Here is a 72,089-nt window from a genome sequence, read left to right on the forward strand (position 1 = left end):
TATTTAAATGTTATAGTCATAAATAAACATTGACTCGTGGTGCTTCCAGATATAACCGTTTCGCTTTAAGTAGCATTCATATTATTATTTTCACTAAAGATACAATGAAAACATAAACGAATCTATTATAAATACACATTTGCACTCATACCCACATTTATACGCATATTCATAGGCATAAATAAGTTTGTGTGTATTTTTGAGAATAACGAAAGTTTATTGAGATGAAATGAAAGACCAATCGTTCTCGAACTACTCTTACCGGTGTTAAAAACTCTGAATCAATATTTACTCTCTTATCACTGATGTTCCCCTCGAGGTCTGTGTAAAGAATTCCCGTAGGTCAGATATAAATGATGATTACCTTCAGAATGAAATAATGGTTAAAATATTATTAAGAGTTGACAGTCTCTTAAAACTGCACAAACACATCTTCAGTCAACCAGTTCGTATTTCAAGTTATCTCGAAGTAAAGTTTCGTTATAGAATTTTAAGTTCCCTTGAGAAATTGCAATACTACACGTACTCGCTCCAAAAATTATCCTTGCGATTTTGTGTAAGACAAAAGTGACACAACGGACGAAGGATTTTGCCAACCCTACCGAGACAACAGGAGTCACTGTTCATTTTGAGAGTCATCGACCACCTCCGTGAAGACACTTTCATATAATTCGTTTCACACCAAACTGATCCTTGGTATAATGGACTTTCATCTCTGTACTGTACAGTTCATTAGATGGAGGTTTCATATCAAACGGATCCTCGATATAAATGACTTTCATCTCCATTTAGTTCCGTTAAATAGAGGTTTCACTGTATTACGAGGTGACAGTCGTTACAACCTTAGAATGGCTCTCCCAAGCGTCTGCGACAAATGTCTAGCAAAGAAAACAAAACAATCTGATAATACATTACCTGGAGATCGTAGTTTACTGTACACTGAATTCTGATAGTGTCCTACCTTAGCTGAGTTCAGTGTAGATCAACATCACCAGGTTCCCAAATAATAAAAAAATATAGTGAAACCACTTTTAAAGGACTATACTGTATATGTGAGAGGTTAGTCCGGTAGATCAAAGTCCGTTATATATACATATATATATATATATATATATATATATATATATATATATATATATATATATATATATATATATATATATATATATATATATATATATAACCCTCCTTTACGGGACTATACTGTATAAGAGATGGTAGTCCATTATATATGAAACCTCCTTCTAAAGGACAGTACGGTATGTAAGAGGTTAGTCCGTTTAATCGAAGTCCGTTAAGTGGAGGTTTGACTGTTTGTAACTATAAGAAAAATTAAGGTAATAGTTTTACTTACTAATATATCCTGGGGTCGACCATTTGTTGTGAGGTCTGGCAACGTGAGCAGCCAGACAGTTAGTTAAGGCAACGCTGTGACGTTAATATTTTATTGCAATATATTCATGTTGCACAAGAATGAGAAACAAATTGTTCATTTCTCTGCCACATGATCGTGCTTGATTGTATATACGCTTATCTTATTTAATGTTGTCACTTGTTAGGAAACCCATTCACTCACTCACACCACTGACAGGTTTCTAGTTTAGCGCCAGAAGGAAAATACTCACTACATGTACTGTATACAAGATGGTGGTAGTGACAGTATACTTCAAAAATATAACACGGGTGTTTATTATACGCATTGTTTTGTATTGCTTAAGTTATATCTGTAACTATCATTTACACTATCAGTATAAATCTATCAGTTTATGTACAGAAGTTTCCATTTTATCTTAGTCTAATTTTGCGGTCACGGAATGTAAACAAACCCGAGACGCGCCACCATCATCCAGTAAGTAGTCTTCACACTTTGTACTGCAGTGTGTCGTTCATTTTGGGTTGACATTTATTCTGTCGACTTGAAAATTTTTAATATATTATAAAAACACTGCATAAAATAACCCATACATGAGCTAGTTTCTCTGCACATCTAATCTACATGCTTACCAGGTTTAGAATTAGGTGTATACAGATATCACTAGTATGGAATATATACATAGGTGTGTGTAATGTTATTTGTACTATATAGAAAAAAAATAAAATGGCCCCTATTCTAAACCGAGTGGATCAAATATTTTTTTTCAATTTCCTTATTTACAACCAGATTTTTCCAATGCATTTTCTTAATAACGCCTTTAGCGTACAACTCTTAATATCTTTTGTATTCTTATTTAGAATTTTAACTAATGTCTCGATACAGGGGGATGAAAAACTGTTGTCAAGGGTTTAGCTTTCTTTAACCCAGTCCCTGAGGGACTTAAAGGGATCATCTACCACTTTCACGGCTTCACAAAATACCGAGCCAAGCTAAAAGACGTCTCTGAGGTGTGTCCCACATCCTCCAAGTCTTTCCTTCTCTAAACCATTTAAATTTTATATGGCGGTTATGTTCTACACGCCAAACAGTGTCGTCCTAACATAGTACTACTCTTTCCCAACTAATGCCCTGACCGTCTCGACACTTATGGACTATGGAGTGAGCCCTGTATGAACAAATTTATATTATTTCAACTCTATCAATGTTGTACAAACTTGTAACATAGCTTTTAACACCACCTCTTATGGCTCACTTTTTACAACTTCTTCAAAACTTTTTCCACGGAAAGGAGTTAGTACAAGAGCCAAAGGGGTCTCGGAGACAGCCACAGGATTGGGCAGACCAGAAACACCACTCAACTACCTTAATTTGTAACTGACCTTTAAGAGGGCAATTTTATCTTCAAACAATAGGGCACAGCCATTCCCATCTTTAATGACATGCAATGCACATTTTATTTCGTAGAGCATTTCATTACCATTAATTCTCTCTCGAAAGTCGACCGAGGCCTTCTGCAGTCCGAGGATTTTTATGTACTTTTCAAATTAATGGTCAGATATAAACGACGGCTCGGGTGTATTTTGTGGTTTAGAGTCATGTGTGACCTCTGTAGCAGAGCTCATAGTCACCTTCATTTCTCCAAAGGTAGTGGTATTTCCCAATATAGTTTTAGGATACCTGAGTTTTCGGACCCCGATGTAAACTAAAACAATACTGCAAAGGCCTAGGGCACACAAGCCAACAACCTAATACTTATTGTGCCTATGATCCTCTCTCTTTATCTCCTCCAATTTTTCTTGGAGAGAATCTATCACTTGTTTCTAATCTACATATATATTATAAAATCCAATTATTGGGATTAAATAACGTAATTTTAGTTCGAAGTTATAGGCCACTTTCGTCGGCCTGGGAAAGTAATCCTCAATCCAGGATTCGATAAATCTGCTCTTACGGAGCCAGCTGAGTACCTTATTTTCTTTTTCGTTTTATATATTATACATTTCGGTTTCCAACCTTCGTATTTATTCTATTTGATAATAAAAGTAAAACGCAAATAAGACCATGAAACTCACAACTATTTTCATTGTGATACCAGTCATAGTTCTTTGCGAGAAGAATGATACACTAAGTAATTTACACACAAGAATCCAATACAACAAATGATAGAAGTTTATGAGAGAGGTTGGAACTGGTGGATGACCTGTATCTGTGTGTGTGTGTATCTGGGTATATCATCTACACTGTCATCTTCAATACATAGCTACACTCATCAACTACACTATCATCTTCACTACATCAACTACACTGTCATCTTCACTACATCAACTACACTATCATCTTCACTACATCAACTACACTATCATCTTCACTACATCAACTACATTGTCATCTTTACTACATCAACTACACTATCATCTTCACTACATCAACTACACTGTCATCTTCACTACATCAACTACACTATCATCTTCACTACACTAACATCTTCACTACATCAACTCCACTATCATCTTCACTACATCAACTACACTATCATCTTCACTACACTAACATCTTCACTACACTATCACCTTCACTACATCAACTACACTATCACCTTCACTACATTAACTTCACTATCATCTTCACTACATCAACTACACTATCACCTTCACTACATCAACTACACTATCATCTTCACTACACTAACATCTTCACTACACTATCACCTTCACTACATCAACTACACTATCACCACTACATCAACTACATTATCACCTTCACTACAGTAACTACACTATCATCTTCACTACATCAACTACACTAACATCTTCACTACACTATCACCTTCACTACATCAACTATACTATCATCTTCACTACATCAACTACACTATCATCTTCACTACATCAACTATACTATCATCTTCACGACACTATCATCTTCACTACATTATCTACACTATCACCTTCACTACATTAACTACACTATCATCTTCACTACATTAACTACACTATCATCTTCACTACATCAACTACGCTATCATCTTCACTACATCAACTACACTATCATCTTATCATCTATCACTACATCAACTACACTATCATCTTCACTACACTAACATCTTCACTACACTATCACCTTCACTACATCAACTACACTATCACCTTCACTACATTAACTTCACTATCAACTTCACTACATCAACTACACTATCACCTTCACTACATCAACTACACTATCATCTTCACTACACTAACATCTTCACTACACTATCACCTTCACTACATCAACTACACTATCACCTTCACTACATCAACTACATTATCACCTTCACTACAGTAACTACACTATCATCTTCACTACATCAACTACACTAACATCTTCACTACACTATCACCTTCACTACATCAACTATACTATCATCTTCACTACATCAACTACACTATCATCTTCACTACATCAACTATACTATCATCTTCACGACACTATCATCTTCACTACATTATCTACACTATCACCTTCACTACATTAACTACACTATCATCTTCACTACATTAACTACACTATCATCTTCACTACATCAACTACGCTATCATCTTCACTACATCAACTACACTATCATCTTCACTACCATCAACTACACTATCATCTTCACTACATCAACTACACTATCATCTTCACAACATCAACTACACTATCACCTTCACTACATTATCTACACTATCACCTTCACTACATCAACTACACTATCACCTTCACTACATCAACTCCACTATCATCTTCACTACACTAACATCTTCACTACATCAACTACACTATCACCTTCACTTGTTAGCACATAAAATAATCAATCATTTTTTATACATCACAAATAGTTATGTAATAAATGAAACACCGTGTAACATTTAACTGAGCTACGATATCAAACCTTGTTCATTAATTCACCCAAGAGAGAATGATTTGTGACGTGGAGAGATGTCTCGTGTCTCCATGTCACCTGCTTACCTGCTTCTGAGTCCAGGAAAACACCGTAGCACCTAATATATTCTTCCTGAACGCCTAAGATTTAGTGCTAGAAGCAACTCCATCCTGCGGTGTAAGGAATGTCCGGGGGAAAAAATTAGGCTGGTGAGAGAAATGGTCTTTCCGATACAGCCGTACTAACTCAGACACTGCACTCGGGATTGAATCGTGGGAGGTTGTGAAGAATTATAAGCTTACGAGACTCATAAACCCTGGTGGCTCTGCTCTGTAATAATTCGGGAGAGCTTATGGGCGCGGCGGCTCTCATTACCACGCTTTTTGGGAATGTAAAATTTGGGTGAATCGTTCTAAATTTTATGAAGTGTTTTTTGATCTGGTGCAAGATGAGTTTCGCTGAAAATATTCTCGTTCCTTCGTTGTAATGTTTTCCAAATTTCGCCTGGAAGAATGGGTCTCTTTAAATAGATTATTATACTATATACAGAATACATTACCTAGAGTGGAAGTCAGGATCTCTAACCTAACCTAACCTATGGGAGGAGGGAGGGAATTCCGCCGTAATTAAATTTGTTTAGCAAGGTTTTCCTCCCTGGGATTTCGTCATGTATCGTTTTCACTTATAAACTAATTTACATATTTTATCAAGCTTGAGTTCCAGATAAGATTATAAATCAGTTCCAAACAGCGAATCGCCTGAATTCATTAGAGATGATAAAAAACGAATTTAATGATAATCACATTTACCTTTATTTGTACCGAAGGTCTTCATAATCAGTGCCTGCACCTTAACACTAACATAATGCTGCCACTCTAGACGCATTACACAACACACACACACACACACAAATTGTTCCCGAGATCTGTGCCATAGAAAACTATGAGTTATTTCACCACCTTAGAAAGGACAGGAGAGGTGGTGGTGTAGTTCTGTGCTGTAGCAGTGACCTCAAACCATCACCCCTAGGTGTTAATGGACCTGAAGATGTAGAAGCCTTGTGGGTTCAGGTCACTCCCACCTCCCACCCTCGCCAGCTTGCCTCCCTCATTGTCTGTGTATGTTATCATCCCCCCCGCGCACCAACCACTTACCTTAAGGCTTAAGGTAAGTGTCACTCGTAGTATTCACACCACTCGTTGTTTACGGTCACTGTGTCCTAAAAATAATAATAATAATTCAATATGTTTCTAATCACAAGATATAAATGTATAAAACCCTAATAAAGTTCGATGGTTAAATTATATGGTCATCCTCAAGGTCCACCTCCAACCTGCCATTGTTAAGTGATAATTCGAGTGGGAGATATGTTAATTGTTTATCTCACACACACACGCATACACACACACACACACACATACACAAACAAAAAAAAATACCCCCCAGCGGCGGTATGTATATATGAATTTTTTCAATAAATCTCTGTAAATGGAAAACAATAACTGTGGTCGCTTCTGCTCCATTTTATAGAACAAAAGACATACGTCACATGCTGGTCTTTTTTCATGACTCGAAAAAACGGGTTTTTTTTTATATATGTTAGTATATTTCACTCTTTGAAAAAGTTGTGCAAAAAAAGAAAAAAAAAGAAAATTCAATAGTAAGGGTGAAAATTTACATTCATATATATATTAACTTATTATAAAACTTTAAAACTGTTATTGTGTTATACTGTACGTATCATCCATGTTCAGAGACAATCTTTAATCAACCTAAACAGTAAAGACCTTCATTTAAACTTAATTTCGTATGACATTCTCAAGTAATTCTTTACAAACTGATTTCCTGGAATACCATCTAAAATAAATCGCAACATTTAAGTATTATCTGGTGTGGGATATTATTAACCTAACCTAACCCAGTAGTTTGGTGTTCCCAAAACTGTCCACTTTGTAATACTGGAGCACGGAATCTAATATGCACAGCATGTACAATAAAATCTCTCTCTATATGCAACACCTCGATCAATCCGTCAATATATAGATGAGAGAAGCTTGCTATGTGGTGTGTGGTCGATTGTATGGTGGAGAAAATAAAGAAAACTAACTGGCTGATGTAGGAGCTTCCATCACTTACTAAACTTTGCTAATCGGCTCACTGATGAAGTAACTCGCTAACATAACGAGTTTCCTCCACACTATATCAACACCTAGTACAGTATAGCTAAGTCAACTCTTTTGTACAGAACAAAACAAAACACTGCTGTATAATGAAATATCCAACGCTATAATATCCTGACACCCCTTGTTACCTACCCCTCCCAGGATGAGCTTGGGGTGCACTATAAACTAGCTGGTGTTCGCTGTCAAATTCAGATTAAATTCTTCCGTCGACACTGAATCATTTTCCCCATCACTAACACAATACTTAGTCACCACTGTTTCGAGTTAAGGTCTAGTGCAGTGGTTCAACCAGGAGTGATTGAGTTAGGAGGAAGGTGAATGAGAATAGCAGGGTGAATGAGGACACACACACACACACACATTTTCGCTAGACTATAAGCTTCAGCTGAACGATATATAACACGGAACAAGAAGTCTCGTCAACAGTAATAGGAAATGGAAATCCTGACGACAAAATCCCATGAATAACGTTACGTACAATACACGTTTTACATGACAAAGACGAACAAAAAACCTTTTATAGCTGAACGGTTACGAATTAAAATGCAAATACGTAAACAATGTGACTGGTCGGCTAGAGTACCTGGTGTCAAGAGACATGAAAACAATAGCAAACTGGTTGTATGTTGCAGCGTCTGTTTACTTGTTAATTGTATGTATGAATTATGAAAGGCAATAAAAAAATAAGATTTCGTGGTGGTAAAAATTATTGTAATTATCTTTTTCAATATCAGTGATGATCCTGACTTTGTATTTAGGAAAGGGAGCTGAAAATTCTTCCATTTATCTGCTAACTTAGTAACACTGAAGAAAACAACTTGTACCAGGTTTTATGCCAATCAGTGGACAACAGTAGGTCTTCTCTAGTTCACATTGGAAGAGACAACATCCAAATTCCTTGCGAAACATTTATAATGATTTAAGAAGCTGTGATGGATTTTCTAATTTAATAATATGATAAATAATTCGTTCATTAGAGCCACCTAAAACAAATAGAAAAAATATGACATTTCTCTATAAATTATTGTAATCCATTGACCCGAGCCCCCATCCCCAAAAAATAAAAATATATACAGTTCCTAATTACCAAACTCACACCTGTTAACCCGTGAAGTTTACACTACATATAGATTATTAATGTTTAAACAACACTAATAAATAATAAAAATCTCATCCATTCGTTATTAACTGTTTATCATAATACAGTGACCTGACCTGACCTAACTCAGCCTCGTGAACCTAACAATGCCAGAAAAAAATACTCTGTTTACAAATCCCTAATATACAAAAGACTCGTATATTCTGTGTTAATTGTTATGCATAATGAGCTTGTTGTTGTTGGTAATGAGAGGAATCGACCCATGAATGATCCTTTCACCTCCCAGGCCATTCACTCAGGGTGTTTGTGTAACAGCGAGTAGGTTTAATAATAATAATAATAATTAATGGTTTATTGAAAGAGCTTGGCAGCCAGAAGGCTGAAAATATACAGTTACATATTTGGGGAATGGGTTACGAATTACAAATAATATACAAGTAACATGAGTGACACAAACAAGACATATAATAACTAGATGGGGAAAAGCTCAAACTACAGTTCATTTCAACATAGTGACAGTGCAAGGAGTAGTGTTTACTGGGAGTGAATACACTGGTTTATTACAAGTTATTGATAATTTTTACAATGGTTGGGACTGGGCTGTTCTTATAGCGATCAGCTCGTGCACTTATGGGCTGGATGCGGTTGTGGTGTCGAACAGCAATTCTCGGACTAGGGATCTCAGGTGGTAGTAGGAGCCGGTGTCGGGGATGGTGTAGAAGCTTCTTACCAAATTTGCAGATGAGGTCGTGGTGATGGTCAGTGAGAGTCGAAAGGGTCGGTGTGTTGAGCGCTTCTTGATATATTGGAGTAGGAAGGGAGAGAATGATCTGCATGCCCTCTTTTGCACCTTTTCTAGGTGTTTACGTTGTGTGGCATTTAGGGAGGAAGACCAGGTGGGGGTGGTATAGGTGAGCTTGGGAAGTTTGAATGTTGTGTAAACACTGAGGAGCTCGTGTGCAGGAACTCCGAGGGACTTGAGTCGGCGGAGGAGGTGGAGACGGAAACTGGAGGATTTGACAACTTCACTGACATGTGGTTTCCAATTTAGTTTGTTGTCTATGGTGACGCCGAGGAGCTTCGTGGAATCTACAACCTGGAGTGTGTTCGGACCTAGAGTAATGGAAGGAGGTGGGACAATGTCGGAGGAGAGGTTGATGTGCATAACCATGGTCTTGGTATGGTTGATGGTGACATGGTTGTTGGTGGCCCAGTTTTGGAGACTGTTCAATAAATCTTGAAGGGCGGCATAGTTGGGAGCAGAATTGTTGACGCTGATCCCAATGGTGGAGTCGTCGACATATTTCCAGCGAGCAGGGGTTTCTCTTAGGGCATCATTGATGAGCATAAGGAAGCAGAGTGGTCCCATCTTGGTGCCTTGGGGGACGCCACAGGTAAGTGACTGAAAGGTGGAGACAGCCCCTCGGAAGCGTACAGCTTGGCGTCGGTCACTGAGGAAGTCTGTAAGCCATGGTATAAGACTTCTCCGAAGCCCGAGGTCAATAGCTTTGTTGATGATTATATTGTGGTCGACTAGGTCGAACGCTTTAGTGAAATCAATGAAGGCGACAGCTACAGACGTTTTTCGTTTCTCGAGATGGCGGTATATGTAATGGAGAAAGCTGACAAGACAGTGAGTGGTGGAGGAAGTTTTCATGTTGCCAAATTGCTGAGGGTCTACGACTCCTGCAATATCTTTTGTGTTGGTGTGTGTGTGTAAAATAATAAAAATAATAATAAACGGTTTATTAATAGAGTTGCAGCCGGTGGCTGAAAATATACAGACTTACATTTGATTTAGACATAATGATATAATATGCATTGAATACATTTACAGGGCTGTACAGTACATAAATCAGGAGTTGTTTATTATTTTAACAATAGATGGGATGGTGCTGTTCTTATATTCGTGTGCGGTTGCGGAGGTGACTGAGGATGGCATTTCCAGGTAGAGAGTTATGTAGCCGAGTATTCTGCACCCTTTCTGTACCTTTCTCTAGGCTGATGCTACAGGAGCTAGAGACGACCAGGCTGGTGACGCACATGCTGAAGTTTGGGGAGTGGCCAGCATGCTTGTGATGGTCCCTGCTCTGGCGGGCTTTGCTGACCGTCTTCGTGGCATGAGACGGCGAGGCTGGCCTTTGACTGTGTTATTTACATGGCTCTTCCAGTCAAGTTTGTTTGGGTCTATAGCTCACCCAGAGCTGGAAGACAAAATTCGCTGGAGAGGATGTACCACTGTGACTGCTGGGGTTTATACTGGAGTGGTGGCGGCATATGCACCATGGCTCAGTGGTTGATGAGACTATTTCCGCAGTCCGCGCCCGGGGCCTGTCCAGGTGCCTTACAATATAATCTGTGTGTTGTTCACTGAAACCCCACAGTGCAGTCAATCCGCATCACCCGAGAGGTCTGAGAAGCTGTCGCTGATCAGATGAGGCCATTACTGGTCCCATCTTGGTCCCCAAACACTGCAGGTGAGGGTTGAAATGCAGAGACTGCCTGATATTCTCATCACATGACGCACACCAAGAAACTGCGAGCCAGTGAGATTGGTGGTTGTGGGCAGCCCTAAAATAGCCTTTGTTGATAACAGTGAAAGGATCAACAAGGTCAAAGGCCTCTATTCATATGGCAACGGCCAGTGATGCTCCATGCTCGCAAGTTTTGTGCAGAAATCCAGAAAGCTCAACAAGCAGTGGATATAGAGAACTTATATTGCCAAATTAAGGTGAATCAATTGACTAGGATACTTGGCATCGTCCACTCAAACAAAGTCTCAAGAAAGTGATTGCAGGTAATGGCAACTGTCTGAGGTCGTTAGACTGGTGATCAGATGTAGAGAAATGTGTTTATCTATTAGGCATTTTATTTGTCTGCGGGATGGCTTTCAATAATAGAATGAGGTGGCAAGTTCGACTGCACCCTCGGTATATTTTGATTGGGAGGCTAACACCAGTTGTGGGTCGGACGAATTTCAGGATGCTGTTGGCGATTTGCCATATGGCTGGGACACTGGAGGGGGGAGGGGGCAGCAAGCTTGGGAGAGAGTGAGGTCAGACTGCAAGGGCGACATGGTAGCAAATGGTTGTTGATTATCCCCAGCTGCCTCTACCTCGGTAAATGTGATGAAAGCGCGGAGACTGACGGCTGAGACTCACAGAGATCTTTTACCTATACCACTGATGCCGACTTCTGAGGCCGCACTTTCCGGATAATAGTCTTGGCAATTTGACTTCTGGATGACATGGTTACGTAGACTTTACAGGCGCGGTTGCTGGTGAAGATGTTCTGCTGCGCCGCTCATCAGTCTGCGCGGGCGTAATCTCACGGAACATCATTTGGGTGATCCTCATGAGGAAAGAAGTGGTGGTAGGCTCAAGAGAGTGTAATATCCCATTTGTTTGGCTATCGTTCAGTCAGACACTTGCAGCCCAGGATACTGGAAGGTCTCATTGTCCAAAAACGTAGCAGAGTCAGGGGGGTTGAAAGTTCTGGTGGGCAAGGAAAGTGGTGGTGAGACAGGTGACCAAGGGACAGGTGGGTCAGGCCCCATGGGAGGCAAGGGCTGGGGGGGCGATATACTGAGATCAGCTAATGAGGTCAGGCATGTTGTGTAAGTTCATTATCTTTTAAGGTGGAGGTAAGTAAGATAACATTGATGTATAACCCACAGTCACCGCATATCACTAGTTTACACATGGAAATCTGGGATCTCAGAGTTAGCAGTGCCTATAATAAGTGGAGCACCGGCACATTGCGGTTGGTGCGCGGGGATGACAGCAATATTGGACAATGAGGGAGGCAAGCCGGTTGAGGGTGAGGATAATCTGAACCCACAAGGCTTCAAGACTTCAGGTCCATTAACTAGGGGCACGTTTGAGGTCACTGTCAAGGCAACCACACCCACCACCTCCTGTCCTTTCACAGGAAATAACCCAGGTTTGCAATAAGATCCCAAACAATTCTGTGTGTGTGTGTGTACGTCCAGAGGCAGATTGTTGCGTTAAGGTGCAGGCACTGATTATGAAGACCTCGGTACAAAATAAAGGTAAATGGATTATCATTAAATTGCTTTTTATCATCTCTAATAATTCAGTATGATTCGTTGTCAACTGATTTATAATCTTATCTGGAACCTGCTTGATAAACAGGTAAATTAGTTTATAAGAAGAGGGAACTGCATTAATTTTTGCAATGTCATTGTCTCCGGCCCAGCAGCTGGCGAGTCGACTCGTCAAACGACAGCATGACGAATCTCCAGGAGGAAAACTTCAGAACAATTTACCTGATGGCGAATTTCTCCTCTCCCATATAAGAAGAAGAGAGACCGACTCTACCTCTAGGTAATGTATTCTGTATATAGTATAATAATCTATTTAAAGAGACCCATTCTTCCAGGCGAAATTTGGAAAACATTACAACGAAGGAACGAGAATATTTTCAGCGAAACTCATCTTGCACCAGATCAAAAAACACTTCATAAAATTTAGAACGATTCACCCAAATTTTACATTCCCAAAAAGCGTGGTAATGAGAGCCGCCGCGCCCATAAGCTCTCCCGAATTATTACAGAGCAGAGCCACCAGGGTTTATGAGTCTCGTAAGCTTATAATTCTTCACAACCTCCCACGATTCAATCCCGAGTGCAGTGTCTGAGTTAGTACGGCTGTATCGGAAAGACCATTTCTCTCACCAGCCTAATTTTTTCCCCCGGACATTCCTTACACCGCAGGATGGAGTTGCTTCTAGCACTAAATCTTAGGCGTTCAGGAAGAATATATTAGGTGCTACGGTGTTTTCCTGGACTCAGAAGCAGGTAAGCAGGTGACATGGAGACACGAGACATCTCTCCACGTCACAAATCATTCTCTCTTGGGTGAATTAATGAACAAGGTTTGATATCGTAGCTCAGTTAAATGTTACACGGTGTTTCATTTATTACATAACTATTTGTGATGTATAAAAAATGATTGATTATTTTAAAGCAATATGAAGGTGAGGCAGAAGATGGTGAAGATAGTGGTGGGAAGATATGTGAGTTGATGCAGAAAGGATAGTGTGCTGATGTATATATAGACATGTAAGAAGATGAAAGGATGTAGTGAAGATGATAGTGTAGTTAATGTAGTGAAGGTGATAGTGTAGATAATGTAGTGAAGATGATAGTGTCGTGAAGATGATAGTATAGTTGATGTAGTGAAGATGATAGTGTAGTTGATGTAGTGAAGATAATAGTATAGTTGATGTAGTGAAGGTGATAGTGTAGTGAAGATGTTAGTGTAGTTGATGTAGTGAATATGATAGTGTAGTTACTGTAGTGAAGGTGATAATGTAGTTGATGTAGTGAAGGAGATAGTGTAGTTGATGTAGTGAAGGTGATAGTGTAGTGAAGATGTTAGTGTAGTGAAGATGATAGTGTAGTTGATGTAGTGAAGGTGATAGTGTAGTTGATGTAGTGAAGTTGATAGTGAAGTTAGTGTAGTGAAGGTGATAGTGTAGTTGATGTAGTGAAGGTGATAGTGTAGTGAAGATGTTAGTGTAGTGAAGATGATAGTGTAGTTGATGTAGTGAAGATGATAGTGTAGTTGATGTAGTGAAGATGTTAGTGTAGTGAAGATGATAGTGTAGTTGATGTAGTGAAGATGACAGTGTAGTTGATGTAGTGAAGATGATAGTGTAGTTGATGTAGTAAAGATGACAATGTAGTTGATGTAGTGAAGATGATAGTGTAGTTGATGTAGTGAAGATGATAGTGTAGTTGATGTAGTGAAGATGACAGTGTAGTTGATGTAGTGAAGATGATAGTGTAGTTGATGAGTGTAGCTATGTATTGAAGATGACAGTGTAGATGATATACCCAGATACACACACACACAGATACAGGTCATCCACCAGTTCCAACCTCTCTCATAAACTTCTATCATTTTTTGTTTTGGATTCTTGTGTGTAAATTACTTAGTGTATCATTCTTCTCGCAAAGAACTATGACTGGTATCATAATGAAAATAGTTGTGAGTTTCATGGTCTTATTTGCGTTTTACTTTTTTTATCAAATAGAATAAATACGAAGGTTGGAAACCGAAATGTATAATATATAAAACGAAAAAGAAAATAAGGTACTCAGCTGGCTCCGTAAGAGCAGATTTATCGAATCCTGGATTGAGGATTACTTTCCCAGGCCGACGAAAGTGGCCTATAACTTCGAACTAAAATTACGTTATTTAATCCCAATAATTGGATTTTATAATATATATGTAGATTAGAAACAAGTGATAGATTCTCTCCAAGAAAAATTGGAGGAGATAAAGAGAGAGGATCATAGGCACAATAAGTATTAGGTTGTTGGCTTGTGTGCCCTAGGCCTTTGTAGTATTGTTTTAGTTTACATCGGGGTCCGAAAACTCAGGTATCCTAAAACTATATTGGGAAATACCACTACCTTTGGAGAAATGAAGGTGACTATGAGCTCTGCTACAGAGGTCACACATGACTCTAAACCACAAAATACACCCGAGCCGTCGTTTATATCTGACCATTAATTTGAAAAGTACATAAAAATCCTCGGACTGCAGAAGGCCTCGGTCGACTTTCGAGAGAGAATTAATGGTAATGAAATGCTCTACGAAATAAAATGTGCATTGCATGTCATTAAAGATGGGAATGGCTGTGCCCTATTGTTTGAAGATAAAATTGCCCTCTTAAAGGTCAGTTACAAATTAAGGTAGTTGAGTGGTGTTTCTGGTCTGCCCAATCCTGTGGCTGTCTCCGAGACCCCTTTGGCTCTTGTACTAACTCCTTTCCGTGGAAAAAGTTTTGAAGAAGTTGTAAAAAGTGAGCCATAAGAGGTGGTGTTAAAAGCTATGTTACAAGTTTGTACAACATTGATAGAGTTGAAATAATATAAATTTTTTCATACAGGGCTCACTCCATAGTCCATAAGTGTCGAGACGGTCAGGGCATTAGTTGGGAAAGAGTAGTACTATGTTAGGACGACACTGTTTGGCGTGTAGAACATAACCGCCATATAAAATTTAAATGGTTTAGAGAAGGAAAGACTTGGAGGATGTGGGACACACCTCAGAGACGTCTTTTAGCTTGGCTCGGTATTTTGTGAAGCCGTGAAAGTGGTCGATGATCCCTTTAAGTCCCTCAGGGACTGGGTTAAAGAAAGCTAATCCCTTGACAACAGGTTTTCACCCCCCTGTATCGAGACATTAGTTAAAATTTTAAATAAGAATATAAAATATATGAAGAGTTGTACGCAAAAGGCGTTATTAAGAAAATGCATTGGAAAAATCTGTTTGTAAATAAGGAAATTGGAAAAAAATATTTGATCCACTCGGTTTAGAATAGGGGCCATTTTATTTTTTTTCTATATAGTACAAATATCATTACACACATCTATGTATATATTCCATACTAGTGATATCTGTATACACCTAATTCTAAACCTGGTAAGCATGTAGATTAGGTGTACAGAGAAACTAGCTCATGTATGGGTTATTTTATGCAGTGTTTTTATATTATATTAAAAATTTTCAAGTCGACAGAATAAATGTCAACCCAAAATGAACGACACACTGCAGTACAAAGTGTGAAGACTACTTACTGGATGATGGTGGCGCGTCTCGGGTTTGTTTACATTCCGTGACCGCAAAATTAGACTAAGATAAAATGGAAACTTCTGTACATAAACTGATAGATTTATACTGATAGTGTAAATGATAGTTACAGATATAACTTAAGCAATACAAAACAATGCGTATAATAAACACCCGTGTTATATTTTTGAAGTATACTGTCACTGCCACCATCTTGTATACAGTACATGTAGTGAGTATTTTCCTTCTGGCGCTAAACTAGAAACCTGTCAGTGGTGTGAGTGAGTGAATGGGTTTCCTAACAAGTGACAACATTAAATAAGATAAGCGTATATACAATCAAGCACGATCATGTGGCAGAGAAATGAACAATTTGTTTCTCATTCTTGTGCAACATGAATATATTGCAATAAAATATTAACGTCACAGCGTTGCCTTAACTAACTGTCTGGCTGCTCACGTTGCCAGACCTCACAACAAATGGTCGACCGCAGGATATATTAGTAAGTAAAACTATTACCTTAATTTTTCTTATAGTTACAAACAGACTTTCCTCCACTTAAGGCTTAAGGGGTGGGTCTTTAAATTTTGGGAAGCGGGTCTTTAAATTGTAGGATGTGGGTCTTTAAATTTTATAAGGGGTGGGTCTTTAAATTTTAGGTAGTAGGTCTTTAAATTGTAGGATTTAGGTCCTTAATAATGACGCGATTCTTCATGAGAGGAACAGACAACACACTACTGAAGGTGACAAACTACCGTCTGGACAGTGAACCTCGCCTCTCGCGGCCAATACATCACACCTTGGCCACTCTCACCTGTCATTAACCCTCTGACGACGATTATTTAACCCTTTGATGAGGATGATGGTTTAACCCTTTGATGAGGGTGATGGTTTAACCCTTTAAGAACATTGTTTAACCCTTCTAGATTGAAAGGGTTAAACAAAATTCCGTAAAATCGAGAGAAAAAAAACATAGATTTGTGGGAAATTCACTGACTATGTAACAAAATAGTCCGATATAGCCTCAAGCATTGTTCCTAAAGCAAACTCCAGACATCTCGGTCCTATATGTTGGCTTCGTGGGACACAGACACTGGCAGAACAACTCAACCTTATTTTTAGAGCGTCCAAATTAAATAAAAAAAATTGATATATAATTATTCTTGTACAGTATATTTGTATTTTCATGAGACATTTAATCTTCTTCAAAACTAAAACATTTTTGCAGTAAGCAGTTAATCCATTCTTTATATATAAAAATATTTTTCCATCCTTGAAGATGATAAGAGTAGAGTCTGAGGTCTGAGTGGAGCGCGAGCCGGCCAGCTCCTCCGTAATGCACTCCATTTATACAAGAGCAGTTTTTGCTCCTCTCTCTCTCTCTCCTACAAATTGTGGAGTTTATTTCCTTTTTTAGTGTTAAATAACCTCCCTTTGTTATGTTCTCTTAACTTTTTGTTGTTGTGAAATCATCTAAAAAAATATTTAATGAGACAGTTATGCAAATAATACCTGCATCCATCTGTTTTATTTATCCAGGGGAACTTGTTGAGTATAACGGCAGATATGTCGGGGTTATATGCTAAGATGGGAGCTAATATATACCAGGAAGGATTTTGGCTACGTGTGTGTCCTGAGGGAGTGTTGTCATGGCCCCGTTGACACTGCTGACTTTCCCACCCCTGCCAATAGTGCGTCTCCAGGTTGTGTTTCTTTGTCCTCTTTCACTTACGTATATTCTCTTGTCATCATAAACCTCCAATATATTGTTTTATTATGTCGTTTTATCGATTTACTTGCTATCTCGTTCATCTATATTATCTGCAACTTGAGAATGTTTCAAGATTCATGTACCGAGTGTGAGGTGTTGTCTTGGTGGCGGGCGGAGTGCTCTTGCTTGACCTTCCCAAGTGGTAATAAACAGGACCCACCAGTGTGTTTGTCTACTTAACATGATACGTCTAAACCCCAGTAGGGAGGTCATCCACGTCACGTTGATGGTGTTGTGTTGCACGTAACATGTGTTTGGTGGGTCGTCTTGCACGGGTCGAGGCAATGTTGCAGACAGTTTAAGAATGACAATGTGCCGTATAAATAACGCCTTGTGTATATAAATAAATAAAAGAGACGGGTATAAATTGTGCTTGTTGCTGTAGGAAGATGCTCATGCGCAGATAACTTTTGTTTTTGTGTTTATTGTACACGAGTGTCGCCTCTACCTACTATTAAACACACACACACACACACACACACACACACACACACACACACACACACACACACACACTATTTCCAGCCGACACAGAAACAAGTGCAAGCAAGCACACGCAAAAACAAACATTATAAATTTAAGGTGTAAGAAAGACGTGACCAGGTTTTAGAACAAAGCTGGGACAACAGACCTTAAACTTTCTTCAGCAAGCACCAGTAAACAGCGTTAGTGGTAACTGAACAAAACTTTTCCCCCTCATTATCAGGTAATTACCAACCAACTTATACTGAATGTGATAACGCCGGGAGTATCTGGGAAACAGGTGTCGAGTGTTGTATAAAACTGTCATAGTGAAGAGTTATGGTTATACTCTCTTGCCGCTACCACTGTCAGCAGAAGAGTTCAACAAATAGCAATATACCTGGAGCAGAGATCAACACACATTATGCCAGTGTGTACATTATGGTTCTTCCTCACAGACTGTGTTCTGTGAGGATCTGTGTTAGTATTGTATATCGGTATTTATCTTGGGCCTGTGATAGTGTGGTTGGGTGTTTTATTGAATACACTATTGTTTAAGTGGTAATTTAAAACGGAGTCAATTACTCTTCCATTTATAGTTGCTCCTTAACCCTTTGAGACCTGAAGGGTTAAATCATCGTTTCTAAAAGGGTTAATTGTTTTCTCTTAAAGGGGGGGAGGGGGTAAAAAGGGCTTAGTGCTATGATGGAACTTATGATTTTTATGTTCAGTTTGTTCTTAAGTAAATTATTATATTGTTGTAGACTGTGGCGTAGAATTTTGATACTGATTTTTTTTTCTCCGTCATTCCAAAATTTGCGAATGACTGATGGTAAATCACTCAAAAAGAATATATTCATTTGAAGGCTTTTGTTTACTCGTGTCTCCCGTTCCTGTTGTAAGTTCATTATTATTCAGTATACAAACAGTGTGCAGGGACGATGTTCGACTTAATGAATCTCGTATCCATATATTGTTTGTTTCATCTACATTCAGAATCACATGTCATCATCATCACCAAGGTCAATTACAAGACATTTTTAAAGATTTCATTCTAATTACCTCAGTATGCAGCGTGTTTCCCTGCAGCCACTGATTCAGGAATGATGGATCAAATATTTGTCAATAATTGTGAGCGGATTAGTTAGAATCTAACTCCAGAGAATCTAACTGTTAGATGCTCTGGAGTCACATCATGGCCAGCTGGCACCTACTTTTTCTTCTCTTCTTTCATTAATTTATGCACGTTAGTGTATTCGTGTGACACATTAGCAGGATGAGGAGGTGTTCGGGTCATAACTTGTAGCTGAAGTCATCGTGTTCTAGAGTTGAGGAATGGATCATCACTCTAGAGACGATCGCCTTTTGTCGCTCATTACTCTGGAGATGATCTCCTTAAAGCATGAATGTGTGTCTATTGGCTCGTGGATAACTCTAGTCTACTTCTTCCTGACTTCAAAGTTGACCATTGTCCCGATAGCATGAGAGTGGCGTGGGTACTGCAGGAGTATGAGTGACTTTTAAGATTGAATTAAAATGTATGTCTGTCTGTCGGTCTGTCTGTCTGTCAGTAGACCACCTCATCCATGGATAATTAACACCGCTATGTTTCTTTCGGTATCCAAGTATTTTCTCAAGTATTTCCTTCCGGGTGATCGAGCATCCATCTCCTACCATGGCCAGCAGTATATCCTCCAGCTGAATCATGGAAGTAAGTCATTTAATGGTCGATGATTGTGAGAAGATATATTTTTTTCCGTCCATTTTGACATCACGATCCAAATGTCAGTGTAAACCACGACGGTATGTGGTAGGGAAGTTCTCTTAAGGGATTGAGTTAGCTGATATAATCCCTACTCTTAGATTAACGACATACCAAGAATATTTGTCTTCGATTCTGCCATGGATTGATTAATTTATAAAATGCGTTCACCAGTAACAGTGAGTGCGTGCCTTGATAACCTATGTGGTGGGGGAGAGAATTGACCCCTTTTTCACTTTTTTGCTTTGATTTAATGAACACTGTGAGAGGAGCACATTTTGTTATGTTAATGTGGGAGCATTTATTTGGGATAACTGAATTACAGCAATACTCATTCTGCCTTAATGTAAGTTTACCCTGTTAATCCATTTGTATTCCCAACACCCTCTTACACCCAATAGTGCTGCTGCTGCTGCTCCACCACCCATCTACACCCACTAGTGCTGCTGCTACTGCTCCACCACCCACCTACACCCACTAATGCTGCTGCTGCTCCACCACCCACCTACACCCACTAATGCTGCTGCTGCTCCACCACCCACGTACATCCACTTATGCTTGACTTGCACAACACCCACATACACTCACCTACACAACCTACAGCCACAGACTTTCCACAGAGGACAAACGCCACGAGATAAACATAATAACGTGGAAGTAGTTTAGCAGAACATCACTGGCAATAACTTTGTTTACTAACCCGCTTGGCTCTTTCACTTCCATGACAAATTATATTATTTTTATTTTCCATCGTTACTTTTATATTTAAAGTAAAATTTAGGTGAGTCGGTAGGAAATACATTGTTTTGGAACGTAAAGTTAATATTTTTTGTTTAAATATAATTACTTCCATTTTGGATTTCTTTTACATAAAGGAAAAACTCTTACCATAGTTAATGAAACCAAAAAGATGGGGAAGCTTTTAACATTTATTATTATTATTATTATTATTATTATTATTGTTATTATTATTACTATTATTATTATTCTTGTTATTATTATTATTATTATTATTGTTATTATTATTATTATTATTATTATTATTAAATTTATTATTATTACTGCTACTATTATTATTATTACAGATATTAAAACCATTTTAAACAATGGACTTGTACCAATATATACTGGACAAATAATCATCAGTATTAACAGAGCAAGTTTCTCTGCGGATTTGACCAGACCTGTAGAATGATGCGAGGTCTGTATAACGCACAAGGTATGCTTGTTCCAGGATGCGACCAGCGTAGCTTACATACCACGCGACGCTGGTATCCCCGACATACCATGTGTAGTCGATATTGCTCATGTGAAACACGAGGCGGTTACCACATCTCGCACTGTTTGTTTAGACTGCAGATCCTATCCATGTTTTTTCCCTAACTTGCTGTGCTTAAACCGATTACTGAGGCCTTAAGAGGAATTTCATGACTTGCATAGCTAGCTAGGTGACCAGGTGACAGTTTTTGTAGTCTGTGTGTGTGTGTGTGTGTGTGTGTGTGTGTGTGTGTGTGTTTGTTTGTTTGTGTGTGGATGTAGGTAATAGTCAAAGTCCTTCTGTCTCTCCAAAACAAAACTTGTAGGTGTAGTAATATTTAATAATTGCCTCTTTCCTTTTACTTCTCCTCAGTTTTACTTCCCTTAAATTGTGTCCTTCGTTCCTAATGGAGTTTTCCTCTCTTGATAACAAAAAATATATTCTCCATTTTAATGATGTTTTTAGTGAGGCAACAGTGGTTCGTATGGCGTATTATGCTATATTAGCCATTATCCAGCTATAATGAACAAAAACTATTAAAAAGTTTTAGTACTTTTTCCATCATTCATATAATGTTATCGTCGGCGCTGACTCGTAAATATATATATATTTTTTTCAATTAAAAGTAAAAACGACAAGTCTACCCTTTTTTCTGGTTACTTTACGAAAATAGATTCAATGTAACTCTGATCTAGTTAACTTAATGGTATTCATAGCTACAAGGTTCACACCAAAAGACATAACAATCACCATACACAATACAGCCGAGATGTTTGTTGACATTCACCCAAAGTTTCCTCAATATTTTACGCACTTCACCCACTAGAAACACGCCTAGTATTTACTGTTGTGGATAACGTAAATATGAAGGTACTGTGGGTATCGTTGACTTCATATGGGTTACACAGATGTTTACTGAAGGCTGTAAAGTGTGGTTTGAAATGCATGGAGGGGGGATTGTACCAGAGATATGTGGTCACTTTATATAACTGTTTTGGACGGAGAAATATGAGAGTGGGTGGCGGATGACTGCAGAATGTTATAGCTGAGAGTTTAAACCATAGTGTGGATTTATATGATTTTTATGCCTGATAAAATTTGGATTCGCTGGTTTAAGGTTTACGGTGACTAGGGGTCTCAGAGGTATTTGTAACAGGAGTTGATGTGAGTCCAGACTTGATGTCATTTTCTCGATTCACACACACACACACACACACACACACACACACACACACACACACATACACACACACACACACACACACACACACACACACACACACACACACACACACACACACACACACACACACACACACACACACACACACACACACACACACACACATCTTCCACCGCTGAATGATGATAACTCGGCATTAAAATTCCTCCTCTATCTATCACTTAAAACTGAATCTCCATATAGTCTACGGAGCGACGTGGTGACAACAAAGAGAAAGCCGAGATGAGTAATGGCTGATAAGATCCCTGAATACAATGACCATATTAACGCCACCATCATCTCGGCCACTCACACCACGATCAACTCATTCTTCACGACGCGCCACCCACCGCAAAACTGCCCCTGGGGGAACACTGTGCCTGGGCTCCTCTCTGGTAATAATGGCTTTAATGTGCACTTTGATTTTGAGGACTGGTGGCTGACGTAGCGATAGAGATAGTTATCACCAGTTTTATAGTGACGGTGTGGGAAATAACTTAAAGTGGATATGACTTTCTATTTGAAATATAACTAAAATAAGTTTTTTTTCATCTAGTAACCCTTGCTTAGTGTAATGATAGTGTATTTTTTTTATTGTTATAATTTACTCGTAATGTTTTATAACTTCAGTTACAATGGACTAAAACTCCGTATAATATTATTGGAATTCATTATTTTTTTATGATAATGGTTGAAATGTGTGGCTGGTTACTGCTGATCATCACCCACAGTCTCTCTCTCTCTCTCTCTCTCTCTCATTTCGTCTCCGGGGCGGTGTTGCCTACAGATTACATACCTTGTCTTTTTTTCAAGTGTGTGTAGTGAGATGTTTTAATATAATTTAGATGTGTCTTAACCCTTTCACGGCGATGATTTAACCCCTTCAGAGCTCAAAGGGTTAAACAGCGTTACGTAGACTAATGGGGATTTTTTTTTGCTTCCACAGGAGGAAAGTCTTCACCAGAGCTGTCATGAGCCTTGTCCGATAAACTTTGATGTCCCTCCTCCATCTTCTATAACAGATGGTAAGTACACGTAACTAGCTAAAGTAAAGTCTTGATTATATTATTGCTTTAATTTTTTTGTTTTTTTTGTGGGGAGGGGGGAGAGGGATTTTCTTAGTATTGTGTTTCAAGTTTAGTTTAGATCGTAAAGTGTACTCATAAACTTCAGTAACAAGCAATAGTTATCGCATGAACCTTTTGTGTGAATCCTGGATACTGAGAGACGTCAACATTTCGTGGGTCACAAACACATCTCCGGAACCTACTGGAAAGGAACCTGGTAGGGAAATTCAGGTGTACTGTTGTAGGGGAAAAGAACTCGGCAGGGAAGAAATGTAAACCTGCATCTGTCCGATAATTAAACTAAAAAATATATATCAAATGTGATGTGGAAAAAAAATCACAGACTTTTAATTGTTATCTCTAGGTGACGTCGGCAAATATCGACCATCTACCCCTGACCTGACCTGACCTGACCTGACCTGACCTAACCTAACCTAACCTGACCTAACCTAACCTAACCTAACCCCGCCAGTGATGAAGGATACCGTATGAGTTATGACGTGTATGCCTCTCTGGTAAAAATGTCCAGTGCTTTAAGTTTAGTGATGTCTTAAATCATCTTCTTGTTTCCCTGTGTCTTGTTTCACGGTATTTTCTCTCTTCTTACTGTCTTTCTTTTTTCTTCTTTCTTTTTTCTTTTTCTTTTTTCTTTTCTTTTTCTTTTTTCTTTTTCTTCTTTTTTCTTTTCTTCTTTCTTTTCTTCTTTCTTTTCTTCTTTCTTTCTTTCTTCTAGACCTCCATATAACGCACTTCTCTCTCCATATAATCCGTTAAATGGGGTCTCATATCTAACGGACCCTCGATATAACGGACTTTCCTCTCAATGTAGTCCGTTAAATAGAGGTTTTACTGTAGTTCTTTTTATTTTTTTCCGAATAAATATAATTTATTAAATATATTATTTTGTGGATTTTTTTCTTATAAGTTTGTGAATTTACCGGACTGATAATTATTATTATTATTATTATTATTATTATTATTATTATTATTATTATTATTATTATTATGCAGTATGAATATATAATGTATGACTTCAATATACATTTAAATGTATACAGCCACCAGCTCCCAGTAATGAGTTCGTTATCAGCACTTGAGGGCAATGTAGATGTAATGCGTCGATACGTTCGCCTTTATTACAGTGCTGTATTCCTTGCACACTGTTGATGTTATACCTTATTTTATTGTGTGTGTGTGTGTGTGTGTGTGTGGATGGATGGATTGATGGATATCCCTCAGTAAACATCTTCATCATGTGACTAAAATGGTATGTTCAGTTCGTCCCCTCATCCACTTGGCTCCGTTACAGAGAGACTTATCCTTGTTGTGTTGGCAAATATCAGTATTGGACCTCTTACCTTATATATGTGCTTGACTCCAGTCCATAAAAGTGAGCGAAGAGCTTTCTGCCGGGGCTTAACAGTCGGTAAACAAGAGAGGGGGGGGGGGTAGAGGCCAGGCACTACATAAAGGTAAAGATCGTGTGTGATGCAGTGTTTAGGAGTAAAAGATGGACGCTATGTGGTATAGTGACCCGATGTGTACAGGTGATTAAGTGATTATATTAAGAAACTATAAATTATGTATGAATTAGGATATGTAGCTGCTTGTGATAATAAAAGTATACTGACAAAAATGATATATAAAGTTGTACCACGTTTAGATATTTGCATTATAGCTGTTTAGGAGCAGTGTTATGATATACTAAGAAACTGCAAAGGATCTTATTTATATATAAGAGTCTACTACTAAAGTCGGTTCGTCTCTCCCTGAACTATGAACCCCGAGATTCAGATTCGTGAACCCCACGAAGTAGTATTCATATACTGTACATTATTCTGTCCATAAATGCTTCGGATTCATTATTCTGAATCTCGTGGTTCATGGTTCAGGGGAAGAGACGAACCGACTCTAAAAGTTGACTGTACAAGCAATAATGAATTAATAAATCATAGTGCAGTCAATAAACAATAAAGTAATGAACATCAAATGGTATATAATGTTACAGGCAGTACTAGTCAACAGTAAACAATACATACTTCAGTAAACACACTCATTATAAATTATCAAGATGTACCAAACAAACAATATTTTATCCTTTGCTACACTACAGATTTATTTATGAAGTATGATAAATTATTAAAGAAAAATAGTGACGCGTGGTTGATATATATATTTCCTGAGGGCGTCTTACATGTTTCTCATTAACCTGCATTAATGTATCACTGCAGTGTGTTCACGGGTAAGACAATTAACAACACTAGTATTTGCATCATTTTTTTTTATGTTGTAGTTCCACAGTAATACTAATCAGGCTTATTATGTAAATGTAATTATGTCCGACAGTATTCATGTTTTTTTTTTAACTCTAGTAGTGTAATCTGGTATGAATTTTGTACTCTGTTTTTTCTTCCGTGAGTGTGTGTCTGTTTTTTCTTCCGTGAGTGTGTGTCTGCGTCTGCGTGTGTGTGTCTGTGTGTTTCATGACGTCATATGAAAATTGTTTACACGTCATATACAAATAACGAAAAATAACAATAATTTAAAATCGCAGACCTCAATATTGCCACCGTATAGGATGACAGTAACCAGTTATTCATGAAGGGAGTTTGATTCTGTGTCGTGTGATGGGTTTTGGTGATCTCACGTTATGGTCGAGTGTTTGTGGCGGCGACAAACACACACTTGAACACTCTACAGCACTAGGAGTTAAATCTATGAGGTAAATTGAGAAATACAACTTTTTAGTTATAGTGTAGTTATAGGTTTAATAGTTAGATGTGATTAGATATAGATAGATATGGATAAACAGATATTGGGGAAGTTTTTCACGTGTGTATGAGCCTTTCTTTTTGGGGTGGTGGATGTATTCATATATCAGTTATGGTGTATATGGATGTTTGTGTATGTAAGCATGTGTAATGGTGGGTATATATGTGAGTGTATGTATTTATGTGTGTGTGTGCGTATATGTGGGTGTACAGGTGTGTGTGTGTATGTGTCAGGTTATGATAGGTTTGTCAAAACATACTGTAGTGAACCCTGACCAACACAGAAGTGAATCCCTACCTAGCATAAATAAACCCTCCTAAACACACACAACCGAACCCACTGTAGCATACGTCCGAACCTTCTGGAGAGATGAATGAACCCCTGAGCAACACAGAATCGAACCCTTCACCAAAGACAAACACTCACTGCCTTAATGAACCCGACGATCGCTTGTGGTAATAGACACCGGTAATTACTGTCTCCATAATTAAGGCCGTTGTACCCTGTATCGATCACATGTATTCATAATTAGTAAACAATTAAGATGGAAATGACTTGAGGTAATGGCTACAGGTGTTTAATAGGTGAATAGAGGATAATTAAGGTGATCTGTGGTGATGATTAATACACACTAACCAAACAGGATAGATTATATTGTCTTTTGTCTCTTATGGATGGATAATTACAGGTATAAGCACAGGTAAGGGGGATCATTTTAGCGATTCATTGGTTCTGTCTGTCTGTCTGTCTATGTATGGATGTATGTACGTATGTATGTGTACAGTCTTAATACATAACAGTGTAGTTTACAGTTTTAATGTACAATGTTGTGTAGGCTTTAATATTATATACTGTTATGTACACAGTTAATACATTACACTGTGTACACGTTTAATGCATAATATTGTGTGTGTACTTTAGCTAATTTACGTATTTTTACACTTTTTTTCATGCATACCACTGAGGTCGGCCTTACTCTATAACGTTGTGTACACTTTTACAATGAATTATTTTGTACACTTTGACTGCAGTGATGTAGGTAACGAGGCTAATTAAATTTCCAAGTCTCGATCTCGATCATCTATGGTCTCGGAGTTTTTGCTCGAGACCTTTTCGAAACCGCAAATCTATTTATTAATCCTCAGGTGTATTGGGGGAGGAGGGAGGAGAGGTGTCAACGGGTTAATTTTGGGTTACCTCGCCTCCTCTGACGTCACTACACACTACACCCTACACCCCACATCCCACACTACACACTACACCCCACATCCCACACTACACACTACACCCCACATCCCACACTACACCCCTCACTATTACACCTCACACACCTCCTCACACTAACTACACCCCATGATTCTAAAAAATTTCGTCTAAAATTTCTCTCAGCTGAGGATAAGAGAACGTATTTAACTCTTGTTTCTCTCAGGTAAACGAGATGAGGAAGGTTAAAAAGGTCATCTCTCTCTCTCTCTCTCTCTCTCTCTCTCTCTCTCTCTCTCTCTCTCTCTCTCTCTCTCTCTTCTCTCTCTCACACACCCACACAATCAATCAAAAACAAAAAAATCAGGATTAAATGAAGGACTCCACAACTTTCTCAGACGGGGGAGGTTCAAGCAGGCGAGTCTTCCAACGATATTACAACGCCTCTGCTCAAACAACCCTAATTACTGGGTAAATACCTGGGGAAATTAGCTTTTTCCAGTGATTATGAGACTTGCATGGTGGGTGTTATAGTGTGGGGAGCTAACACTTAGAGAGAGGAGGAGGAGGAGGAAGGGGGGGGTTAGGGTGATGGGGGGGACGGAAGAGAGAAGATCAAGTTCGAGTATTTTTAAAGGGTTTTATTCTTTGTTGTTACGTCTTTATGTTATACGTTTTATTATTATTATTATTATTATTATTATTATTGTTATTATTATTATTATTATTATTGGACTTAGCTAGCAAGTGTAGTTGGGATAATGAAGATGATTTCTTATAGTTTTCCTCTATTGTTTACATTTTGTTTACGTGTGACTGAAGACTCTGGCAGGACAAGCTACACAGGTCCCCGTCTTTGTTTCTCTGCTCTCAGCTTGGGTGTTGCAGACCGTAGTTACGACAACTCACGACATGAACTTTATAATTCCCACTCTAAAACGTTTACCGAAATTGCAACTGTTGCACTCGAGATTGCAATCCACACTGTATATAAAGCTTAATTTGTCTCAATATTTATAGTATATCGACCTTGCGGTGCCAAAGGATGCAAATTATTATAATAAGAAGCTCCAGTTCCTTATTAAATGGAATCTCGTTTTAAATTGCAGCTTTTGGGGCATTAAAAAAATCGTAAGACTCTTGAGCAACATTTACGAACAATATTCTCAACTGTAGACTTAAATTTTGTTGAGAATAAAATTTGTAATCCCAAGAGAGATTTGTTTGCTGTAGGTGACGTCCTTGGCGGTGTAAACGACCCACACCGGGCAGTTATAGACAGTATCTCAAACTAACTTGTTTCGTGATAGTCTCGTGTGAGTTATCATCAACACACACGGATAGGAAACACACAAGAATCCTCGACCCCTGCTGGGTAATACGCCCCAAGTGAGAGGCATGGGGGGTGGGGGGGGGGTTTACGTTAGGTTCTACATTGACGCTATTAAATAATGAACAAGTTCGAGGTTGTATATTGGTATTTACTCAACCTCTCCCCTCCTCCTCCTCTTCCTCCTCCTCTACCCTTTCATCGTCTTTTCTCATCCCTTCCTCCTCCCATTCCTCCTCCTTCCTCCTCTTCTGCCTTCCTCCTCCTCTTCCTCATCCCTCTCCCGTCTCCTTCATTTCCTCATCCTCTCCTTTCTCTTCCTCCACCACTCCTCCTCCTCCTCATCCTCATCCCCCTTTCCTCCTCCCCCTCTCCAACAATAACTGAGTTTTCCGTCGCACACAGTCAAATCTGGGCTCTGAATGTTTCTCAATATATTTTTGCCTCTAAAGTTTTTGATGGGAAAATCTTGTCGGCGTTTTATATATCCATCCCTTTAATTCCTGACAAAAATATCCGTTTCAGGAGAATGGAAGCCAAAATATTGATCCCTTGTGTTCAGCTCGTAATGATTATATTATACGCGTTGCTGGTACCTATTGTGAGAGAAGTCAAAGACCAATATAATACTGAGACCAAAGTTAGATTCAGGCGAGTGTGTAAAGGGTACATAATGTTGCTTCCCTAAATGACTCTACGAACATAAAAGAATTAATCTAGTCACCAAAACATATATTTCCAAAACTCTTAATCGTTGACCACTTTGCTTTAGTATGTTATGGGCTTCTAATCATCTTTTTATTTAACGTGAAAACTCTCTACCAGGAATATTATCTTTTGTGTTGGTTTTATCATGATGTTTCCTACAGGTTCACAGTAAACTCATGGCTTGTGGGATGAACCTCCACCATCAGTCAAAACATCATTGAAAAGAAAACCTCTTCCCTGACTTGGCATCCCATCTTGAATTTCTTTAGCCAATAGACTTTAACAATGGACTCATCAATCCCGTGGTTCGCCTCTCTCCCTGAACCACGAACCACCGAGACTCAGACTCGTGAACCCGAAGCAGTAGATGGATACATTATTCTCTCCATAAATGCTTCGAATTCATGAGTCTGAATCTCGGGGTTCGTGGTTTAGTGGGAGAGGCGAACGGACTTTAGTAGTTGACTGTAGTGTTAATAAAACCTTTAACCCTCTTAACCACGGTTAGTCATAAATACATCCCTTGGACTATAGTCTGTGTATGGATTGGACAACACACTCTGTAGTCTCGTCCAATTAAACTTACAATGACCTAAGTTACCAAAGATCGCCAAGGTGTTAAAACTTTATATCTCTACGTTAACTCAGCAGTAAATCCATGGATGACTTGGAAAAGCTTAAGATTAACTATGAGTCCTAGAGGATTTATATAGAAGTTGGATTTATTCTTATATGATAAATAATTGGTGGTGGATTATTATTGGATATAAACCCTCCATATATGACAAAGACAGATTTATATGGTAGGTGAGACTAATTTTGATGATTTGTATAGTTAAATATAAATCTTATTCTTCTAAAGATTGGGAGATCTATATAAAACTCATTATTATATTGTAAAGATTGGGAAATTTATAAAGCACATTAAGACATGATTGAAATTAAGTTACTTATAAAGATTAGATTAATTCTTATATGTCAGAGATTAGGAATTTTGATCAAGATTAGAGGATGATTATAAGTAGTTTACATGTCGAATCTACTAACTAACACTTGGATCTTTAGACTACAGTGAAACCTCCATATAACGTACTTCTGTCTCCATAAAATCCGTTATATGGGGGGGGGGGTCATATCTAACGGACCCTCGATATAACAGATTTTCCTCTATATTGTCTGTTAAATAGAGGGTTTCACTATATACTGTGGTTTTCGTTGCCCCTCACTAGCATAAGCCGTATATTCATTGGTATACCGGACAGAAATACAGTACATGTTTTATTGCAATGTGTTTTGTCGGATTAAATTGTACTAGAGTTGTACTGTGTCATGTTGAAAGGCAATGTTAGTGTGTTTTACGAATTTGCATTGTGATGGAATTGTATTGTAATGTAATGCGTTTTAATGAAATGCATTGAAGGGAATTTTATAACTGCGTTGTATTGTATTTCACTGTATTGTGTTTGGTGTGTTGCAGAGGTAGGGAGTATCGAGGGAGCTCATTGAAGTGAATTGTATAAATGCTTTGTGTTGTGTCACATTGTGTTGTGTTGTCGTGTGTGTTGTACTGTAGGGAATATTGAAGGAGACCAGAATCGGTTTTTGTGGGTACAATTTCTCGAGTTTTTTTTCTTCATTTGTTGACTAACCTAACCTAACCCAGTTTAAGCTGACCTAACTAACCCTAACTTATTTCACCATAAGAACTTAACCTAACCTGATATGAAATTACTTGACCTTATCTAATACATATACATTAATCATATCTAATCTAACTCAAATGACCTAACTTAACCTAACCAACTGTAAAATAAACTAACCCGAACCAAACCCCAACAGAAGGTCGCATCTAGTACCAGTATAACCTGACACTAACTAGCTAAGGTAAGGTACTATTATTCCTGACCATACATCAAGATCTACCTGTATCGTTACGTTATTAAGGTCATCCATCACCAGGTAAACACTAACATCTGACACTAAATTGACCTTTTTTCTTAACGTGTCAGGTTTTATTCCCCGTTTTGGTGTTTTTGTACGTAAAGGAAAAAAAAAGCCAGTGTGTGTGTGTGTGGAAGCTTTTGTTTGTTGGCTGTTATTGGTACGTAATATTTCACTACTAGTCTCTCTTGTTACCGTGGATTTCTGGGTCACGTTAAGAGGATTACACCGTAGTTCTAAGTCAATTAAGAAGACGACAAAAATGATAGAAAGTAAATAAAATAGAAGATTGGTGAAATATAGTCTCTGGGCTCACACACAGACGGACACACACACACACACACACACACACACACACACACACACACACACACACACACACACACACACACACACCTGACTCGCCTCCTCCCTGCTGACTTTTTCTCCCTTTTGATCTTCTCTCCCTGCTGACCCTCATTCCTCCCTGCTGATTCTCCTCACTGCTGACCCCCGCTTATACTGAACTTACAAAACCTCATTATAAACATTTATAAAGAGAAAATTAGAGATACAGAATATGTATCTTCTGTTTTTCTCCAGGCAGTGAGGATGGACTCATGCTGGTAATGAAAACTCTGACAACATTACTGACACATGAACAAAAAAAATGAGAACAAAGCTGTCAATTAGCTTTTTGTTTAGCTGTAAAAAATACTACAAAGAATGCAGGAAAATATAATGTTAAAACAGTTGTAATAAAATCAAATGTGAAATAGATATAAAAGGTTCATTAGGATCGTATTAAGCTATACCTGAGTGTTCCATGGTAGAAGGTGATGCTGTAATAAGTTAAGGGCGTGTTAGACAATATGAGTTAACGGACGAAGGATTTTGACAACCCTAGAGAGACAACAGGGGGGAGCAGTGTTCATTTTGAAATTCATCGGACGCCTCCGTAAAGATACCATTTTGGAGTGAGTTAGCAGAGGAAGAGTTAGACGTCTGTACCTCATAAGAATACATTTTTTATATATAACTTAAATTGTATCCATGTTTAAAATGTAGGAATATAATGTCAGAAATATATTACTGCAGGATGGTTCATAACTGGGGAACATGATGTATCTGTACCGCTGATGACAACGAGTATTTTTCATGCTTAATGGTGTTTTCATTATAAAGTAAGGGAATATATTTCTCATTAACATTATTTTCTTACATTTAACATATTTATATTATTTTAGTTATAAACACGAAATGTATTCTTCGTCAATCACCGATCATAAATCTTAAATAACCAGTAATTCAAAGCATATCTATCAACTCTTTCCTCAAGTCACCTCATTTCCTCACCAGACCACCTGCCTCATGTCATGCAGGTGGGTTGTACAATCAACTATTAGAGTCCGTTCGCTTCATCCCTTGAACCACAAACCCCGAGATTCAGACTAGTGAATCCGAATCATTTACTGGTTCACTAGTCTGAATCTCGGGATTCGTGGTTCATGGGGAGAGGCGAACGGACTTAGTAGTTGCCTGAAATATTTATATAGTAAAATAATAATAATAATAACAATAATAATAATAATAATAATAATAATAATAATAATAATAATAATATTTCCCTCGGAGCTGATTGGCGTTAAAAATAGTTCATCGATCTCATTCATCTCTCGGAGCATATACCGCCATGGTTGTGTCCGCTGCTGTCCCCCGATCATTAAATATATCTTAACTAATTTGTTTTACGATTTTAATTTTGATTCTGGCATGAATTTCAGAGTGGTTATCCATACAGGGTAATGCGCGTGGCTTGAGTGTAGGGGATGACGGGGCCAGCTGTTGTCATTGACCGACTGTTGGAAATGTTGGATGGTTGTTAAATCTCGAGTGAATTGGTTGCTCGCTCGTCCGCTTTATGTGTTTGATGACTGTGGGATGGAGCTGTGGATGTGGGTGTTAGTGAGAGTGTAGGAGAACGTGTGGGGGTGATGGTGTGGATAGGAGAACGTGTGAGGGTGATGGTGTGGATAGGAGAACGTGTGGGGGTGATGGTGTGGATAGGAGAACGTGTGGGGGTGATGGTGTGGATAGGAGAACGTGTGGGGGTGATGGGATAGGAGAACGTGTGGGGGTGATGGTGTGGGGGGGGTGATGTGGATGGGGAGAACGATATTGGGGGTGATGTGGATGTGGGGACAGTGGTGTAGGGGAGTGGTGTGGATAGAGGAGGAGGGTGGAGTGGTGTGGGGGTGAGGAGGGAACGTGTGGGGGGATGGATGGTGTGGATTTAGGGGGAGGACGTGCGGGGGGGATAGGATGGTTGACGTGTGGGGGATAGGGATGGTTAACGTGGGGTGTGGGGTAATAGGATGGTTAGTAGGACGTGTGGGGGAGAACGTGGGGGTGATGGTTGACGTGTGGGGGTGATAGGATGGGGAGGACGGGGGTGATAGGATGGTTGGGAGGACGTGTGTGGATAGGAGGATGGAGGGGACGTGTGGGGGTGGGAGGATGGGGGGTGGGAGGACGTGTGGGGTGATAGGATGGTTAGGGACGTGTGGGGTGATGGGATGGTTGGTAGGACGTGTGGGGGTGATAGAGATTGGTTAGGAGGACGTGTATGGGTGATAGGATGGTTGACGTGTGGGGTGATAGGATGGTTATTAGGACGTGTGTGGGGTGTGGGATGGGTTGGATGGTTAGGAGGACGTGTGGGGGGGGGTGGATAGGATGGTTGGCATGGGATGGGAGGACGTAGGGAGGACATTGGGGTATTAGAGGGTGATTGGGAGGGGTTGATGGGATGGTTGGTGGGATAGGATGGGATGGTTGGGAGGGACGTGTGGGGGTGATGGGTGGTTAGGGGAGGACGTGGGGGTGATAGGGTGGTTAGGAGGACGTGTGGGGGTGATAGGATGGTTAGAGGACGTGGGGGTGATAGGATGCATAGGACGTGTGGGGACGTGTGGGGGTGATAGGATGGTTAGAGGACGTGGGGGTGATAGGATGGTTAGTATGGGGGGGTAATAGGGTGGTTAGGAGGAGGATAGGTGGTTAGGAGGACGTGGGGGTGATAGGATGGCAGGACGATAGGATGGTTAGGAGGGTGTGGGGGTGATAGGATGGTTATGGGTTAGGGACGTGTGGGGGGTGATATAGATGGTTAGGAGGACGTGTGGGGGTGATAGGTGGATAGGAGGACGATGGGGGGTGATAGGATGGTTAGAGGATATGGGGTGATAGGGATGGTTAGGGAGGACGTGTGGGGGTGATAGGATGGTTATAGGACGTGGACGTGGATGGTTGATGCGGAGGATGGGAGGGTGTAGGGAGGACGTGTGGGGGTGATAGGATGGTTAGGAGGACGTGGGGGTGATAGGATGGTTAGAGGACGTGTGGGGGTGATAGGATGGTTAGGACGTGGGGTGATAGGATGGTTAGGGACGTGTGGGGGTGATAGGAGGATGGTTAGGAGGACGTGTGGGGGTGATAGGATGGTTAGGAGGACGGGGTAATAGGATGGTTAGATAGGATGATAGGATGGTTAGGGAGGACGTGTGTGGGGTGATAGGATGGTTAGGAGGACGTGGGGTGATAGGATGGTTAGTAGGACGTGGGGGAATGTGGTGGTTGGGAGGGATGGTTAGGAGGACGTATGGGGGGTGATAGGATGGTTAGGAGGACGGTGGGGTGATAGGGATGGGTTAGAGGATGTGGGGGTGATAGGGATGGTTAGTAGGACGTGTGGGGGGTGATAGGGTGGGAGAGGACGTGTAATGGGATAGGATGGATAGAGGACGTGTGTGGGGGTGATAGGATGGTTAGTAGGACGTGTGGGGTGATAGGATGGGGGAGGACGTGTGGGGTGATAGATGGTTAGGAGGACGTGGGGATAGGATGGTTAGGGAGGACGTGGGTGATAGATGGTTAGAGGACGTGTGGGGGTGATAGGATGGTTAGAGGACGTGTGGGGTGATAGGATGGTTAGGAGGACGTGTGGGATGGTTGATAGAGTAAGGAGTAGGACGTGTGGGGGTGATAGGGATGGTTAGAGGACGGTGGGGGTGATAGGTTGGCAGTAGGGACGTGGGGGTGATAGATGGTTAGAGGACGTGGGGTATAGGATGGTTAGTAGGTGTGGGGTGATAGGGTGGTTAGAGGACGTGGGGTGATAGGATGGTTAGGGAGGACGTGTGGGGGTGATAGGATGGTTAGTAGGACGTGGGGTATAGGATGGTTAGGAGGACGTGTGGGTGATAGGATGGTTAGGAGGACGTGTGGGGGGATAGGATGGTTAGAGGACGTGGGGGTGAGGGTGGTTAGGAGGACGTGGGTGGGGGTGATAGGATGGTTAGGAGGACGTGGGGGTGATAGGATGGTTAGTGACGTGGGAAGCAGGATGGTTAGGAGGGTGGGGGGTGAGGATGTTAGTAGGACGTGGGGTGATAGATGGTTAGAGGACGTGTGGGGTAATAGGATGGTTAGTATAGGGATGGTTAGTAGGACGTAGGATGGTTGGGGGTGATAGGATGGTTAGTAGGACGTGTGGGGGGATTAGGATGGGACGTGGTATGGGGATAGGATGGTTAGTAGGACGTGGTGGGGGTGATATAGGATGGTTAGAGGATGTGTATGGGTGATATAGGATGTTAGTAGGACGTGTGGGGGTGATAGGATGGGAGGACGTGGGGGGTGATAGGGTGGTTAGTAGGACGTGGGGGGTGATATATGATGGTTAGGACGTAGGATGGTTAGGAGGACGTGTGGGGGGTGATAGGATGGTTAGTAGACGTAAGTATGGTGGTTAGTAGGACGTGGTGATAAGGATGGTTGGGTAGGGTGTAAAGGATAGGGATGGTTAGTAGGACAGGATGGTTTGGGGATGTGTGGGTGGTAGGATGGTATAGAAGGACGTAGGTGATAGGATGGTTAGGAGCAGGTGTGGGGGGGATGGGTAGGAGCACGTGGGGGTGATAGATGGGTACAGACCAGCGGCAGAATGCTGACTGATGGCGAGTGACTAATGATGCGAAGATTAAATAAATTGTACTGTTGTCAATCATACGTAGGTCCAGCTAAGCCCCTGGAGTGCTGTCAGCTTCCACCACTGTTGAGAGAGATGTTTTATTTTCACCTGCCTTGTTCTGTCGCCGTGAAGGTCCTATTACTGTGATCATTTTCTATCGGTTTATTTTTTATGTTTTTATTTACTTTAGTTTTGATTTATGGGAAGATTTTTGTTTTTTTTTGTTTTTTTATTTGTTTTTTGTTGACGCGATATATTTCAACATTTCATTGTGTTGTTGGGTGGAAATATGAAATAGAACACACACACGCACACACACACACACACACACACACACACACACACACACACACACACACAATACTCTCTTGGTAATCATTATTCCCTACAGTTACTCGGACCATTAACATAATGAAACCGCTTGTGTAGGAAAGTATTCTTTAATCTTCTTTTAATTAGTATTTAACCTTTTAACAGTAGAGGTAATTGTCCCCTTCTGTTCGTGTACACATTCTTTAAACAGCAAACATTAAAGCCCTCTTGATGTTGTAGAAATGATTTACTCTCGAAGGAAGATCTAGAAAAATACTCCATTTTATATAAACATTTTTAGTTTAAGATTGTGTGCAGGTGAGGGGTAGCACTCACACTGGCTCACATTCATACTGGTTCACATTCACGCTGGTTCACATTCACGCTGGTTCACATTCACACTGGTTCACATTCACACTGGTTCACATTCACGCTGGTTCACATTCACGCTGGTTCACATTCACACTGGTTCACATTCACACTGGTTCACATCCTTAGTGTGATTCATTGTTACATGCTCTCTGACTAACGTATACGCTTCAAACTTTCAAACGGGAGGCCCGAGGTTCACCCCTGGACGCTGGAGGGTTTTATGGTGAACAAGGTTAGTTAGAATAAGCCAAGGACAGACAGGAGTCACAGGTAATACGTTTAGTTGTGACCCTCAACTTTTGCCACTTTAAATCAGTGTCCGTGAAGTTAATGGCGGTCATGTGATGTGGAGAGTTTTATGTGTGTGTATATTTACGCTGATGTGTGTATCTGTGTGTGTGTGTTTTTTTGTAGAATATCCCTGTGTACGTGTTTGTCTGTGTGTAGCGTTTGTGATATCTGCGTGACGTGAGACCAAGGTAGGGTTTTTTTTTTTGTCCTTCTCTCCTCTTCTTAGGACAGAGTCGATAATTTTATCTTGAAATCTTATCGCCAACCTTATCATCCGCCCAAACGAAACCCATCATTATTATCTCAGTTGGTTAACATTGCTGTTTGTAAGTCTGAATTGGGTCGTAATATGGGTGGGTTAGCGGCTCACCTGTCACATTGGCCAATAACACCATCAATCTAGGATGACATATCACCGTCGCCCCGGATGTACACACACACACACACACACACACACACACACATACATACACATACATACATACATATATAGTTCCTGTCATTTTGTGTCTGAATACTGTACTCCATGTAACGTGGAGCCACCTCTTCCCTCTCCCATGCAATTTGGACGTTGCTCTTTGTCCTTCATGCAACATGGTCACCACTGTATGTCTCTCGCGTAACAACCAGTCCTGTCTGTCTCGCCTTGACACACAAACTCTGCGGCTAGCGATGGAAGGAGGAGTTACGTTAGTTTACATAAAGATTAGTCACGTATTTCATATTTGGTTAAGATGCCAAAGTGACAATATAGTTGAATGTGTTGGACCAGGTGACGTGTGCATCACTCAGCCTCGGGAGACATTAATCCATGGACAGGACGTGTTCATATCGTCCTCCAGTCAGCTTTCAGTCACTATACAGTCACTGGCACCTGGAGTAATGGTAATTTATGGTTGGATATTGTTATGACAGGTGTTTTGTACTGTGTATCATGATGGCATATTCAGCTGATAAGGATTTTATTTCAAGCTTCCTGTGCCCGTAACCTTCAACAGAGAGACGTGAGTTTGTCAGTCTTCACACACCACCTCAATAAAACTGCGTCATCACACACAGTCCTTCATTGATATCGACCACATGGTTCGGAGATGTTCTGGGAGACAGTCTCTACGGATGAACAACACACACGCACACACACACTGCTGGGCCAGATATATTAGTCAAACATTGTGATTTATTTGCAATTGTATGAAATTACCCGCAGTGGCTATTTTTAGGAAAAGCCGAGAGCCCTGATGTTGAAATCCTGCAACACATTCTTCAAGTTCTCATCTTGGTCGAAAACCTGCAGGCTGATAATGGGAATGAGACACATCCTGAAATTGAAATAAGATTTACGCACATACACCATCAAACAACACACACACACACACACACACACACACACACACACACACACACACACCGCTGATTGAATACACGATCATAGTTCACCAGATCGCAAGACCAAGGTTGACATAATTCTCCTCTCCAATAACTCATCCAGGAAATTGCATGTCATGTCCACAACGTTTGAATGAGGTCCAACCTTCACGAAATTACTAGCCACTGCTGCGTTCCTCCTCACTAAGGCGGTGGCACGAGTGTGACTTTACCCTCGCCCCCTCTAGTGATGAGTAGGAACTATCTTGTCTATTGTGGGTTTTTTTTACGTATTGGAGATATTTCATTTAGTCAGATAATTAAAATTTGACACGTTTATTAATTTATTTATTATTCATTCTGCATATTATATTAAATTTGATTAATTTTATCAAACGATTACTAAGGCCTCAGGACTTAATGACTGTTACCCACTACAGTGATACAGCAGAAAGTTATTACGTGTAGTCCTAGTCCCTCCCTCACATGGGGTAGATAGGGCACTGGACCTTAGCAGAACTCAGTAGCATTAAGCACTATAACAAGATCTCTCTCTCTTTCTAAACACACACGCACCTTTCTATACACACATGCACCTTTCTATACACACACGCATCTTTCTATACACACATGCACCTTTCTATACACACACGCACCTTTCTATACACACATGCACCTTTCTATACACACACGCATCTTTCTATACACACATGCACCTTTCTATACACACATGCACCTTTCTATACACACACGCATCTTTCTATACACACATGCACCTTTCTATACACACACGCACCTTTCTATACACACACGCATCTTTCTATACACACACGCACCTTTCTATACACACACGCACCTTTCTATACACACACGCACCTTTCTATACACACACGCACCTTTCTATACACACACGCACCTTTCTATACACACACGCACCTTTCTATACACCCGTCATCACCACGAGAGAGGATCCGTCACAAGTGATGCTGATAGTGTCATGGTTTGTTAGCCTAACGATCAATCAGAACTTGTTTGATTGTGTACAGACCGCACACCCAGCGCCGCTCGCCTCTCCTGCTGACCGCACCACGCCAATTTGGCTTTGACGAGCTGTCTGGGTCTGCTGGTGGCTCTCTGTTTCTGCTGGTGGCTCCCTGGCTCTGCTGGTGGCTCCCTGGCTCTACTGGTGGCTCCCTGGGTCTGCTGGTGGCTCCCTGGGTCTGCTGGTGGCTTCCTGGGTCTCCTGGTGGCTCCCTGGGTTTGTTGGTGGCTCTCTGGGTCTGCTGGTGGCTCTCTGGATTTGCTGGTGGCTCTCTGGGTCTGCTGGTGGCTCCCTGGGCCTGCTGGTGGCTTACTGTCTGCTGGTGGCTCTGGTCTGCTGGTGGCTCTGGCTGGTGGCTCCCTGGGTCTGCTGGTGGCTTCCTGGGTCTCCTGGTGGCTCCCTGGGTTTGTTGGTGGCTCTCTGGGTCTGCTGGTGGCTCTCTGGATTTGCTGGTGGCTCTCTGGGTCTGCTGGTGGCTCCCTGGGCCTGCTGGTGGCTTACTGTCCCTGCTGGTGGCTCACTGGGTCTGCTTGATTATGAGGAAGGTGGTGGCATGTACTCCTGGTCATGCAAAACTCATGTTCCAATATACAGCATCTACAGCAGATCAGACAGTCAGGTCTAGAATGAGAGGAAACTGTAACATAAATTTTGTACCAGAACAGCGAAAGTCAATTACATCACTCAAGTGTAGTCAGGGCCTTTCTTACCTTATAACCTAACCTGACCTAACCTAACCTAACCTAACCTAACCTGACCTGACCTGACCTGACTCTAATCTTATAATTATTTTTTCTTCTTTAACACATTGGGTGGCAGACTTTTTAAAGAGTGAAGAGAAAGATTAATAGTGGAATTCTCTCTTTCTCTCTCCTCTGTGTGTGTGTGTGTGTGTGTGTGTGTGTGTGTGTGTGTGTACGGCCAGCCATAATGCCCTTGATATTCCGCAGCTAAACATTTTATCATTGGTGTTGACGTTTCAGACAAGTGGGAGCTAATAACCATTTATTTAGATGAATTTATTAATAGAGTTGAATCAAACATTGTTGCCTGACACGTGTGTTTGTGGTGCCTCGTGGCGGAGGACTTGCCGACAGCCACACCCAATAGTTTTCAGCGCTGTGTACTATCAAATGGACCCCAGTTTTGATAGGGCCCTGTCCTCCCGGGCCCCACTCTAACCTAACCTAACCCCGACCATCACAGACAAAGATGTTCTCCACCTCTGCTATAAGTTTATCCCGCGGCCTTAAAACAGCCCTTGGCGTCCTCTTCTTGGTCCAGTTAACTGTATTACATGTACTTCAGTCGCTTGCAGCAGCTTAAGGTTTTCTTCTTAACTCTCAGTGCGAGTATTAAGCGTGTGTCTGCCTCACTCTCAGGTTTGTTTTGGTGTGGTCTCGGGTTTCTTACATCACGTGGATACAGTTTTTGTTCTTTCTCTCTCTCTCCAGTCACCATAAAGCTTCCATCTAGTGTGACTACATTCCTCCCACCGTTGTCACACAGTTTCCCCCTTGTCACATAGTTCCCCTATGGCTTGACAGAGAGCTACCTCCCCCCCCCTCTCCCATCCCCCACAGTGATCCGCCTCGCACCATATAAGCATCTGTCACACAAGCTTCATGTCCACACCTTTGAAGTGTGACATCAAACACGGTCAACCTTCACCTAGCTAATGATGTGGGCTGTTCATTTACCATCCCTGTTGATGCCGCCTCCCACTGCCTCTGCTGCAAAAAGACAAAATCTCTCACTGCCCTAAATCATAACTGGACTATTTCTCTCTGGACAAAATCTCACCGGCAACTGTCCACCCAAAAAATTATATTTGTAACGAAAAAGTTCCATCTGATAATCTACCAGCGGCCAGAAACTCACCATGAACAGAGGAAAAATACTTCTGGCCATTAAATCATTTAACTTGCTCTTAACACCCGGTCAGGTTAAATGGTAAATTACCTATTCCTTCTCAACCTCTGTTTTTACTACTCACGACTTCTGCTGCTGCTGACATCCAGAACTTCGACTGCTGACGCTACTGAGTGACAGAGAGAAATAAAGTCAGCCAGCAACACCACCATCACCATAGCTCCCACTAGTGATGCTGAATAAGTAGTCACTTCTTGTGTAAGATAGAATACAGTATATAGTGTGTACGTTACATCGTTCAGAAGATCATCAGTATTGATCTAAATATGAGGTGACAGGTGAAGAATAATAGAAGACGTTGATTTATGCACACACACACACACACACACACACACACACACACACACACACACACACACACACACACACACATATATATATATATATATATATATATATATATATATATATATATATATATATATATATATATATATATATATATATATATATATATATACAGGGTGTCCCATAAGTTTCCATACAACGTATCACCAACGCCATTACAAGCATAACTCCAGCTGTGCTTGAACGTGTTCTTCAGCAGTGGAGGACACGCATTGAAGAGTGTTTTCAACAGAATGGTAGTCATGTAGAGCATATTATATAAATAAAAATGGATTTTCATATAAAATTTATTTTTCCTATGTATGGAAATTTATGGGACACCCTGTATATATATATATATATATATATATATATATATATATATATATATATATATATATATATATATATATATATATATATATATATATATATACACACGCTGACAGAACACCTTCCGCCGGAAATTAATTCGTTGGTAGGGAAATGCGAGGAATGAAAATGTCAAAGATATTTCCCTCCATTTATCTCTCCCTCCCCCTTAGCACATCCCCCCTCATCACATCAGCCCCCTCAGTACATCCCTCCCTCCCACTTTAGCACATTACTCCCCACTCCACACACCCTTCCCTCTCCCCACATGCCTTCACGCCACCAACCCCCGTTATCCTATATATCCTCCCCCTCCCGTGCATCCATTCTCCCCATACATCCGAGAGAGAGAGAGAGAGAGAGAGAGAGAGAGACATATTCGAACAAAATATTTCAGGTTAATATTATTCCCAGAACCCTTACAGAAGCTTCGTCGACCACACAGAAGGCTAGTGCATAAGACTATAGCTATAACGAGCAAGAGCCTAGCCAGTAGATGGGTGGGGTGGGTCAGATTTTCCAGTTTATGTTGGCCTGGTGGTCTTAATGGCGTAATCAGGGCCACACACCTGCACCACAAGAGTGTTTACGGTCGCGTTACTGTCACACTCGGATAAACAGCCGCGATAATTTTGATGGATAATGATTAGCCTCTCTCTCTCTCGCTCTGTTCCTCCACCCAGGTAGAATACCATTATTTTTCTTAATGTCTGGGCCGCTTACTTCATGTCTGGGGCGCTTACTTCATGACTGGAGCGCTTATTTCGTGTCTGGGGCGCTTACTTCGTGTCTGGGGCGCTTACTTCATGACTGGGGCGCTTATTTCGTGTCTGGGGCGCTTACTGTGTTCAGCGCTACTGGTGTCTGGGGGCGCTTACTTCATGACTGAGCGCTTATTTCGTGTCTGGGCTGCTTACTTCGTGTCTGGGGCGCTACTTCGTGTCTGGGCGCCATTTTGCGACCGAGCGCTTATTTCGTGTCTGGGGCGCTTACTTCGTGTCTGGGGCGCTTACTTCGTGTCTGGGGCGTTTACTTCATGACTAGGACGCCTACTACATAACAGGGGCGCTTCATATCCTCACCGGATTAAATGTAAAATACTTTCCTTAAATTACTGGGACAATTGCCTCTTAGTCATTGTACTCAAAGGTTTAGGTCATCGTACTGGCGCGTCAAGATCATCATGATTAAAAATTATTTGTAGATTCTCCTCCCGTTCCTTCTGTCTTCTCCGCGTCCCCATGCCCGTCCCCCTCCCTCCTCTCCTGGGTTTGTCCTCTTACTCTCCTCCTGTTTTTCCAATTCTCCTCTCCCACTCTGCCTTCCTACCCCCCCCCCTTTTTTCTCCTCCTTGCAACTGCACTCTTAGGCAATTCCAACTGACCCTCAAATAAACTTGCTGTCTTGTCAACTCAGGCAGGGCTGTTGTTGTTGTTGTCATGTACCTGCTGCCGATATTTACGTCTTCCTTGTGAGAGAAGCTGTTCCTCCTCCTTCATTCACATTCTCCTCCGTGCCTCTCACACTTCCTACCTGTCTCCATATTTTCCCATAAGATCTGTAGGTTATACATATACATGATTTGGTTATGTATACACACAGATGGATGGTAGGTAAACGGGGACAGACAGGTAATTGGACAGATAGACTAGTAGACACAATAGACAGATGTAAAGGTTGACAAACACTATATGATATCAATGTAAGATTTTTGTTCATAGATTATATAGATATAGAGATATTAACCGAATTAATTTGGTAGATATACCGGTCGAGTTTGTAGATATATGTATAATATATGTATAATATACAGGTGTAAAAATACATTTAGGAATCTCTCTCTTCACTCTCTCTTAAAACCGGACATTTATGACGCCTGCCTCACACACCTGGAAAAAGATTGTTTTAATTCAGAACAGTACCTGAGTAACGTAGCCTAGTCTCACGCCTCCTTAACCACACTTTACATGACGTCTTTTAAGTAATGTGTGGAGGCGCATGAGAGAGAAGTTTAATCTTTTGTAAAGGCTTCAGGTTATTACATTAACTTTTCTGTCAGATTTTACGATCCGTAGCAGTTTATTTAATTTTTTTATCTTTAACCACTTGTGTACGGGTTCATCTCTGAGCTGAATAAAATCTGGCGTTAACCAAATAAAATATTAAATATGTCGTCCTCATAGTGAAGGGGTTGGACATTTATATATAATAGTATTCCCTTTTCTATTCATTTATGGTATTTTATTTCACTAACACTAAATATTAACAATTTGAAGATTATTTATGTTTCACTCCCATCGTTTTGTCTAATTTCGTGAGGTTTTTCAGTTATATAGTTTTAATTCTTATATAAATGACTGATCTGTTGTATGTTCAGTTACCTCCCCAGACGGAACTTTTTTCCCCGTCGCTCGAGCAAAACTTTGAACCGACGCACAACTGAACTGTCACTCATACTCTGGAGTGTAAAAGAGTTCACGAGTACAATTCACATATTTTCTTGGGTAGTGTTATAAAGAATACTGTACCATCTGTATGTCATATAGAAAGAATGTATTTTATCGGATTTGTCTACAGTAGTTCCCATTCACACCGGCAGGAGAAGTAGTTCCTATTCACACCACCAGGAGAAGTAGTTCCTATTCACACCACCAGCAGAAGTAGTTCCTATTCACACCACCAGGAGAAGTAGCTCCTATTCACACCACCAGGAGAAGTAGTTCCTATTCACACCACCAGCAGAAGTAGTTCCTATTCACACCACCAGGAGAAGTAGTTCCTATTCACACCACCAGCAGAAGTAGTTCCTATTCACACCACCCACCCACGATGGCGTCACTTTCCTTTAGTCTTTAGCTGCAGGCGCCTGGCCAGAGATAGTGTACCCTTAATCACGTTATAGAAGGTGCTGTAGTTCTCCTGCAATTAATACTGTGTCACTACCACTTTCTTCTCTAAGCTAATTTACATGTTACATAGGATTTCTTCTCAAAATTTAATGATGACAATATCCATATTGTTCATAGTTGTTTTAAAATAGATTGTATCGTAAGAATGAGGATATTTGCTTCAGACTGTGTGATCGTTATTTCATTTCCTGATGTTGTCGGGATTCACTGGTTTAACTAACACAGGTTCACGGAAATAGAGAGAGAAGAATGTGGGTGGACGAGAGGTAGGGAAGGAAAGAAAGAGGTTAAGGGGGAGGATGAGAGAGAAGGGGAGAGGAGGATGGGAAAGGAGGAGGAGGGGGGGGGGAAGGAGAGGAGGAAGGAAAGGGGAGGGGAGAGAAGGAGAAGGGGAAGGGGGAGAGAGGGGTGAGGAAAGGAGAGAAAAGGGGTGAGGGAAGGAGAGGAGGAAGTGTGGATGAGGGGGAGGGAAAGAGAGAGAGAGAGAGAGAGAGAGAGAGAGAGAGAGAGAGAGATGGGGGGTTAATTGCAGGTTACACTCGGGTACAATATCAACAAGCAATTAGGATAATTGAAAGGAGGAGACAGGATCATAGCTGGCATATCGTTTTACCTGCAGTGTAGACCTGTGTAGCTTCCTCCTAGAGTCACGCATCTTCATCACAGAGCAGTAGAGCCGTCCGACACCTGTCCAGCCATCTCCCGTCCATCCCTCTCCCCCCACTCCATCCTTCCCCCACTCCATCCTTCCTTCCACTCCACCCCCTGCCCCACTCCATCCTACCCCTCTTCACTCTCCATCCATCCCCCACTCCATCCCTTCATCTCCTCCACCCTTACCCACTCCACCCTACTCCCTCTCCCTCCCCTCTCATATCAGGTGATGAAGTCAAGAATATAAGAGATACACCGGATTTATTTATTTCTAGTGTTATTTATACAATGGTAAGATGAAAAATACAATCACAATGCATTAATGGTGTATAAAAATGTTTTTAATACGAGTCGGAATGAAAAAAATACCTGGGAATGATCTCGTCAAGCCTGAACGCGGGTTTAGGATGGCTGAGCTGATATCTGACACAACCTTTTAAACTGAATACATTTTGGCAGTTAGCAAAATAAAGCAATAAGATTTTATTTTATTTATTTATTTTTTTGGTTAATGGGCATCTTGAGTTATTTCACCCCTTCAATACGATGACTTAACCCCTTCAGTACAATGACTTAACCTTTTTTAACAACTATCAATATTAGTATCAAACGTTTGGGTGTTGCTTGAAAAAAAAATGTTTCTGGAATTGTTCATTAAATTGTGTTTTGTTCATAAGCTGGTGTTCAGTGTGGTGGGTGTTTGGCCGCAGGGAGAGAGAGACTTTACAAACATCTGTATTAAAAAACATTATAAAAATTAAGTGACCTGTAATGTAAAAATATATATTTATAATCGTGTCATGTAGACTAAAAAAATAAAAGTATGTGTAGTTTTTCATATCGAAAATATATTTACACTCGACTCTGTTAAAAATGTTCGACAGTCGAGTATTATTTTTTTTAACATTTACCTGTACGGGAATAATCGTTTATATCACACAAAGCGAGAGACTCTCCATTGGTTTTGTCAATGGCCAAACTAATTATCATCCTAATTTACACAGTGATAGTTATTTGCTACACACGATTTATGAAGTCATTAAGCCTCTTGGTCGCCATTCAACTCGACATAAAAATACATTTTCTGGTGAATTTTTCCTGTAAGTCACAAAGTAACTTCAATGTGCTTTACGCTGTGCTTCATCAGGTCAGGTGACTCGTCTTATTAAAACTAACCTAACCTAACCTAAAATATTCACTGGTGTGACCCAGTCGTAATGAGACCTCGTTCTAATGGGCCCCAGTCCTATTGAACCCCACTCTAAATGGGTTCTCATCTTAGTGAGGCGGTAGGGTTAGGTTAGGTTGAGACACACATAAGACCTGTAACTTTCTTTATATCAATTATCTTGTTGTCAATCATTTGAATTTATATTAAATTTACAAAAAAAATTAAGTCATCAGTGTTTCCTTAAAGGCTCTGGAATCTGGATGTTCCTATAAGTTCTGTTCAGTTATTTATATCCACTTCCATATTCGTGATCCGGATGCGTGTGGATGACTCTTAGTCTGGATGAACCTGATAAACATCTAGAGTACAAGATATAAGTCTCTCTATTGTGTCAGTGGATGAGCACCACCTCTAACCAATAACATATGGGTAGCTGCAACTTATCTTTGTAATAACACATATGACAAAACCTATTGTTAATAATATAATGAGCAGCCACACACACGGTAGTAGCTTGTTGGTAACAGTACTGAGTTAGGAACCCAAAACAAGACGCATTGTCCATACCACAATCATTATCTGGCTAACAACACGTAAACAATATAATTTGTATTACTTGGTAGAGGTAATAGTGTAAACAAGACCTGTGTTATAATTCTGTTTTTTTAGGGGTGAGTTATTGAGTTGTCTGATCCTTGGTAAACAGGAGCTCTAGTATGAGTTACCAAAGAGCAACAACATCTATGTGTGTACAGCAGGACAATGGCATTCAGAACCTATTCAATTGTGAAGATTGAGTTGTTCATTACTAAAGCGTCTTTCTGTACACACCTCAATGAGTGAGTTTAAAGATACGTTTGTTTTCATCCCACCACGTACGGTAATCTGCCACTTATGAATATTCTCATTTACTCGCGCCGCCACGATCACCAGATAATCTTCTAAAGTACCTTGTTAACGTGTTTGTATTATTAGATTATCTTATAGTGCTCACCCAGGTTATAAATAGTTATTAATAAAATTTTCAGTTACACACACACACACACACACACACATGTATACACAGTCGGAATTTATGTAATAAACTATCCGTTGGCGTCTTGTAGTATTTGTTGGTCTAAGTTATAGCAAATGTATAAATGCTTCAGATAAAATCGTGTATGTGATTATAACGCCCATCATCCCTGAGTGTGTCTCCTGTGTATAGCTCCTCCATGTACTACAGGGTCCGCCAAAAGTAGTGTAGGCATTTGAATGAAGCATATATAAAAAAAAAGTTATTTATATTTTAATACAAATCTGACTCATTGAGATTTAAGTTAAAATTGATTTAAGTCTCACTGGTATATTTTATTTCCCTAACACTAAATTGAAATTACTACAATACATTTGGCGGACCCTGTATAAATTCTCCAAAACAAATGGTGTGTGTGCCTTTCCCTTCCTCATCTCCCCGGGGAGGGCCACTAAGCACATTAGCCTTCCTTGTATGCCTTCCCACAACCTGTGTATGTAAACATGGCGAGGTTCTATGTTTACCTCCCAACAGCACGTCTCCCTGTAGGCCTGTAATGTGAGCAGCGTGTCTCCGTCACCAGGCCAGCTCCCCAGGTTACGCCCCCACTGTAACAATGGTACAACAGTGGTACTCCAATGGTACAACAGTGGTACTCCAGTGGTACAACAGTGATATACTTTCCCGGCGTATTGTCGCCCTCGTGTCACGGCATCACTCAGCTAACCCTAATGTATTTCTCCTGGGCTGACACTCTCGGCTTACTCACCCAAGTAATGTGAGACGAAGGGCCCTCCTCCTCATTCGTGTTCTCGCCCCGGTCAGTTTTCACCAGCACGCGAAGGCTTAGTTGGTTTTGTCAAATATTTTCTACTTTTTTAGACCCATTCTGGAACATTTATTGGCAGTGCATTACAGAAGAAAAGGTTGATAACAAGAAAAACCTTGGAAAACTTGAAGGGGTTAGGCTGATGAATGCTGGCAGTACGAGGGTTGGCGACGCCCGGGGCTTGATTGGAACCGATAGTGAGAATGGAGAACCAGCGTTGATATGGACTTATATTCAAGCGTTATACATTCCCTAGTGCTATATCACCTTCACACTCGTTACTGAAGGCTGTTTTCTATATGTTTTCAACTGTTTTTTTTTGTTTTTGTTTTTGAGAACCCTAGATGATTACTATATTTCAGGACTAATTATTACAAAGAACCTTTATTTCCTTCACAGTGATTAAACTATATTTCTGATTATTTTTAGATTCCTGTTTGTTACACGTCCTAAAATATTGTAATTATTTAGAGTTCTCGAATACAATCAAATTACCTCGTATATGTCGCATTTAATCAGTTATGTAGAGACACATTTTGGAATTAGGAAATTGACTCAAACATCATAATTTACGTATCAATTATAACTTCATTTTCAATCAGTCACTCACTCTCGATGTTGTCGAGTGTTACGTCAGATCAGTGGTGACGGGCGCATGACAGCCGTATCATAACAGTATCTCACACTGCTGGACACTGAAACACGAGTATCTCCTAAACTGATGTAATATGTGGTGTCTTGCTGTACAATATATATATATATATATATATATATATATATATATATATATATATATATATATATATATATATATATATATATATATATATATATATATATATATATATATATATATATTTCATGTAAATCCACAATGAAAACGTGGATAAGATAAATCTTGATAAAATCACACGGGAAAATGGAAACAACGGAGTACCTTAGCTTTCGTCTTTATTCAAGACATCTTCAGAGGCAACTGGATTACATGGACAGAGAGAGGCTTAAATATACAGGGTGACCTAAAAACATGAGGTCAGGTCATAATGATGACATCCACTAATCCCCACACCAACACAACCGTAGAGGAGCTTAAGAGAAGGGTGGTGACGTGACTAGACAGGTCAGGTCAGAAAAAAGGGACCCACAAAATAACTGTCATACATCAAGATCAAAGGTTTTCAAAGCATTTTTAACCTTGGGCCACTGACAAATAAATTTATGTAACATATTATCAGTTTTGAACTGACCATCACTAAGGTTTATTGATTTTAATTCCTTAATCAAACTAGCTTCAACCAGAAGTCTTTCTGTGACACAAGATGATTTGAATACTTCTAAGCTTTTTTCCCAAGCAATGGGGTGATTATTATTCCTAACATGAACGAACAAGGCACTGCTTTCAGATGCAGTTCTGATATTATACTTATGTTGTTTGATTCTGAGCTGCAGTGCAGTAGGTCAGACAGAAAAACACTGCAGCTCAGAATCAAACAACATAAGTATAATATCAGAACTGCATCTGAAAGCAGTGCCTTGTTCGTTCATGTTAGGAATAATAATCACCCCATTGCTTGGGAAAAAAGCTTAGAAGTATTCAAATCATCTTGTGTCACAGAAAGACTTCTGGTTGAAGCTAGTTTGATTAAGGAATTAAAATCAATAAACCTTAGTGATGGTCAGTTCAAAACTGATAATATGTTACATAAATTTATTTGTCAGTGGCCCAAGGTTAAAAATGCTTTGAAAACCTTTGATCTTGATGTATGATAGTTATTTTGTGGGTCCCTTTTTTCTGACCTGACCTGTCTAGTCACGTCACCACCCTTCTCTTAAGCTCCTCTACGGTTGTGTTGGTGTGGGGATTAGTGGATGTCATCATTATGACCTGACCTCATGTTTTTAGGTCACCCTGTATATTTAAGCCTCTCTCTGTCCATGTAATCCAGTTGCCTCTGAAGATGTCTTGAATAAAGATGAAAGCTAAGGTACTCCGTTGTTTCCATTTTCCCGTGTGATTTTATCAAGATTTATCTTATCCACGTTTTCATTGTGATTTATATATATATATATATATATATATATATATATATATATATATATATATATATATATATATATATATATATATATATATACTATTTCTTTATTAACTTCAATATTTATACTTTTTAATGATCTAGTTGTTTATTAAGACCAAATATTACAAGATTTCACCTATCAAGAATATTCACTGGCGATACCTTTACCTCAAGAGACGTTGATTTTCATAATATCTGGCGCCACCACCTGGGAGATAACGTAGGTGTACCATCTCTCCCGTCTCTAAATTTGTACGTTAGTTTACCAGGTGTGGTGGAGACTCCTAGATGGTGATGCTGGCAGTGAGGAGGAACTGGGATAGGGCAGAGGTGTGAGTGTTCAGGTCTTAATTAACTATCTGAAAAAGTTTAAACATGTTTTCATGGTAAGATTAACAAAAGTACTCAAGGTAGAAAAAAATCTTGTTAGTTTGTTATTTTCATATAAATAAAATTACGTCTGAGTAAACTTAAGATGTCTCACACGCTGGTCATTTCCAGATCATTTTATTGTGACTATGTGGTTCGTGGCTGGTGAGGTGAGTCTGTGTAAAGGTATCCACACTCGCTTCTCACACAGGGAGACCAGGGTTCGATCCTAAATACATGTATATATGTTTTTAGAATTTTGATTATACATTCAGGAATTAAGCTCGACTAGACCGAAGTCAAAACATTCATTATTTTCATAAGGAATAATGCATTATCGGTTTTGCATAATGTTATTAATTTTTAAACCATTAACGATGGCCAATTTTTCTCGGTGCTGCAGCGAGGCTAAGAGGCCATAACTCTGGTGAAAGAATGTAATATTTATTGAACTCTTCCGATAACTTATTAGGATTTATCATAATGCGAATTTGACTAGAATCCATCGCTATTTGTCAGAAGACTTGAGTTCACACACACACACACACACACACACACACACACACAGAGAGAGAGAGCTGCGTATAACAAGCAAACATAGACATTAAATTGTTATTACCCCTATACTGCACTTCTACCTCTAAATATGACCATTAAGCCCGTAACTATATTAGTACCGTAATTACACTCGTCCGTCAACAAAAAGAAATCCTAAGCGGTAGCAACAAGGTCTCCTCAGGTGTAACAAGCAGGTACACCGGTAATTTTTAGACTGACTAAAATATACAACAGCTGACACGGGTCTTCCTTCAAGGGGGTTGTGTTCGACCTACCTGGCGCTCTGTCGTGTTGGTGTGGGTACAAGATTTATCTGGTGGGAGGGGGGGGGGACCAGAGGGTGTGGGGGGAACCAGAGGGTGTGGGGAGGACCAGAGGGTGTGGGGAGGACCAGAGGGTGTGGGGAGACCAGAGGGTGTGTGTGGGGGTGGGGTGACCAAAAGGCGTTGACAAGATTAACCTGTACTGACCGAGAGGACCTGTTATTTCCCCGTGAATGACTCCCACACTAGAGGGCGTGTCAACACTATTAGCAGAGAGTGATGAGTGATGCTGTAAACTCTTAGTGCGGGAGGTGACTTATGGGTGTGACGCAAGGATGTGACACGGTGTCTTTGTGCTTGAAGAAGATGACTGACTTTATCAGATGTGTGACGCAAGGAAATGACGCGGTAGCTTATGAATCGTGGAAGTAATTGGCCGTGTCGTGGACGCAGAACATGGAGGTGACACTCTCTAGTTGGTGGTGGGTATGATGTTTAGAGGTAACACGTTAACTAGTGCGTGAGGGCGGTGAGTGTCAGGGTCTTGAAGGTCACACGGGGAGGATTAGGGAGAGGACATGACCCACAGAGAGGGAGGGAAGCAGGGAGGGGGAGGAGGAGGAGGGGGTTGTGTTGTGCAGGATATGTAAATCTTGTGACTATAGTCCATGTGTAAGTCTCTCTCTCTCTCTCTCTCTCTCTCTCTCTCTCTCTCTCTCTCTCTCTCTCTCTCTCGGTGGATTTTCGAGCATTCAGAAGCAGTAGAGGATACAAATTGCTTGAATATATACGAGAAGAGAGAGAGAGAGAGAGAGAGAGAGACGCTATATACGTACCCATTTGAACTCACACCACACCCCATTCCCGAACCTTCACACCATCCACCTTACCATATTCCACACACACTACCACCACCACTACATCTCCTGCCCCTTAACACCTCCCAGACCACCGAGACAGTGAACTTGTCCCCATCACCAAGCCGCTAGGAGAACGTGTAGTAGTGCTTAAGCTGCTCTGTGCTGCACCTCAGCACACAGGTATTAACATAATCACTACCAACATTTACTGTAATCTCTCCGTAGGTTGTATCCGGACGACGCCAGGGAGTAATTCCAAGTTCCTCTAAATAACATAGACGGCTGGAAACCTCTACAGCACGTCCTCCAGGTGGGAATTTCCGACCATATGAACGTGAGGACGAAGATTATTATTTTCTCCCCTGTAAGGTAAGTAATTGAGTGATGGTAATTGGGTGTGTACTGTACCGTACGTTTGGGTTTGTGGATGTAGATTGATGTTTATGCTGGGTTTAAAAGTGAAATTTATCATCATCGTCGTCGTCATCATTGTCATCATCATCATCATCATTGTCGTCGTCGTCATCATCATCATCCCGGGCGTATGCTGCATCACTCAGTTTACAGAATGACCCTGGGAGAAAGGCGGGGTGTTAGGGTTGGAATGGGGGGGATGTCACCTCTATTAATGGTGGGTATTAATTGTGCTTTTGTGAGGAGACCTGAAGGAAGAGGTGGCGTCCTGGAGGCTATATTGTTGGAGCAAAATTGAGGGCAGCTTAGTGTTGAGCTGTGGTCGTTTGATGGTGTACCCGTGTGTGTGTGTGTGTGGGCAATACACAGTAATAATTCCTGTAGCAGATTTAGTGTATGCGAAGAGTAACGATAAACCCTACACTACATTTAACAAGAGTAACGCAGGACGCCTATTACGATAGCTTCACAGAGGCCGCCAACGTGACTCGGGTTTAGTGTCGTGAGGAATGAATTTATGTACGTCAGCTAATACTACAGTCACGACCTTCTCTTGGGCGGCTACTGTAATGTCTTGGTCCATTTTGTTTCTCATAATCCTACTGTTTGCGTAGTAGATATTTAAGTTAGTCGTCATCTGAGTCCTCTCTTTGTCGCTTTTATGCTCTAACTTCCTGCCTAATTTAGTTTTGTCATCATTCCTAGCACTATTTCCCTGTAACTTTTCACTTTCTTTACCCGCCCTCACTGCAGTCTCCTCGATCCCCGTGCTCATATTTTCTCCTAGCAGTTTAAAGACTTCGACATCCTTTGAACTGCCCCCTCTAGAGACCCCGCCAGGGTTGCCACCCCATCCCAAGACAGGTGCACCCCATCCCTAGCATAAAGGTCCCTTCTGCCGTAAAAGTTTTCCCAGTTGTCAATGAATGGGACTGATATTGACTTGCAATATCTGTCAAGACGGCCGTTGACACCAACTGCCCTTGACAACCATTCACTGCCAACTCTCCTTCTAGGCAGGACACCATATATGATAGGGATCCCTCCCTTCACCCTAATACGTTCTATAGCTGTCTTGAACTTATCAAGAAGCTCCTCGCTCCTACACCGGCCAAAATCATTGCCTCCTGCACTGAGGCAGATAATGGGTTTGTTCCCATTACCAGACAAGATATTGTCCATCCTGTCAATTATATCCCCCACCCCAGCCCCTGGCAAACACACCTTCATCCTATTTTTATTTTTAGCACAGGTACCGTACCTGAGAATCTCCAACAATAAGGTTCCGTACTTTCCTAGTCAGCCTTGTCCCTGACTTTGTTAACGTCCAATTCGTCTATCAAAGGACTAAGAGAGTTGTTACATATAGCTGTTGTCGTTTCCTTGAATGACCATCAATACTTTACTGTACTGTATAGCTGTACACGAATATTATGTCATCAACTTTTATTTATGTCATCAATTATTTTTTCTTAATTTAATAACGTTACAAAAAATAATTTCTTCTTAATAAACGGAAAACAAATTATTTCATTACTGTGTTAGCCATCGACCTATTACTGTACTTAGATAAATGCAATATAGTCATTTAAACTATTAATACAACGTTACGACTGTTGGTAAATTAATAACCAAAATATGAATGAATCGCATTATTTAACCAAACCAAATATCACACTTGTGTTAACGATTCATTATTACTTAACATGTTTTTAACTAACGATGACGATTCGTTAATAAAAGTTTGTTATCTCGAGTGTTTTATGTAACACTGATAACGATATTGATACCACCACCACGATGATGATGATGATAACAGGTGGAACTAGTTATAAACATCTTGCCTGAATGACGTGTACAGGTGAAACAGCAATTAGTAATAAGCACAATAATTATCATGGGATCACGACAGTTACACCAGAAAACAAAACAAAAAGTATATAAATAACTATCACAGCTTCTTATTATATACTGCAGGTGTGAACAGGTGTACCCAAGTAGGTTTATAATCATATTTGTTATAATTACAATCGTGTAATAGAATCATTTAGACACATGAGTGGAAACAAAAATACAGTAGTGATAATCTCTGTTTTTAATTAGCTAGTAAGCCTGATTACACGAATTACACGTTACAGTTTTTTCTGGTAATTATATACAGAATTTTGTCCAGGGAATTTTTTTTTTTAGGTATAATTTTTAACGAAGGTAATTTATTTTTATGTTACTTAATGCATAATGAACCTTATTCCTCTCTCTCTCTCTCTCTCTCTCTCTCTCTCTCTCTCTCTCTCTCTCTCTCTCTCTCTCTCTCTCTCTCTCTCCACCCGAACCACACACACACACATTCCTTTCAGTATCGTCAATTGCACCCACACTATTTCATCTTCCTACTCCATACACTCCTTGTGTTAAGAGTCTGGAGTATAGGGACTAGGAGGAAGAAGAGGAGGGGAGTAGGAGGAAGAGTAGGAGATGAGGTAGGAGGATGAGGAGGAGTAGGAAGAGGAGACAATGTGACTCCCCACCCCACTACGCCTCCTCCTTTCTTGGTCACTCAAACTGTGATTGGCTATTTCATGTTTAGTGAATTCCTTGCACGGCCCGAGGGAGTTGATAGTGCAAAGGTATTCTAAGTGACTCACACCCGCGTGACTTGTGATCCAAAGGTCCTCTCTTAAGTGACTCGTCCGTGACTCATAATACATAGGTCCTCTCTTAAGTGACTCGTCCGTGACTCATAATACAAAGGTCCTCTCTTAAGTGACTCGTCCGTGACTCATAATACAAAGGTCCTCTCTTAAGTAACTCGTCCGTGACTCATAATACAAAGGTCCTCTCTTAAGTGACTCGTCAGTGACTCATAATACAAAGGTTCGTCCGTGAGTCGTAATTCCAAGGTTCTCTCAAGTCATTCGTCCGTTACTCGTAATTCCATTCTTCTCTCTTAACTGGCTCGTCCGTGGGTCGTAATACAAAGGACCTCTGAGCTGAAGAACATCGTGTGACAGTAACCAAATAAATTATTAAAAGTAGCGTCCCAATAGTGAAGGAGTGAGTGGAGATAGTATACTAATTTCTTATATACTCTAATAAACCTGAGTTATATAAGATAAACATTCCTACAATAAAAGGTAATATATGGCGATTTTTATTTGTTTATATCATACTGAAGCCATTTACAACACGTACTGAATATCCTAATTTATTGAAGTGCTTGAATACCTGTTGCATATATTAAAACAGCAATATTTTTCTTGCAATAAGTTCCTCCATTGCATAACAGAACTTAATGAACAAACACGAATGATTAAACTCCGTCAATACCTGAGAATAATGGAATTGAGTTCAGATGCATCAGTTGTTTTTTTCTTAATGATATAATGATTTTCTACCTTATCATTATGTTAGGGTAAATACATTTATATTTAAGGGTAGTGGAACATAAGTGCATCATTAGCTTAGATATTCACTAGTTACAGTTTGTTTGAGATAAGTTTCCTGCGTCAGTCTGTATATTTTTTTTTTTACATATAGTTCATTCTTTCTGTTGTGGGTAAATTGTTGGAATATCCCACAAAAAGGCGATATAATGTAGGTAAATTGTTGGAATATCCCACAAAAAGGCGATATAATGTAGGTAAATTGTTTGAATATCCCACAAAAAGGCGATATACTGTATAATAGTTTTAGTTGAATTAATCTTGGGGTTCATTTTCCTCTAACATTTTCATTTCATCATTGGTGTTGATGACAGCTTAAACCCTCTCTACCCAGTCACCCACTTAACAGGTATAAAAGTGACACTCGATTGGAAAATATTGCAAAAATCTGAAATCATACTAAAAATAAATAAAACACGTTAGGATCAACAGCGCTGCTAACTGTACCTGGATATTTTTTTTTTTAGTGTTTACCAAAATGTGACTTTTCGATTCTCTTTTGGTCGGTTGTACTATAAAAGTCGCTTAAAAAAATTACCTTTACAAAAAATATGTTAAACAATATGACACAACGGACGAAGGATTTTGATAACCCTACCGAGACAACAGGAGTCACAGTGTTCATTATGAAATATATCGATCACCCCAAGTACAGATAGTTTTTTTTGAGTGACTGTAAATGTTGAAGGTTATCAGAAATGTTTGCAAAGAAGAGTAGATGCCAGAGTGATTTGTGTGAAGGTTATATTAAGAGATAGAAAAATACTACATTTGAAGAGACACACTTATAAATAGACCTCTCCTTACCTAATCTAACCATAACCTGACCTGACCTAACCTAACCTAACCTAACCTAACCTCACCTCACCTCGCCTTCCCTAATCTAACCATAAACTTAACCTTACCTAACCTTTTCTAACCGCATCCTAACCTAACCTAATGTAACCAGTCTGGGTGAGTATGTGACCTGTCTGGGTGTGTAGTGACCTGTCTGGGTGTGTAGTGACCTGTCTGGGTGTGTGGTGACCTGTCTGGGTGTGTGGTGACCTGTCTGGGTGAGTGGGTATTGACCTCGAAGGCTCATGGATTAATTAGTTCAGAGATGGTGGCATAACTTCCCTTGCTGAATAATTCCCTCACCACTCCTGTCTTGGATAATCTTCCTTGGTGGAGTAACCCCTGGATAATCTTCCTTGGTGGATTAACCCCTGGATAATCTTCCTTGGTGGATTAACCCCTGGATAATCTTCCTTGGTGGATTAACCCCTGGATAATCTTCCTTGGTGGATTAACCCCTGGATAATCTCCTCTATAGAACTAACTCTTGGATAATTAAGCTGATGTTTTGGACGGTATCTTGGATAATCCCCCTTGGTGGACTAACTCTCGGATAATCTTCCTGTTTAGAACCTAATTTCCATCGGTTAACTGAGCCTTAACTCCTCAGATCAAGTTAATTGTCTTCTCTCCATAATCCATCTCATCCATGCTCATCCGACTTCAGAATAATGAATTTCGAGTTATTTCGTTTATTAGTTAAATACGTTGTGGATAATGCCTTCAGAGATATACTGAATTTCGAGTTATTTCGTTTATTAGTTAAATACGTTGTGGATAATGCCTGTTGGATAACCGGAATACTGGATAACGTCTCAAGATAACCGGGATACTGGATAACGTCTTAGAGTGCTGTTGCTGGGAGGTTCGAGGCCTGGGGAGGGGAGGGAGGGGGAAGGTACGAGTCAAGACAAGCCCGCACCATTTCCTGTGGCAATAACGGAGGTTCGTCCATTGTCTCAGGGGATGACTCGAGTAACTCACAGACGGGGAGACAAACGCCTGCTGAGAGAGACACAGGAAGAACCTTTTTAACCTTTTAAGATGAGTACGTGTGAGTTAAGTTATTGTTTGGTGGTTGAAAAGGAGGTAAATGGTAAATAAATTCGAGAGTAAATTCCTTCATTAAGTTTTCTCTTCCTTCCTTCCTTCCTTCCTTCCTTCCTTCCTTCCTTCCGACCTTCCTGTCTATTTCTCTTACCTATACACAGGAGACACTAAACTCTCTCTCTTTTCCTCCTTCCATCTCTCACGCCTCTCAAACTCCCTTCCTCACACCTCACGTCTCTCAAGCTCCCTTCCTCACGCCCCTCAAACTCCCTTCCTCACACCTCACGTCTCTCAAGCTCCCTTCCTCACGCCCCTCAAACTCCCTTCCTCACACCTCACGTCTCTCAAGCTCCCTTCCTCACGCCCCTCACACTTCACGTCTCTCAAGTTCCCTTCCTCACGCCCCTCAAACTCCCTTCCTCACACCTCGCGTCCCTCATGCTCCCTTCCTCGCAGCCCTTGAGCTCCCTTCTCCCCACCTCACACCCCAAAATGCTTCCTAGTCTCCCCATTCTATCTTTCCCTTTCTCCCCCACGTTGTATATTTTTGTTTTTAACCTGTGGTCAATATTAGTGGTGTAGTAAAGCCTTGTCCGTCAGACTAAACTTGAACAGGTAATGACCACGTTACCTGTCCGCACACCTGAGAAATTTTTACTTATTATCAGTATACCTCAGAGGAGAATTATCTTTAACACACACACACATATATATATATATATATATATATATATATATATATATATATATATATATATATATATATATATATATATATATATATATATATATATATATATATATATATATATATATATATATATAATTCAGGTGTTGCAAGTCGAGGCCTGAGCCATGACCAACACCAGGTGACCAGGACGCTAGATTTCTCCTGTCATTTCTCTGTCTCAATACTGTCTCTTTTTTCTCTCCTTGTCTCTCCCTCCTGTGACCTTCTTCTTGTCTATATTTGTCTCACCTTTGTTCTCTCTCTCTCTCTCTCTCTCTCTCTCTCTCTCTCTCTCTCTCTCTCTCTCTCTCTCTCTCAAAGAAAGCTTATCCTGTGAGGCTTCTTCAGTCTTCCCTCCACTCCGTCCACCCTCCACTCCCTCCTCCCTCCTCTCCCTTCTCCCTCCACTCCCTCCACTCCCTCCACTCCCTCCTTGGCTGTCGTCAACACCTTGAGCACATCAACACAATAGCGCATTACATTAGCTTTTAGCCGTCTCTCAAAAGAAGCTTGTGAACGATGCTTAACATTTTACGATATAAGTTGTGCCTCTTAGGTTGTCGTAGAGCTGTTGTAAGATAACTTAAGGTACGTGGCTAAGAGATATATATATATCCCAGACGTGACCGAGCATCCAGCAAAAGCAATTACCATAACAATTCTACCTGATATTGATGGTAATTAGTGCAATGTACAAACTGTGTTATGTGTAATTACGCTGCAGGTATGTTGTCGAGGCTGCCATGCTAGGTTAGGTGTGTTACTGGTGTTGTGTCTTGTGTTACTGAGTGTTGTGTCTTGTGTTACTGGGTGTTGTATCTTGTGTTACTGAGTGTTGTGTCTTGTGTTACCGAGTGTTGTGTCTTGTGTTACTGAGTGTTGTGTCTTGTGTTACTGAGTGTTGTGTCTTGTGTTACTGGGTGTTGTGTCTTGTGTTACCGAGTGTTGTGTCTTGTGTTACTGAGTGTTGTGTCTTGTGTTATTGAGTGTTGTATCTTGTGTTACTAACTGTTGTGTCTTGTGTTACTGGGAGTTATGTCTTGTGTTACTGAGTGTTGTGTCTTGTGCGACTGGGTGTTGTGTCTTGTGTTACCGAGTGTTGTGTCTTGTGCGACTGGGTGTTGTGTCTTGTGTTACCGAGTGTTGTATCTTGTGCTACTGGGTGTTGTGTCTTGTGTTACTGGGTGTTGTGTCTTGTGTTACTGGGTGTTGTGTCTTGTGTTACTGGGTGTTGTGTCTTGTGTTACTGAGTGTTGTGTGTACTGAGTGTTGTCTTGTGTTACTGAGTTGTGTCTTGTGTTACTACAGTGTTGTATCTTGTGTTACTGAATGTTGTGTCTTGTGTTACTGAATGTTGTGTCTTGTGTTACTGGGTGTTGTATCTTGTGTTACTGAGTATTACAACGTATATCATAATTATACTGAGTCTTGCATCACGTACTGTTGAGTTGCATCGTGTATGTGTGTGTGTGTGTGTGTGTGTGTGTGTGTGTGTGTGTGTGTGTGTTAATAAGTGTTGCATCCTGTGTTGGTAAGTGTTTCATCATGTGTTGCTGTATAAACTAGGTGGGTGGCATCTTAATTGAGAGAGATAAAAGAGAGAAAGGTGAAAATCAGTAAAAGAAAATTATTAAAGTTTACGCGTCCAACTAAGGGGGTGAGGTGAGGTGAGGGGGTGAGGTGAGGTGGGGGTGAGGTGAGGGGGTGAGGTGAGGTGGGTGGGAGGTGAGGGGGGTGAGGTGAGGTGGGGGGGGTCAGTGCATTATCTTTGGCTTCAGTGGAATAAAAACATATTGTGAGAAAAGTTAGTGAGAGGAAAACACCAGCGAGTCTTCACCTGAATGTCAAACCAAAATCCAGAAAACGAAGGAACTGTTAGCACGTTCCACCGTTCTACCGTTCCTCACTAATTCCCCCGAGTCCAAGGTCTTAATATGACGGGAATCTGAAGTTGTCTCTCACGGACTATATGTATAGGAAGGTACAATTTATTGAGGGTCCATTAGATGTGAAACCTCCATCTAACGAATTATAATAGAGATGAAAAGTCCGTTATATCAAGGGTAGGTTAGATGTGAAACCTAACGGATTACATGGAGAAAGAAGTCCGTTATTATTATGGAAGTTTCACTATATAAGGAAAATATTATTGAAATCGCAAAACACTGAGGGTAATATATAAGATGGCATCAGCTGTCAGTCTGTTAGTAAGTCTGGCAACAATCTGAAATATATCGAGCAAAAAACGTAGATTATGTTAGTCTCGTGTGTCGGTGTGGGGAGGGTAAACAAATGGATAGAAGTATATGTTTGGGTGTATGTAGAGGTTTAATAATGATAATGGTGTATTAATTTGTCATACTGGAGATTTTTATTGTGAGGCTGTTGTATGTTAGTTCATGTTTTAAGTTAGATGTTGACAATACATACATACATACATACATACATACATACATAAAAAGATACATACATACATACATACATACATACAAAGATACATACATACATACATACATACATACATACATACATACATACGACGCCAGAATGGAGACAACAACTTTTATAGTTTGTGGCCAGAAGCAGACGAGCCAGAGTAATGGTCTCTTATCCTAATGTATTATACAATCTCTCGGGAGGCTGCTATCATAGAGTAGGTCTTGGGCGGAGCGATGAAGCTGTATCTCCCCCCTCCTCCCCCCTCCCCCCTCCCTCTCCCCTCCCCAAACACTCTGCTCCTTTTCTCCTGTTTTTACTCCTCCTTTTCTTGCTCCTCCTCCTCCTCCTTCACCTACTCCTTCGCCTCCTTCTTCTCATCCTTCAACTCCTCTTCATCCTCCTTCACCTCCTCCTCCTCCTCCTTTTCTTCCCCATCGCCGTTTTTCCTTCTCCTTGTCCTCCTCTTTCACTTTTTCCTCCTCCTCCTTTTCCTCCTCCTTCACCTCCCCCCCCCTGTCCCGCCAGCCTCCTCACCCTGGGCGCCGCAACAAAGCCTGCATGGTAATGATATGCAAATCACATCATTATGACAGTGTCTCTCCAGTAGGCCTATGGGGAGGAGGGGGAGAGAGGGGAGAGGAGGTCGTAGATTGTGTCTTGGGAGAGAGAATAGAGAGAAAGGACAGAGAAGAGAGAGAGAGAGAGAGAGAGAGAGAGAGAGAGAGAGAGAGAGAGAGAGAGAGAGAATATCTAACTGGCCGGAGGTTGTAGTTTAGGACAATAACAGAGGTGACAACAATTACACTGCCTATACCACCTAAGGTCACCTCACCAGGGTCCTTTAAAATCGTCTATATTATTATATTTTTCCTCCCATAAAGAAAGACGTCAAAAGGAACCTAAATAACTCACTCTATCTACATAATTGAGAAGGTGGAAGGTCGATATTTGCACCGAGTCTCTACAGAAAACAAGCCATGTTTTCTCGTCTCTTAGCTCGGGGGGACAAATAATGTGTGTGTGTGTGTGTGTGTGTGTGTGTGTGTGTGTGTGTGATACTACGTAGGTGTGTTAGAGAGAGAGAGAGAGGGAGAGAGACGGGTTGGGTAAAGTAACATAGTACTTACTTCAGTCACTGCCTCAGACATAAAGTTCAAACGACTTGTGAAGATTCATTACATTAGTGTCCTGTACCTCAAGGCTCCACTGGCTTATAATCTTTTGAAATTTCTTTAACTTTCTGCGTCGCTATTGTTATCACCATTAAAGGTTAAGTTTTTGTTTACCTAAGCTCTTTTTTTTTTACCCATGATCATCCTCTTCTGTATTTCAGCTATTTCTCTGTATTGTTTAGTCTCCGGTTAATTTAATATTGCCATCTTTCTGCTCTGATTTATTTTTTATATACGTTCTTGGCTGGAAAGAGAAATGAAAATCCCACATCTGTGTACAATCAACTACTTAAATTTGTTCGCCTCTCCACCTGAACCACGAACCCGAAGCAGTAGACTGATATAATATTCTATCCATAAATGATTCGGATTCGTATGTTTAAATCAGGAGTTCGCGGTTCAGGGGAGAGGCGAACTGACTTTAGTATTTGACTGTACATGAGGCCACATCCTCAGGTCCCGGAGTTACATGTGTGACTTTTTCTGGAAAGAATCGGTCTATATGGGAACCCAGGTGGTCCTTATGGCTTTAAAGGTCAAGGTCTAGCGCGACACGACATCTTCATTACCTCCCTCAGTAAGACGGAGATCAGCCACCACTGTGAACTGCGTGGGGGAGAGAGAGAGAGGGGGGTAACAGGGTGTGTGACGAGCTGGGCACAGTGAGGTGAGAGGAGGGTAGGTCACTCGAGGAGGGAGGACAGGAGAGGCAGGATGGTGCACTCGAGGGAGGGACGAGAGGCAGGATGGTGCACGCTAGGGGGGAGGACGAGAGGCAGGATGGTGCACGCTAGGGAAGGGACGAGAGGCAGGATGGTGCACGCTAGGGAGGACAGAGGGCAGGATGGTGCGAGGGCAGGATGGGACGCACAGGATGGTGCACGCTAGGGAGGGACGAGAGGCAGGATGGTGCACGCTAGGGGAGGGACGAGAGGCAGGATGGTGCACGCTGGGGAGGACGAGAGGCAGGATGGTGCACGCTAGGGGAGGGGACGAGAGGCAGGATGGTGCACTCCAGGGAGGGACGAGAAGCAGGATGGTGCACTCAGGGGGGAGGACGAGAGGCAGGATGGTGCACGCAGGGAGGGACGAGAGGCAGGATGGTGCACGCTAGGGAGGGACGAGGAGGCAGGATGGTGGTGCACTCCAGGAGGGGAGGAGATCGAGACACTCAGGGATGGTGACTCCAGGGAGGGACGAGAAGCAGGATGGTCAGGAGGGACGAGGGAGGGAGAAGCAGGATGGTGCACTCAGGGAGGGAGGACTAGAGGCAGGTTGATGCCACGCTAAAGGGAGGGACGAGAGAGGCAGGATGGTGCACGCTAGGGAGGGACAGAGGCAGGATGGTGCACGCTAGGGGGAGGGACGCAGGATGGGCACACTGGGGGAGGATGGTGCACGCTATGGGGGCTAGAGGAGGGGCACGCAGGAGGGAGAGAGGCAGGATGGTGCACCAGGGAGGGACGAGAAGCAGGATGGTGCACTCAGGGGATGCGTTGGACGAGGGACGAGGCAGGATGGTGCACGCTAGGGAGGACAGAGGCAGGATGGTCAGGAGGACAAGGAAGGCAGGACTGATGCTCCAGGGAGGGACGGAGGGACAGGAAGGAGAGGCAGGATGGTGCACACGCAGGGAGGACGAGAGGCAGGATGGTGCACTCCAGGGAGGGACAGAGAAGCAGGATGGTGGGAGGGACGAGAGGCAGGATGGTGCACGCTAGCAGGGAGAGAATGGACGAGAGGCAGGATGGTGCACTCTGGTACACATAGGGAGGATGACGCTGGGGGAGGGAGAGGCAGGATGGTGCACTCTAAGGGGGGACGAGGAGGCAGGATGGAGGAGGACGCTAGGGAGGGACAGGATAGTGAGAGGCAGATTTTACTAGGGAAGGGATGGTGCACTCTAGGGACAGGGGACGAGACAGGCAGATGGTGCACGCTAGGGAGGGACGAGAGAGGCAGGATGGTGCACTCTCAGGGGAGGACGAGAGGCAGGATGGTGCACGCTAGGGAAAGGGACGAGAGGCAGGATGGTGCACACTCAGGGGAGGTTGGGGAGCAGGATGGTGCACTCAGGATGGGAAGGAGGACAGAGGTGGATGGTGCTCAGGGAGGGACAGAGGCAGGATGGTGCACTCCGTTAGGGAGGGACAGGAGGGGACTCCAGGGAGGGGACAGAGGAGAGGCAGGATGGTGCACCAGGACAAGGGATGGGACGGAGGGACAGGCAGGATGGTTTTGCACGCTAGGGAGGAACGAGAGCCCAGGATGGTCTAGGAGGACACCCAGGAGGGACAGAGGCAGGATGGTGCACTCCAGGGAGGACGAGAAGATGGTGCAGGGGAGGGACGAGAGGCAGAGATGGTGCACGCTGAGGGAGGGACGAGAGGCCTTAGGAAGGTTGGGACAAGAGACCAGGACAGGGAGGGACGAGAGCCAGGATTTGCACGCTAGGGGATTCGGACGAGAGGCAGGATGGTGCACTGACCAGGGAGTACACACACCAAGGAGAGGACAGAGAGACCAGGATGGTGCACTCCAGGGAGGGACAGAGGCAGATGGTGCACTCAGGAAGACAGGACAGGTTGGTGCACCTCCAGGGAAGGACGAGAGGCAGGATGGTGCACCTCAGGGGGGAGGGACGAGAGGCAGGATGGTGCACACCAGGAGGGGACAGGACCAGGATGGTGCACTCAGGGAGGACGGAGGGCAGGATGGTGCACGTTAGGGAGGGACGAGACCAGGATGGTGCACTCAGGGAGGGACGAGAGGCAGGATGGTGCACACTCAGGGAGACAGAGATACAGGATGGTGCCAGGGAGGGACGAGAGGCAGGATGGTGCACTCAGGGAGGGACAGGGGAGGGACAGAGGCAGGATGGTGCACTCCAGGGAGGGAGAGGCAGGATGCGTTGCAGGGAGGGACAGGACCAGGATGGTGGGAGGGATGCAGGATGGTGCACTCCAGGGAGGGACGAGAGGCAGGATGGTGCACTCCAGGGAGGGACGAGAGGCAGGATGGAGCACTCCAGGGAGGGACGAGAGGCAGGATGGTGCACTCCAGGGAGGGACGAGACCAGGATGGTGCACTCCAGGGAGGGACGAGACCAGGATGGTGCACTCCAGGGAGGGACGAGACCAGGATGGTGCACTAGGCTATGTATAATAAGGAGTGGCGGGGCAGAGTGGGGCAGTCACTTCTATCCTTCCTGTTTGTCGCCTTTCATTTGTGGCAGAATGATAGAATGACATCTGTGAACTTCTTTCACGCGCACGTTTGTTTGTCTTCTTTCACTCGACGGCAGGCAGGCAGGCAGATATGTGGGCAGGTATCGGAATCAGACGGGCAGACAAAGAGGTGAGATGGGGTGTCTGATCTTCATGTGATACTTCGGTGTGCTCGGAGTCACAAAGATAAATTCGAGTACAAGTCTTTCACAAACCAAGACCAATACACTGATGTCCTCTCTCATCTGTTGTTGGTTTTTATTTGATTTATTTTACGACGTTTAAGGAAAGACTTGACCTCCCCGTGACCCTCCTGGCCCTGCTTAATGTCCTATATAATTTACGATGTTGTTCGACATCATTTTTACGACCTCATCATACCCAGCAGTTTACGATGTCATTTGCCTTCATTTCTCTCAAGGATTTACGTTTGTACGAATATCTTATTTTTATCTTCTCATTTTTTTTCTTCGTAAATAAATCCCTAAATTAATTTCCGAGATAAAATAACGACATTCATATTCGTTAAAATTTATAATATTAATTTGTTTTTGGAAATGTGTAATATTTTGTATTCCATAGTAGAATATTTATTAAGAAGTCCCTTATTGAGAGGGTTTACTGTATCCATTACTATATTAAGATGTCCCTTATTGAGAGGGTTTACTGTATCCATTACTGTATTAAGATGTCCCTTATTGAGAGGGTTTACTCTAGTGTTATCTGTAGCGACGACGGCCACTATACAATTGATCACTTGTTCTATTAACTCTAAAGGAAAATATTAGTGATTGAAAGGTCAGGTTAAGTTACACTGAATTGATGTCTTAGAATCATGGATATATATTTTGTTTTGTTTCATTCCACAGTTGTATTGTATATTTTAGGGCGAAACTCAAATATCCCTGAAATAAAAATCTTCCTTTCTCACCTTTTTCACTTTCGATGCTGTTGTTGGTTTTGGACAGAACGCAGATTACCTACGAAGACCGCCAACACCTTCCGGGTAGTATCAAACAGGTCCTGTAGTACACCTAGACACTAACATCACTACTAATAAAAAAAATAGTATGAAAAACGCTACCAACTCCAATATTTGCTATGGAATGCAATAAGTCTCCCCCGGGTCTATTTATTTTTTACCGTTTCTCTCTAAAAAATCAAACAATAGAACGAATTCCAAATCCTCGGTGTTGCAGTGTGTAGGAAGGAGCCGCCACACAAGGGGTTCCTCCCACCATCTTTGTCCAATATGTCACCTGGAATAGTTTACACAGAAAGGTATGACAGGGAGCTAAAGGATTTTTTATTATATATATTTATTATATCCGAACTTCAATTAGAATGAGATGAAATATTGTTGCTCAATTTTTAAAACTTGTATTCGATTTATATCAGAAATTTAATATGGAAATGAACTGCCCTTATTATTATATATGTTTTTTTTTTTTTTTAGTTATTATAACCTATATATGTCTATAGATTTACCCTGTAGGTTAGGGAAGAAATCTCACAGGGAAAAGATATTGACTCAAGTGGCGATACAGTGTGTATAAGACTGATTACGAGGCATAGATACTAATGGTAGTTTCCTTAATTACTCTCTTAGTAGACCATCTCCACTCACCCATCACTGCGGGGACCCCACTTGTAATGTTTTACTTGGTTAACTTTGCTAGACAATTTTATTCAGCTCAGAGGGGAACCCGTACACAAGGAGTTAATCGTCGCAACATAGGAGTTCCTAATCAACAGATCCATTCAACTTAATGTGTGTTTGTTGGTTCAGTGTAAAGACGAGAACTAATAAAACCTCGAGAATAAGACAAGTAGACAAGACGATGACAAAGACGTAGATGAAGATAAGACGAAAACAAAGACAAAACAAAGACAGGACAAAGACAGGACAAAGACAGGAGAAGGACGAAGACAAAGACAAGAAGAAAGCAAGTCGAAGACAAAAGCAGTGATGATATATTTAGCTCTCCTTATGCATGGATTAAACAGATCAAGTGATTATTGAGAGTTTAAAAAAATAACCAAAAGTTAAACCCCTGGACAATATACCTGCAAGGTGATCAATTATCTCCTAATTACCAACTCGACAAACAAGCTCAGTTGGCATAATTAACAGAGATAAGAGACAGGTTGACAGATAACCCCCCCCCCCACCACCCCATCAGCTGTTACTTAGGATGATTTTTCCTTCGTAAAATAATGAGTGTTGGCAGCTCAGATTTAACCCTTATGACAATTAATAATTTTATAATGACTATGATTTTATCTAAGAGAAATAGCTCGATCACGAAAATACACGAGGATACTTTTATTATTATTATTATTATTATTATTATTATTATTATTATTATTATTATTTACAAGTATCAATGCTGACTGGATCTAAATGCTAAATATATATATATATATATATATATATATATATATATATATATATATATATATATATATATATATATATATATATATATATATATATTTCCTTAGCTTCTAATTCCCCCCATCCTACATTATCAGAAAAAATCAAAATAGCGGAATTAACGAAAATATTCAGTCAAAAATTTTCCGAAGTTATACGCGTGACAGATGACTGGATGTTTACCATAAAAAAATGTGAATAACTTAACAACTGACAGGCCGATACTTGATCAGCCATTCGTCCCGTACTGCCTCACATCCCTCCAAACCAGACAGGGATGAACTGGGGCCTAAGGGGACTGACATAGGCCTTTTGGGACTAGGGTCTATTAAGACTGGGGGGCTTTTGGGATAAGGGTCTATTAGTACTTGGGCTAACACAGACTAGGACCTATGGGAACTGGGACTGATTGGGATTGGACCCTTTTAGAAATGGGACTGATTGGAACTGGAACCTATTAGAACTGGGACTGATTGGGACTTTAACCTATTAGAACAGTGACTGATTGTAACTGGAACCTATTAGAACTGCAGGGACTGATTAGAACTGGGTGCCTATTGGACTAGTCACCCTGAATGAGTACCAGCAATAAATCAACCAACACAGGAACTCACCGATTCACTACCTAAATGAAAAACGAAAAACGAAAAAAAAAACGAAAAATAATATTAAAACGGAGAAAAAATTCGAGGGATTCAATATTTCACTTTTTTGTCCTCCGGGCTTCACGATATAAGGTCAAAAATATCCGCCGTTCAGCTACTGTTTCTGCCAGTATTTCCCGTTGGTGGATTAGTCAGTTGTATGGAAGTTTAGGCTGTAATTTGCTTGCTTGCTTCCTCCTCTTTCCCCTCAGTATCAGGTAGAAATTCACCGAAAATGGCGTTCTCAGGTGTAGACGACCATATATAGTCATACTAGAGGTGGGAGCTTACTTCTCTCTTACCCTCCCTTAGCGAGAGAGAGAGAGAGAGAGAGAGAGAGAGAGAGAGAGAGAGAGAGAGAGAGAGAGCGAGCGAGCCTACCTACCTACCTGCCTGCCTACCTACCTGCCTGCCTACCTACCTACCTGCCTGCCTGCCATTCATTTCCTGCATGCAAAGCTTTTCCAATTAAGAGCAAAATTGGGAATCATGGATGCGTCACAAGGATCATACGCAGAGATCGGACCAGCAACACCCCAATTAGACCGCTAGAGGAGGAGGAGGAACACTGGGCAAGGAATGTGGACGGATCACGAGAGAGTGGGACAAAAATTCACGATACTTTGATGTCTCTTTGAACAAAATGACGTAGATAGAGACAATTAGTGAGGGAGGAGACGTGTGTAGGGGAGGGAAAAGTGGGAGTTAGGGAGGGGGGAGGGGAGAGACTAGTGAGGGAGGAGGAGAGAGATAATTATGTGGCGGAGAGGAGGCAGAGAGAAATGTAATGATACTAATAATAATATAAATATTGATAAGAACAATAATTGTAATAACGTTGATAATAACAGTAATATTTTTTTTTAGTTTGGGGACAATTACAAATAACACACACACACACACACACACACAGCTGGGCTCCTTACAGTGAGCTTTATGAAGGCGTGGATGGGGAAGGCCGCCTCTGGTGTACACACGCCAAGAGACCCGTGATATTGTGTTCGTGTTGAGGCATAGTGACTCACCCAGGGGCATGGCGGTGCATAACAAGTGGTCAGTCTGCTTTTGTGGTCATTCTCTGTGTACCGTGGCTATTTTCTGTGTACCGTAGTCATTCTCTGTACCGTGGTCATTCTCTGTACCGTGGTCATTCTCTGTACCGTGGTCATTCTCTGTACCGTGATTAATCTCTACCGTGAGTATAGTGGTAGCGTTAAATTTTTTGGCCCAAATGTTAATTAAAATAACACTTTCATAATAAGTTATCAGAGTATAGGAAGCTTTTTATGACAGTACAATATTCTGGAATATCAGCATTGTACATTATGATGGAAGTAAAAATTAATTATGGTTCGGGTATTTAGAATTTGTTAATACTGTACAGGTATAGTCAGCTACTAAAGTCCGTTCGTCTCTCCCCCTGAACCACGAACCCCGAGATTCAGACTTGTGAACCCGGAGCAGTAGACTGATATATTATTCTGTCTATAAATTCTTCGGATTCATGAGTCTGAATCTCGGGGTTCGTGGTTCAGGGGGAGAGGTGAACGGGCTTTAGTAGTTAACTGTACTGTGTCTGCTTATATGGATAATAAATGAAGCTTAGTGTCATTTGTAACTGTAAGTCTCAGTTATTTAATATCTTCTTTACTTTGATTCCTTTAATTACAAATGATTTACTATATCATTATGTAAAACTTATTAGCATTATGCTTCTCTAAGTAATAATTAATAGCATATATCTTAATTATTGTAGTTGCTATATGAGTATTGCTTTATTATATGTTTTAGCTGAAGGAAACTGTGAGATAGCATGATGGCTGCCAGGTGCTTCAGGCTGCAGTGTTTGTAGAAGTGAAATCTTGCTCTCAGGGATATGTCGAGATATTTTTTTGGCCGCGTGTACAAGCTCTCTGGACCACTGACCTCGGAGTCCAGTGTGTCTACCCGAGGATTATTATTTTGCTAGAATCATTAGAAATCTGCAAAAGAACTATCACAATAGTTATTTTAGTTGATCAGTCAGACGCCGCCATAATCACTAATATACTGTACCTCTTCTTCACCTAATCCGCTAATCATTCAAATTCTGTTAAAAATTTCCTAAACGTCAATCGTTAAAAATCTTTTTGACATGAGAATGATGATAAAATAATTATGATTTATTTACATTATATCAATAGCTGTCATTAATGTATGCATTTGTATTAGTCATTTCTAACGATTGTAGATTGAAATAATGACGTATTAAAGTATATTAGTCAAGTAGTTACTGACCCAATACCCGTATATATCTCACAGTGACGT

The sequence above is a fragment of the Homarus americanus genome, unplaced genomic scaffold, assembly GCF_018991925.1.
Source record: "Homarus americanus isolate GMGI-L3 unplaced genomic scaffold, GMGI_Hamer_2.0 scaffold16430, whole genome shotgun sequence".
In the NCBI taxonomy this organism is placed as follows: domain Eukaryota; kingdom Metazoa; phylum Arthropoda; class Malacostraca; order Decapoda; family Nephropidae; genus Homarus; species Homarus americanus.